At 42.0% G+C, this 65,568-nt stretch overlaps 1 protein-coding gene across 1 annotated transcript; it reads right to left on the reverse strand.

The window, feature by feature from the left end:
- Positions 1–22,776: 22,776 nt before the first annotated feature.
- Positions 22,777–51,956, reverse strand: cdh12a (cadherin 12, type 2a (N-cadherin 2)). The gene is made up of 11 exons (XM_053652299.1): positions 51,707–51,956; positions 44,933–45,227; positions 41,158–41,277; positions 40,514–40,681; positions 38,998–39,185; positions 32,342–32,592; positions 31,080–31,216; positions 30,285–30,406; positions 29,254–29,368; positions 24,843–25,094; positions 22,777–23,273 (listed from the first exon to the last, which is right to left on the reverse strand). The coding sequence occupies exons 1-11, from the start codon at positions 51,923–51,925 to the stop codon at positions 22,777–22,779; spliced, it is 2,364 nt and encodes a 787-aa protein (XP_053508274.1). The 5' UTR covers positions 51,926–51,956.
- Positions 51,957–65,568: the final 13,612 nt, after the last annotated feature.

Raw genomic sequence — 65,568 nt, forward strand, 5'->3', positions numbered from 1 at the left:
AGAAGCACAAACCACTTGAACTGATATAAAAAGGAAGAGTGGGAGGGGAAGAAAAAATGACACAAATAACCACGAAGTCGTGGCAGAGTTGGAAAGAAAAGATGAGTTATACTACTGCGCTGTGACTAACTTGTTTCTCGGATGTTCCACAACATTAAATGTTACTATAAATGTAACGTCAGGATAAATAAATGTCTTCTTACAGGAAACATCCGCAGGTTTTTATAGGAAAGTAATGAAACTTCGGGTGTGGTAAGAGTAACGCCGCTTCATCACTCCGTTGTCGATTATTTCCCGATTAAAACGTGCTGTTTTCAACATGTTTAGGGCTTGGGGCGTGGTCAACCATACTGGGCGGGGTTAGGGGTTACACTCAAAAGCTTGTTCCGCAGGAACTGTAAGTCTGATCGAGCTGAAATTTGGTGAACTGCGTTGTTGTGATGTTCTCTAAGTGGATTTCTCATGAAGTCTGGGTTACTAACAGCTTTTCCAACATAGCGCTACCTTCACGGAACTGCTAGCATGCTACGTACAGAAACTTGTCCAGAACCGGCCACAAACATGGAGGAGATTCTGTAGCTACACAAGCACCAGTTGAAATAAACATTTTTGTTGCCTCCTTCATTTTTCCAAGACCTGCTTTAATTTTGGCTCTCCGTATTAGCATCTACCCACGTTAGCCTGGCGTCTTGCTGACGATGCCCAGTTCGGTGCAGCCGTATTTACTCTGGCACTGACTCACAGAGCTGCATCTCCGCTGCCGATTAATGAGAGCGTGAGTGATGGAAGCAGCTGCCCTATGGAGTGATGAATCAACCGCGCTGGAGAGGGAATTAGCCCCATAGCCTCTCATCATTGTCAGGTGGATAAGGGAGCTCTATTTAGACTCCGGTGCCTTGCGCTCCATCTCAGGTTTATTTAATTGGATCTTTATTTCCTTCTTTATTAGTTTAGCCATGAGGCACGTTTCGGAGGAGCCCACCGGGAGCCGATCGTGACAATGTTGGAAATAAACACGGCTCAGAGATTGATTGAGAAAATGCTTCGAAGAAATAAACGAGACCTAGATAGCTGATAACGTCGTTACATAATCACCACGTAAGGCCGACGGACCCCGTATACGTATCACGCAGGAGTTTATGGCGAGATAGTTCATGTTTCGTGTTTAAGTAAAGTTAAATCTCGTAATCGTTGGCAAATTGCTGTGGCGCAAAGAGGAATAAAGCACTACGGAACCTTTACTCTTTCCCTCTTGCTCCTGTCTTCATTCTTCTTCCCTCCCTTCGTTGTTAATTCAGTCAGCGTGAATCAAACCTTCTCACAGCAGAGTAAAAGGCCCTGAAAGCAGAGCTAAATGTGGACCTGTAGCATTAATGATCTTACCTTTACCTTCATCTTAGAAGTAAAAAAAAAAAATAAAATAAAAGCAAAAGCACTCATGTAGAAAATCAGAAGGAAATAAGGGCCTAGCGGCGACCTGTCCGGCCCCCCTGCGGAGCTGAGGCAGTTACGGAGCTCATTTTAGACACTTTTACATCGTGTTGTGACGCTCGGGTGTTTTATCAGAATCAGAGAGCGAGGAATAAAGCCACAACATGACACTTTCCTAGCAGGGAGCTTTGGGGAGGGTTAAGGGTTTACAGGCTTCAGTCTCACTATTATTAGGGACTTTAATCTGAGCTGTAGAGGACAACTGGTACAGTTGTAACTTTTTTGTTTTTTATTTGAGTTAAATTACTCGATGATGATTTCAGTGACGGACTAAACACTTCCCACCTAACATCATGAACGCCGGCGTTCTATCAAGCGCCGGCAGATTGATATCATCAATGAGCGCTGTACAATTTCACCGAAACCCTAAAACGAACAGCTGAACCATCACATTTCAAACTCGACAGCGGTCTTCGTTGTAAGAGCACGCAAAAAAAAAAAAAATGCTGTAAAATGACACGCACGTCAGGAAAATCAACGCTACGTACGTTACTCCGTCTGATATACGGTAGCTCTGACGGTGGCGTGGAAATTCTGAAGTAATTAAGCAACAACGTTGGATTTCTTCGACACACAATGCAGAACGATCGCGCGTTTAAACACGTACTGTAAAATCATTACCCTTTTTATTTGTTGTCGTCGCAGTCACCATGTTTACGGTAAGGTATATGGTATAAATTAGCGCGTGGGTCTTGTTTTCTGCCCCATTTCGCTGCTCAGACTGAGATCCTCCGAAGCGAGACTCTGTGGAATTATAACAGGTGTTACAGGAGGTCACACGCTTGATTTCTCACAATCATGCCCACAGACTTAGCACGCGTGAACTCGGAAGTGGAGACAGTGGAGAGAAGAGATAAGTTCGTTTTTTAAACATGAAAACATAGTATTACTTCCAGGTTCATTTATTTACGGCGCAAAATGGGTTTTCCCACATGTATCTCCAGCTAGCGTGAACAAATGCCACTGATATTTTCCCATAAATGAGCAGAGAGAATGAATTATGTGCAGTATATGCATGTAAAGAAGTCATAGTTGCATGTCTGAACTACTACGCATCAGCAAATTTGACTCTAGATTTAAGACTCTACCAAGTGCCACTATAATGAAATATTAAACCTCCCTCTCCCTCTCTTTCCCTCCCTCTCCCTTTCTCCTTCTGTCGAGCTACACATGATATTATGGAGATGCCGGTGATCCTGACTGTTTCTGCTCTCCGGACCTGCCTGATCCATCTGGATGCCTTACGTCTGGATGGAGCTCTCATCAACTGGAGGATACAGCCTGGAGATCGCTGAGGACGGTACCGCTTGAAGTACCGTGAAATGGTTTTGGACCGCAATTCCACATGGACGTTCTCGCTGTGGTCGCTGGGACGACGGTTGCTGCGATGTCCTTGGGAATGCAATTACCACATGCAGTTTTACGCTCAGGTCTCTGTTAGTGAACAGTGGACAAACAGACTTCATATAAAAACCATAATGAACGTTCTTTTACTCTCACACTATCCGGTGTGACCCAGATGAGGACGGGTTCCCTTCTGAGTCTGGTTCCTCTCAAGGTTTCTTCCTCATATCATCTCAGGGAGTTTTTCCTAATCACCGGCTCACTCAATAGGGATAAATTCACACGCTTAAAATCCCTATCCTGTGTTTATACGTTTCTGTAAAGCTGCTTTGAGACAATGTCCATTGTTAAAAGCTCTATACAAATAAAATGTAATTGAATTAAGCATGTAACAGGTTATATTAACAGTTATGCTATTACAGGGGAAACGTTATATTTTCCGAGTGCTTGGTCAGCTTATCCTTCATACCAGGAATGACTTTTACAAGCTTTAATTCTTCCCCATGGATACGAACGAAGAATCCTCAACAGCTCGGAATGTTTAAAGGGTGAACAGACAGAATAGCAGATAGAACCTCAAGGCCATGAAATGATTGTTGTCAGTTTCGTCCCCCTTTCTACTCAAAATATCCGAATAACCACTGGAGCTGACCAGAATGTTCCTGATTGTTCAACTCGAACAGAAACAGAGGCGTTGTAGTATGAGGAAAGGCTTCAAAATCAAAACCCTGATCGAAGTGATGAATCGATTTATTTCACCAAAACCCAACATCCAGACTTCTCTTCATGTCTGCGTGCCGAGAACACACTCTTCCTACACACACTATACTGTATAACGACGTCAGCCATCTACAGTACACTGTGAATAAACAGCACGCTGTGCTGGCTCCAGATGGTAAAGCCCGTGGCCTGCTGTAATGCACTAAAGGAAGGTGTGTTTCTTGATTAGATTACGCAGTAGGAACATCACTTAAACCTTGCATCATGTCCTGAGCACTAATTTAATCTTAAAGTACGCTGGAGGATTTATTGAAACAGAATCAACACTCACTCCAGGCGCCACCAGGATCTCGTATTAAAGGTAACTTGAATGGAGTAGTATTATTTATTTGATTAGCGTTGAGTGAATACACTTTCCACTGAAGGTGCTGCTTTGGTAGTCTCACGGTGCTCCACACCACCGGATGTATATGAATCTTGTATATGTATAAGAATCTTATAATCCATCCATCCATCCATCCATCCATCTTCTATACCGCTTATCCTTTTCAGGGTCACGGGGAACCTGGAGCCTATCCCAGGGAGCATCGGGCACAAGGCGGGGTACACCCTGGACAGGGTGCCGGTCCATCGCAGGGCGATCTTATAATCTTGTAATGTAAAATAATTAATTCTTAGGTATGATATGAACGATGTGAAATATTAGCTTGAAAAACCCAGCGTTGCTGAGATACAAACATCATCAGGACGTCATCAGGATCGCTTCGGTTGCTAACGAACCCAAATCTTCCTCATCGTCACGTCTTTCCTTTTCAATACTCCTTTACGCTTCCACCTTGTATCAAGAGAGGATCAAACCCCCCCCCCCCCCCCAAAATCAGCCAATCAGCCAAACTTAAAGCACAACGAGCACTGATTCACGCTCGAGCGAACGTTTTATTCGTATTCATAAAGATGCAATAAAACACACAAGCGATCTGTGATGAGCTCAGATCACGCTCGTCCTCCAGTACAGAGGAAAAGATAGCGCCGGGTTCTTACTGTAAGCTGCTTCCTGCCTGTGTGTGTGTGTGTGTGTGTGTGTGTGTGTATGTGGTTTTTTTTGGAAAGGATTTCTCACAGACGAGGCCAGATGCCCAACGCCTGGCAGGGATTAAGCGCTGACACAAATTCGCTTCATGTTCGAGCAGCAGAAGGCACGCTGGCAGACAGCGCGGCTCGTGTTGCAACAGTTTCACAAAGTTCTCAACTAATGAGGCATCGTACAGTACGCATGTGGGATCGAACATGCTCACACACACACACACACACACACTCCTTAACAGTAAGACAAAATGCACGTTTCTCGTATCTCACGAATGCAATTATCACCTGAAAGCGCAGCTGAAGACACGTCTGAAACCTCTTTACTGAAGACACTCCAGTGAACAGCATCAGCACGTCAGAGCACAGATTTAGATGTTTGTTTTCATCACCTGCTGCTACAGTAGATACCTACACCTACCGTGACAGCTCGCGGTTTTAGCGAGCTCTCAGACATCTCTGCTGGAGTTTTATTTATCAACCAAATTCCAGTCATATCGTTCGTTCGTTCGTCTTCAGGAAGCGATTTATCCTGGTCAGGGTCGAGGTGGATCTGGAGTCTATCCCAGGACCACTGGGTGTGAAGCACAAATATATCCTGGATGCACCAAGAGGTGCCAGTCCATCAAATCTTACAACACACACATTTAATGCAATTTATAGTCATCAAGCCATTTCCTGGCATGTTTTTAGGAGGTGGGAAGAAACCGGAGAACCCAGATGAACCCGGAGGAAACCATCAAGAAGATAGAGAACATGCAAAAGTCTACACGTAATGTAAGTGGAGCTTAGGATCGAACCCAGAACTCTGGAGGTGTGAGGCAGCGGCGATATCCATGCAGCCTAGTGTCAACTCGTGCCAAAAAAAAAGCATATCACATTTAATATATAACAAATAACAATTTTAAACTTGAAATAATGAACTAGGAATAATTGAAAAATGATTGATTACAGACGTCGTTTCCAGTGCTGCGCCTTCCCAAGTGCACAAGAGGAAAAGGAACGCGCCCTACCTGTTCACTTCCTCCCTTTCATCAGAGCCCCATGTGAAAAAGACAAGCTGGACGCAGACGACGGTTTGGCTCCAGGAGATTCCTCGCGACGTCCTCGTCCTCGTCCTCGTCCTCGTGTATTTCTGTGTATCACGCTCACAGGGTGAGAGGAACGATGAGAGGTGAAGAGAAAATCAGAGAGAGAGAAGCTCTGCCTGCTTTCCAGTGGTTCTGTTTGCTCTGCGTTACCATCTAGTCACACCCCTGTCTCCTTCTCGCTCTCCTTCTCAATCTCTATCTCTCTCTCTCTCGCACACCCTCTCTCGCACTCGCTCGCTCTCTCTCGCACACGCTCTCTCTCTGTCTGATTCTTTTTATCCGCTCTGTTCTGTTCACCAGCGCTTTATTGACACACATGTTCATGCATGTAAATTATTCCCAAACCAAATATCAAACCATGTAGAGTTTTCCTATCAGACACAGCTCCAGGAAGAACCCTTTATGAACACTAAGCAGCCTTAATTTTCCAAGGAACCCTTAAAGAACCCTTGAAGAACCCTTAGAGAACCTTTAAAGAGTCAATTACCAATTACAAATAGCTAAACCTCCAGACTGGTTCTAGATATTAAGAAGAAAGCAATAATTTGGAGTTTGTACCATACACTTACCCAATTGCTTTGCAAACTCTTAGAAAAAAAGGTTCTTCAAGGGTTCTTATTTGGTAATCAAGGGTTCTTAGGGCTCTACATAGAACATTTAAGGGTTCTCCCAGAGCACCAAGCAAAGAATCCTTCTAAATTTGTTCATACACAGGGTAACGGTTCTTAAATTCCAGGCAAGTAATGGTTAACACTGTTGTATGCTTCTACATGGAGAACCTTGACGGGTTCCCCCAGAGAAACAACTGGAGAACGTATTATAATTAGTTCATACATCCTCAAGAACGGGTTCTTAAAGGGTTCCTCGGATAATTCAGTAGACTTCTTAATTCTACTCTGAACCCTTTAGGATAGGGAAAGACTGCTGTAGGGTTCTATACAGATCCATGAAGATTCTAAATTTGTTCCTACATACACTATTAGAGGTAAAAGGGGGTGGGGGGGGGGGTGTCTAAAGCATTAAAGGGTTAAAGGTTTCATTGGACAATTCAGTGTTCTTTATTTCCAAAAAGGGTATGACTTTGAGCTCTTTCAGGTACGTAGGGAAACACTGGTATAGGGTTCCATCTACATCACTCAAGGGTTCCGCCAGAGGGACAACCAAAAGTCTCTTAACGGTACTGCATTTGATAACATTTGATAATTCATACTTAAGGGTTCTTCTTTCAAAAAAATGATTCTGTCCCTTTCTGAAGCCTTTCTTATAGGGGAAGGGAGCCACTTGGTTGTAGGGTTCTACTGTAGATAGAACGTTTAAAGGGGATTCCAAAGGAAAAACCAAAAGATCCTTAACAGTTCAGCATGTATTCATAAATACACTGATAGAAAAGAGAACTGTTTAAGGGTACATCTCGGTTATTAACGGTTCCTAGCTTCCAAAACCGTGTTCTCTGCGGAACTCTTCCTCACAGAGAAACACCTTGTTGTATAGTTCTACCCCAAACCGTTAAGGGTTCCTCCAGAACCATGACTCTAAACGTAATGTTCTCAAAACAAACAGGACAGCGAGCGATGACGTCATCTTCACATGACGTCTTCTTGTTCAGGGAAAGATAATGAGTTCCGTCTCGCAATGTTCCTCATGCTAACTGAGGTTATTTCGAGCATAGCGTGCGCTTGAGTGCAAAAGTTTGCGTCCCCTCTACAAGTCATTTCATGTTTTCTGATTGGAAACCTATTACACCCTACAGCGTAAATATCCCAAGCTCAAAAGTTTGCATCTCTGTTAATATGCTCTCGTTAAATTTCCCAAATTCGCCCCCATTAAAGCGTCTAATGACACAATACAGAAAGTTTAAGGCATGAGCAGTTCAATCAGGCTCGCACTTAAATTAGTTTCCTGTGAGCAATTGAGTTAAGAATCAATGAGAATCAGGAAAAAAAACCAACAACAGCAACAACAAAAACACCGTCTCAAAAGCCCTAATCCAGAAGATATTGATCTTTCACAGAGCTGGAGAAGAGACTATAAAGATATATGTCTTGGGAGACATTATAGCACGAGCAAAGAGTGAAAAGTAAACAACAAATGAGACAAGAATAAGTCCTTAGAGGCAAGCGTAATGAAAATCCGCATGATATCACATTCGTGTCAGCGGAATCGCATACCGAGATATTAATGTAAAATTTAAATCTCAAAGAATTCTTTTATGATTTGTGACGGCAATCGTAAAAATATAAATATCCAAATGGATCAACATGGAAACAAGGAGCAGGTGAGCATAATCATGAGCACAAACCAATGACAGGACAGCGGGGGTGGAGCCAGGATTCAATCAGAAACCAAAACGAGCACATGGAGCTTGTTGTCACGGGAACCGTGACAGTGAAAAAGTCTCACACACTAACACCCGGCAAGTTTTCCCAGACTACCTCACAATTATATTATTAAGCTAGCCACTTTCTTTACATCTCACTCTCTGACTTTTGCACTATCTCTGACTTTCTGTGTCTTACTCCAGCTTAAGCCCTCATTAATCAGCCAATCAGGCTTTCCAGAGAAAGTCTCTTATTAAGCAGCTCATCAGCGGGAAGAAACATGTGCGTGTTCTGTATTACATTAGCATTCGCTCGCTCTCGCTCGTTATTACATTTCTGATTATCGACGTGAAGCTTCGTCGGCTTTTTACCGTAACGTGACGTGATGTAAATGAAACTTTAACGTTCGGGACGTCTGTATATTGTAGACATTGTTCTTGATTAAATAAAGAAATAAATAAATAAATGAAAAACCATCACGCTCATCTTCATGTATTAACAAAATCGGCCGCATATCAAAGTCACACAGGGCGCTAGAGTGAAAAAAAAAAAAAAAAAGGAGAGGAGAAATAATGACGACTATTAATCTTTCCTAAATGTATTCGAAACCCCCGAACCGCATTATAATAAGCTGAATTTTCCGAGATGTGAGGCGTCCTGTCGGATCGGACGCGACCCGTGAAAAATAACGTGCGCTCGTTTCCCGGAGAATTGTTTATTTGACCGTTTCGGCTCTGCGTGATTCCTCATCAGCGCCGTGGGGAAAGTTAGCGTGCGCAGATTGCAGAAAATGAGCTCCTGAGCGGGAGAGAGAGCGAGCACAGCAGGCGACGTGGCTCGCTTCGACACTCGAATCCTCTCGGGTACGGTGGTATTTATGGCGCGGTGTTTAGAAAACAGCAATTAAAAGCGCCTGTCGGGATTCGGGAGGAGATTCGGACGCGGCGTCGCGATCACGCGGGTTTGAAGGCAGGTTAGATGAAGAAAGATAAAGTTTCGTTCATGCTCTTATTGTGAGGAAGCGAAACAAAACATTACGCTAATCTTTAACCGTCGCCGCGTTTTTACTTTTTACAACTCATTTTCACGGCAAACGCTAGCTAGGCCGGAAATAAATAAACGTCTGTAGACGATGCTAGGCGAGTGAAAAGCAGTTTACTTACAACTGTACAAATGCGTAGTAGCTATCTAATTCAGTTAGCTAACCTTGTAAATAACGTGCCTCGTAGCGTAATCGTGTGATTAATACTATGGGAGGTGAATTATTTCGGTATCGAGATCGCGGAATACCAAAAAAAAATAATTTAAAAAATCGTATAAATGCATCACTACGAAGGAAGGGTGGGGGAGGGGGTGGGGGAGGAGGGGTGTTGGTGTCGATTCGGATTAATCCTGATAATCAGACGTAAACAGGGCTGAGATAAACAGAAAACAATACAGAACAAGCTGTGACCGTCGAATGACAAATAAAAATGACATTTATTTATTTATTTATTTAGACCATCTGTAATCATTAGCGGGCTTATTTTCCGCGCATGCGCTTGTATGTGTGTGTGTGTGTGTGTGCGTGTGTGTGCGTGTGGGTCTATGTTTAACAATTAGCATTAACAGGTTGAGAGTGTTTTGCCGAACAATGCGGTTTGAGAGTCTTGTCAGAAGCCCAGCTGCTGTTTTCAGCGACACACACACACACACACACACACACACACACACACACACACACGAGAGCCAGCTTGAGCAGTGGCAGTGGGCGTGAGGCTTTTCCACTTCCTCGGTGAAACAGCCTGAGCAATTGAAACAGTCAGTCAAGAAATTTGCTCAGGCTACAGACCTGCATTACCGCTCGACTCCCATAAGACACGACGCAACAGCTTGCAGCACTGAAATAATTTGGAAGGTTGCGGCAAGGAGCGGCTGGTCAAAGAGCCAGCGTGGGCGGTAGATATGCTGTGAGGAAATCTGGGAAAATAGCCTGCTCAGAAATACTGAAGTAGTTTTGAAAAAATACAATCTTTTACAGTAAAAAAAAAGCGCCATGCTTCCATATCAGGGCACAGGTAGGCTTCAACTAGCATGAACTGGGTTTTCTTTGTTGCCTGGAAGCCTAAAAGACTAGGCTAAAAAGTGAGAGCTAACAATATTTAATAACGTAAGGCGAGCTAGTTAGCTTAGCTACGTAGTAACATAGTTAGCTATCGCATTTGACCTTAGTTGGGTAACAAAACATGGGACTGGACAACACACTGGAGCTTACTAACTGACTAGGCCAAAGACTGAGAGCTAACATTATACAATAGCACCTGGCAAGCTAGTTAGCTACTTAAGCACATTCATTACTGAGTGACTTAGAGAAATTTTATAATTATATAAGCGTAGTTTCATCTTACGCTGTCAAATACGACCTCTCAATATCGTTAAATGTGTACACAGACATCACAAATTAAAAAATAAAGCTGGGAAGGAAGCAGCGGAGGTCGTTGGCGCCTCTGGTGAGTGTACAGTACGTAGCTAGGACAGTTAGCTCGCTAATCTAATCTGAGAATGAAGCCAGTACGAAGCCGAGCGTGTTACGTAAATAAAACAACCGGTTTTTACACCGTTTAGCGCGTTATTTGAATCGTGTTTAACTCGTTATCATTCGATGATAGTCCCGTGACAAGCGACATCAGTAACGGTCAGTACACACCCACACGTGACTCGTCGCCTGCTCACGTGAACGTACCGGAGGGTAACACTCGGAGACGTCTGAAAAGATACGAAGGTTGCGTTTGTTCAAATTCATACAGGTGTTTATCACGTGCATAATCTTCTTCTGCATTGTACTTCCTGCTTTCTTACGCGTGTTTTTCTGTGGTAGAGCGCGTCGTAGCTTGAGTTTTGTACGCATTCTTCATTGGGAACTTGACACTCACACTTTAATAATGATTTAACTTGTCCTGCACTGTGAACTGCCCTTAGCTCCAACCTACTGGGATATTTTAAGACACATGGTATGATATAATTGCCACGTGCAAACTGCCCCATAGGGGTAATAACGCACCTGAATTCTAATAACATCGTGCTAAAAGGTAATGACCGTAATTATGAAATGTCTCAAGAGCAGAACAGCTTCTATCTATAGTTATATTCATGATGATATTAATAGAATAGTAAAAAAATAATAACGAGTCCTTTCGGCTCAGCGCTCGAGACAAGATAGCAGAGTGAATCATGTTTCAGGTGTAACAAAGCAGACCCGAATGGGAATAATGAAAAATAATGAGCTTATGATACATATCCAGTGATCCTGAAGCCATTTTGCCAGCTTTATGGATGATAATCAGCAACAACAGCAAAAAAAAAAAAAAAAAAAAAGGGACTTTTATCTTTAGCTTGAAAACATCATTCACAAAACAAATAAATAAACAAACAAACAAATAAATAAAGAATGAAATATCGCTCCTGCCTGAGGGAAAGACCCGGTTCAGGTTCTTGTGTACTGAATGACAAGGCCAGATTTTGTTTAGAACTGAGACCTGTATTCTCGAGCCACGCACATAAGAGGATGACATTTATGGAGAACGAAGGCTTTATAGACAGAACTGAATTCATAACACGTCACATAATAAATGATACAAGAAGTGAATCGCGTCAGATAGGCAACGTCTCGTAGAAACGAGGTTGTATATTTTCAATTAAGAATTTAAATGGGTTTTATTATTTGATGGGATGATTACAGATAGGAAAAGGAAAGGAAAGGAAAGGTGAAAAAAAAAGGGAAATGAATTAAAATGATAGGAAAGGCTAGGATAATAGGAAGGGAAGAGAAAGGAAAAGATAGATAAGGGAAGGGGATAAATGGAAAGGAAAGGAATGAAATTAAAGAAGGGGAGAAGATAGGATAGGAAAGGTTAGGATAGCGTACGATAGGATGGGACAGGAAAGGGAAGGACATTATAGGATAGGAAAGTTTAGGAAAGGGAAATAAATTCTTGGAACGTGTAGGAAAGAATGGGATAGGATAGGAAAGGAAACTATAGGTTAGGGCAGGAAAGGGAAAGGGGAGAATAGGAAAGCTAAAACCCATTGCGTTATGGAAGTGGCAGACAGGTGGATACAGTACTGAGTGACAAACATGGCTTGAAATCCATGCTGTCTCTGGCCAAGGTCACTGGAGCGTGAGGTGTCAGAGTGGAGATGAGATCTCAGTCACACTTCTCTCTCTAGCTAAAAGATTTTAATTGGACTAAGGCCAGAGCTGGCACTTTCTCAAAGCTGGATCAAAACGTTCGACGTGACAGGAGTGTCTCGTTACAAGTGCCGGAGAAAGGCGAGTCGTGAGCGTGTGCTAGGCACCGTGGCAAAAGTAAAGGAGAACGATAAGGAGAAAAATAGCCTTCTTCAGACACAAGTGACAACCATCAGACCTCGCGTCACTTCGGCTGGATGCACAAGACCCTGCGAACCCTACGGAAAACAATCACATGCGTTTTACATGCGTGAGTAATATGTCTAAAACGTGTGAGTAATATTGTGTGCGTTTTATGTTATGTCCAGAAATCGCACACATCAGTTCAAACAAACCCATGTGACACTGCGGTCAATATGTGATCAAACAAATGTGAGAATCACTCATAACAACAACGTGTCAAGATATATACGACTCGTGTGAAAATCGCGTGGAAATGAACGAATCACTTAAAAAGATCGCGTCTAACAATAAACAAATCTTGTGGAAAAAGTGACGCGAAAAATACAGCGATAAACGGGGCCAAGCACGGGCAGAATGTCAAGCAGTTGCTGAGATATTTCCTTACTTCCTGTTCTCAGGAGCTTTGAATTTCAAATGAACTCGAGTTTTGTCGCTAAACATATAAGAACATCTCGCGTATCGGGTTACGAGTAGGTCTTATGATGCTGTGATCACAAAATGGTGGAAAGTCCAATATGGCCGAAATTAACATTATGCTATGACCTAAAAAAAAAAATCCGAGGAAAGTGGAATTGCATTTCGACAACGTTGCATCGCGGCGTGATTATTGTAAACATACTAATTATACATAATAGTACATAATAATACAAAGAAGAAGGAGAAGAAAACCTTCACAATTTGAATAGGGTGCCTATGCATTCTGGTGCGTGGCCCCTTAATAAAAAAACATGCCCTATGTGTGAAAAATGTGTGAAGCAGAACACGTGAAGTGCCCGAAAACCTCGTGTAAATTTCTTGTGAAGTTCATGTGACTTTTCTGTAAGTGGAGTACACGCGACGCTCTCTGTGGGCTTAGTGGAAGATTAGCGGCGAGATTGATGGAGCTGGATCTTGATAACGAGTAGGCAGTAGATGATTAAAATTCCGCTTTTGCAGAAATTAAAAGCAGTCAGAGCAATCCTTTTTGGGATTCTGGAAGCACGAGGTGAGAGACAGCTTGTTAAGCATTGCATTTGTTTTCTGCAGCGCTTGCTAACCTCCTTATGCTAATGCGGTCTTATAACACAACAGAGAAAAACAGCCAGGGTTGGGATTTTCTTCCGTATTTACTACAATCGGCCATGTGGGATTCATGATTTCATCAGGTGGGGGCACAGACTGTTAAGGAAACAGTCATTCATGCAGGGATTCGAGCTAATCGGGTGTTTTTTTCTTGGCAGGTTACTCAAATTTGGCGAATATTTCAATTTTTTTTTGGTAATGATTACACGTAAGTATCTAACTCTAATAATGCCTCTAAAAGCTCTAATAATGAAAGGTATGTCAATCATCTGTTTAAGTCGATTTTCTCTGAATGTCATCCGGATGATTCAAATCACCTGCGCATGTGTAGTTCATGCTTCCAAGGTTTTATAAGTTTCATAAACACAAGCACTTTCCAGTTTTTTTTCATCGCTATGAAAAGCCACATAAAAGTAGGAGAGAATTAAAAAATGCAGAAAAGCGAGTATGACGCTGCTGTATGAATTCACTGAGCAAAAACGGCTGCCGCACTCATTATTCAGCAGCGCGGAATAGCACTTGATCCAGCGCATCGTACCGTATAAGTTCATGATTGTATCGGTCCGTTACTAAGCGACGTCCCAGGTCAGATGTTTGTGGACTTAAAAAGGACAAAATGATGAAATGAATTAGCAGTGCTGGACGGCTGTATCGTTACATTTATTTAAGAATGACCTTCATTGCCATTCCGTAGCGTTAATGTGTCTTTATGTTATTTTGTAGTTAATCTTTCCAGCTATTTATACATTTATCCGTCAATTTTTGATGTCATACAACTTACCGAAGTGAATCATTTAATATTACTTGAATCCCTTAATGATAACGTAACGTTTTGATCATTATTAATTACTATTACAGGTGCTTTATAAATAGGTCATGTTATTTATTATTAGTTATAGAGGTCGCACACCGTAATGAATTAATAATAAACTCTAAGCACAGCGATAATGATTTATGAACATGGGCTTCATAGGAAGTGAAAGTTGAAGACTGGAAGCGCACTTTGAAACTTCGACACACACTGATCTGCAGCTCGCGCTCCATTAACCCGCTGACGAGCAAAAAAACGCAACATCTTCAGATCATCTTCCAAGCCCTGTTTATGTTGACGAGCTTTTCTCCTCTCCAGTGTGTCACTTGGTCTTTGCGCCATATTGCGAAAATGATCTGGCTCGCCTCCAAGAAGCCTCCTCCTCTTCTGTAGCGAGGGTGGGTGTGCAAATTTTCCGATATATATATATATATCGCCGCCTCTGTGAAATCTCCTGTGAAGTTTTTCCTCATTAGAGTCAAAGAGTGGAATTTTGCTGAGGCAGGGAATGTAAAGTGCTGTTTAACGCTCCTGATGTTTCAGGGAAGATAAATTGAACTAAAATGAAATAAAAATGCCAACCTCGGCGGCATGTAGGAGTGTGGCATGAATGTACTTTTTCCTGAACGTGCGTAATCTATGTAAACCTTATAGGGAATTCTCAGATTTGACGTTGAACCAGGGCGCACGGTGGCTTAGTGTTAGGTGTTCACCTCACACCTCCAGGGTCGGGGGTTCGATTCCCACCGTGGCCCTGTGTGTGTGGAGTCTGCATGTTCTCCCCGTGCTGCGGGGGTTTCCTCCGGGTACTCCGGTTTCCTCCCCCAGTCCAAACACGTGCATGGTAGGCTGATTGACATGTCTGACATGTCTGTAGTGTATGAATGGGTGTGTGAGTGTGTATGTGATTGTGCCCTACAATGGATTGGCCCCCTGTCCAGGGTGTACCCCGCCTTGTACCCCATGCTCCTGGGATAGACTCCAGGTTCCCCGTGACCCTGAAAAGGATAAAGCGGTATAGAAGATGGATGGATGGATGGACGTTGAACCAGGAGTCCATCATGGCTGGAACGTGCTGTAGAGCTGCGGCTGCTTGGAAAACTAATACATCTGTTTAAGGGTGCATTAGGGATTAGTGTTTTTCCTCCACAAGATTAGCTTTCTAACCATTAGGTGGGTTCAACATTCAAATGATTCCCGCCCACCTTCATGAAGCCCCTCCATCAGGAGAAAATTGTCTGTAAAATGATTGACACGAGGTGCACCCATCTTCTACCGCTTATCCTTCCTTCAGTCTATCCCAGGGAGCATCGGGCACAAGACGGGGTACACCCTGGACAGGGTGCCGATCCATCACAGGGCAATTTATAAGATGTTGTACACCATAAATAACACCGTATACAGTATAATGTCCTGTTACCACCCCAAAGCTGATTCATTTCCAGATTAATAACAGCTCATCTCAATGTGTTTTATTCCTCTTACACCACAGCAGTTTGCCAAGAATGACATTTTTAAAGTATTTAAATGAAAGTTATTATTATTGTAATTTTCCTCCTCTTATAACCGTGTTGTTGACGTCAAGAAAGTTAAAGTTTCAGCTTTAGATCTGACAGAGTTCTATAAATGTTAAATAAACATCTCGTTACTGATCACACGGCTTTTAAATCCGTTCGTTATCAGCGGAGAGCCCGTGAACGAACCGTTACTATAGAAACGGAAAAATATTAGAAGGAGGCCAGTTATATAAACCCGAACTGCTGTAATTAAATGCAAAAATAACTCACAATAAGTCTAATTTATTATTATTATTATTATTATTATTAATTTTTTTGTTGGTGTTGCGTTCAGGAACACAGTGTTTTTTTTTGGTTTTTTTTGTTTGATTGTTTTTTTTTTTTTTCTTTTCCAAAAAGACAAGGTCTCCTTGTCTTGGATCTTGGAAATTATCTCAGGAAAAGAAAAAAATATATATTTGTTTACAGAAAAACCCCCCCGGATAAATCAAGATGCGAACGCGTAAAGCTTCCGTATTGGCGTATGACCTGAATTCAATAAGAGCAAATCGTATATCGCTTTTTTACTGTCGTAGTAAACGTACTGTAGTGATGACGTTTTTGATGTTCGTAAAAATATCTCCGTATCAATACATGTTTATATTACACATAAACATTTCAGTTTTTATTACCGCCATTAAATCAGACAGCACAGATCACTGAAAAGCCGGAAACGGTCTGAACTCTGCCCTCGACCTTCTGCACAATGATCCAAAAATCCATAATCATTTCAGTAAAGATCAACGACGTAAAGCGCTCCGCTCTCTCTGACTGCCGAGAGGACGATAAAGTGTATTTATTTCAACCTGAAAAACCCACTTCATTCCACAAATCCCGAGGCTAGGCTAGCCGAGGTGTGGCTCATCCAGCGCACGCTGGAGTACGCGGTAAAGACGGATGAGTGGGGCGGCTTATTCCCGAGCGTTGATTCATTTCAGCGTACGTTCTAACACCTTCTCGTTTCTATAGTAACGGCTCCTTCACAGGCTGTTGCGGTTATTTAACGGTTATGGAAGGAGTCTTCAGCGTCAGCACTTTGTAACAGTCAGACGTAAAGCTCTTTCTAGCTGCCATACTGTGAGAGAGAACAGGATCTAAGTCGTTTTAAGGACCTTAAACGTAACTAGAAATGGATAAATAACACATGCTCTTTAATAAATGAAAAGTTTTTACTTGTTGGAGAATTCCTGTGGTGTAAGAGGAATAAACACCAAGCGGTGTGAAATGGGACGCTGTGCATTTCAGATCGTTTTCAGCGTGTAAGAGAATGCGTTCGGCCTATTTTGCAATCTGGGACGTGTGCAGAACGGTGTCTTCATGGAAGATGAAAGACTCGTGAGTGTATTTTGTGTTGGAGAGAGGACGACGTTGCCGTTGTAATGCAGCCATGGAGAGAAGAGAATGGAGTAGTTCAGTGGAACTAGGTCACGCCGATGTGACAATGAGATATTTATTTCTTTAGCGTACGGATATTTCCAGAACGATCCTTCCTTTTTCCGCTCAGCACCTTGTCCTAATTCCCAAGCTCAACATTACACTTGCATTGAGTCTTTTGTGAGTGTGTGTGTGTGGGTGTGTGTTTGTGTGTGTGTGTGTGTTGTGCATTGAAGTCGCGTCACATTCAGTGCTCTAAATATGTCACTGGAAAGTTGTTTCACCAACCACCAGAGATGCTGTTTACTCTATGCTAATTCGCTTTTTCTTTCTCACCCAGGAATGCTACATGTAGAGGTGTCTGCATGGTGCAGAAACATTTACAGGAGGAAGCCGGGAGGTGTGTATATATATATATATGTGTGTGTGTGCGTGTGTGTATCAATCCATACAGGAATTCGACTGTGTTTATTTTTTTTTGTGATCGTTGAGGCCAAAAACGCTCGATTTTGCTGCGGCTTTTTAAAGAACATCTGCGATGCAGTTGGTGGGGGTTTTTTTGTGCTTTTTTTTTTTTTTTTTTGCAGAAAACTACACGAATTGGAAGCGAAATCGCAATCGAAACAAAATTGCTGCGCACGGTCTTTCGCAGTGATGCTTGTTGGTAAACGAGAGCTTTTAGCTGTGCTCGTGTTCGACGCGCGTGAATCGAAGAGAGCTTCGGCTGAATGGACGTGGCGATGACGTCACATGGCGCGTCTCGGCCCGAAGCTGCAGAAAATGGACGGAAAAATTGCAATCTCCTGCAAACATTGTGGAGTTTCTTTGATTTGATATATATATATATATATATAGAGAGAGAGAGAGAGAGAGAGAGAGAGAGAGAGAGAGAGTCGTGTTGCTATGCTGTAGGATGTCCATTAAACAAATCCATTTATTGCTACGTTCATTGTTGTGGAACTTGATAAGTTTCTTTTCTCACCTACGTTATAGCAGCTATAAACAGTCATTCCCTCACCAGCCTCTTTTTATTCGCTATCTCTCTCTCTCTCTCTCTCTCTCTAAAAAAAACCCAACAGATTGTCATGTTATTGAGAAACCGCCAAGAAGCGTAAACTCCTCTGTCCTGAAGATGTCAGAAAACTTAAAGTTACAGCTTCACCTCTGACTGATATAAAGCCCTGACACTGGAGACTCCTTCCATAAATAGTTGCATCTGCTGAATAACTGATGGATTTGATTGACGCGAACATAATAATAATAATAATAATAATAATAATAATAATAATAATAATAATAATAATAATTCAAGCTGTGATAAGAATGACAGACACATATTAATGCTCTCATTCTAATACATTATTGTATCATGTGCCATTCCATAATTGTAAGCCTTCTAAGATCTTTATGATCTATTTCACTGTCTCACTGAAGTCCTTTCTTTCTTCAGCCCTCCCAGTAAATGATTGTGACCTTGTGGAAAATATAAGGTTTATTACTTGTTTTATTACTCGCAGTTATTTAAGGTAGATTAAGTTTATGCAACCTAATAAGGTTTAAACGATATTTATTGCCTTTTTACTAGGCAGACATCTCTGTTCCTGAACCGACCAAACAAAGGAACGATGGATAAAAGACAAGAGCTAGTCAGATAAGCACAGATTAAAGGATATATACTTTATGACACAGATTGATAATACTATTTATCCCACTGTGCTGTTGAGATCTGGATTCTGCTTGTCGTTTCTATCGTTTCTATAGTAACGGCTCACTGACAGGGATTTGTACTGTGGACGCTCCACGAGATGTTTATTTAACATTCATGGAAGGAGTCTCCAGTGTCAGCGCTTTGTAAACAGGTGAAGCTGTGTCTTTAAGTTTTCAATAGGGACAGAGGGGTTTCTGGCGTTCTTTCCTAAATGAACATCGTAATCATTGGTAAAGTGCTGTGGTGGAAGAGGAATAAAACACCTCAGGACGTGCTGTTATACATGCCCAACGAGGTGGATTGTTTTTTATAGCGGGTTTCACCTCCATAGTAACGTCCTCAACTGTCACGTTAAACGCCTCGATTACTGGCTGATTACTGAGCAGCAAAGAAGTAGAAATGCAGCGAACACAACAAGGATCCGTTGTTGTTAACGGTTGATGAGGTGGAACGCCTGCTTACGTTTACACTCGAGTACAAAGCGTTCTCCTGGGTCTTATCCAAAATCTCAGCACCAGAGCGGTGGATTTACGAGCAGTACCACGAGGGTCGGATAATAAAACAATGCGAAATTGAACTGCAAACACGTTATCGAATAAGAAATCAACAAGCACAAGGAAAGAACGAGTTCATCCATATCACAGTGCACTCATCCTGCTGCTATCCAAACCTCGTATGTGCAGCATTTATATTCAGCGTGAAGCCTGTTGAGAGATGCTGCATAATTACATACACGGAGCTACATAATATTTAAGAAGCAGGCAGCTCATCGACACATAATATGAATACACTCCGGGTTTCATAACTTCTAATATTTACTAGCCGACCAGTTAGTCTAAAAAAACAATTTCACAGTCAAACCAGAAAGAGAAACATGAGAGATGAGTTCCGTCATCAGCCACATACAGGTTAGAAATACCATTAATGATGAAAATAAAGAAATAAATGCAAAAAATCTGCCAAATAATAAATCTGTGCATCATATTACGCTGTTTAAGGACTGCTTTTAAAAACCCAACAACAGTAGAAACCATCGCAGAAATTCTAATATTGGATCGGACCCTTTGAGCCAGGACGCACTGCTGAGCTGGTGCTAAACTAGCCGAGTGGGATCGAATGGTGATGCGCAACCCGTGGCTCATTCACACAACGAGGGAATCCACTGCGTCGCAGTGAAAAGATTTTATTGCAATTTTATTCAACGGAGGAAGAATTCCTTTCAGGGGCGGAAGTGGGCGGGACTTGTGCACACCTCTACACTTCATGTAAAGTGATATCAAAGTGCTAATGTTAACTAAAATCGACTGAAATACTTTTCCTAGCGTAGGAATCCATGCGCGGTTGAATGTAGAAGTGGCTTCAACTAATCTGAAATAGTTTCCATTTATATTTAGCTGCTTTCTTTAAATTACATCTAGTTGCATGCTTTACCGTCCCCACTAGTGCGTATATTAGTCTAGTAATCTATGCAACCCCTAATATACGCAGATAATGTATATTTTTCCCAGTTTCTGAAGACATTCTCGAGTCGCTCACCTTGTTCTTGCAAGCTTCTCGTCCGGTAAAGACGGAATGTTTTGTCCACTAAAGCGAATCGAATTCGTGAAAGGTGCCGAGAGTTTTTCAAAAGCTTGTAATTACTGCAGTCGTGTTGATATGGAAGATTCTGGTGGCTCGTTATCATAAAAACGTGGCGTGCCATCTGACATTTGGACTCCACTTGACATTTGAGCTTAAATTAAGAGATTGGTACATTAAAGTCAGCCATAAATCCAGAAGCACAGTGCCGCATCGTGTCTCTTGGGTTTTGATGGATTTCATTGGATGTGGACCTGGAAATGAGACATGGCCAATAGTGTGTGTGTGTGTATAAAGATTCCACTTTTGTGGATGTGATTAGGAGAGTAGGGCTGAAATGCAAATGGAAAGGCAACGATCGTCCATTTTCTCAGCCTGGTCTCATTCGTCTTTGTTTATGAAATAGGGTTTGTTGTTCTACTGTTTGAAATTGTAATCATAAATCCGGCAGAACGAATGAGCAGATCCGTTATTGAACCGTATTCATTTGTGTGCTCATTCTGAGAGGCTTTTCGAGCCACATCATCAATCTGGAAAGACAAAATCTCCAATAAAGCCAAAACCCCAATCTGTACTGCATCTCCAGGCATCTCCGCACGTCCATAGCTACGCAGTCCAAATTGGCCTGCAGTTCCAAACGTGACTGGATATTCACGATGGATCCGACGAAGCCCAAACCTCGAAACAATCCAGACTAATAACTGTGCTTCAACAAACCAGAGACAAAATTGGCAAAAATGACTGCTCGTGTTTCCAAATTTGAGTTTAAACTTACAGCTTTACCTCTGAGTGTAACAAAGTGCTGACACCGGAGACGCCTCGGAGGACAGAAATCGTCACCACATGCTTTTAAATCCGTTTATCATCACTGGAGCGTCCTCGAGTCACTGTGCATGAACTACAGAGACGATAACGCATTAGAACAAGAGCGTTAATTTAAACCTGCGCTGTTCTCCGAGCTGGAAATGAATCAACACCTTCTCCTTTGGTACGCGATGCACACTATTCCCGACAAACTTACCTGTACACGAGGAGCAACATTTAATAGCATTTAGAAATTGTAACTCGGCTAACCGCGAGAAGTTCACGTCTTGTCACAGAGCAACGAGTAGTTAATGCTAGCTCACTAGCACGCTTGATCACTTGCATGCTAGCATTTTAACATATTAGCATAGCAGCAACCTTGCAGTCTCACACACTCTTACTGTATACTGTGGAGGAAATAAGTATTATGTACAAATTTCATATGAACAACTGCGTTGGAAATATATTTACTTCCAATACTTATTTCCCCCGCTGTATTTTATACACTAGTTCAATTGTTGACTAACTTAGCATACTTATGTAGATGCATACTAGCATGCTTGCACAGTTGGACACTTGCTTATTAGCGTACTACAGGACTGAACAATCACATGCTACAGTAGTGTATTAGCTTGCTTTCACTTGTGTACTCGCGTAAGAATCTCATCAGCATATTTGCATGCTGAATTTGCATTCTAACACTAGCATATAAACATATTCTGTCTTGCGTGCCAGCATATTTTGTGTACTTCTTGTGTACACTAGGACAAGTATATACTTACATATTTGCATATTGGCAGGTTTATACACTTGTGTACTTGCAGGTTTGCATTATAGCATAGAGTACTACTTCTCTTTGCCTAGTTGTGTAATGGAACATTTAGACAGGCGTATGCTAGCACACTGCTAAGTGTTTATAGTGCAGTGAATCACTAAAAAGTGAATTCTGAACACTGATTTAAGGAGCAAAATGGAGGCCTTTGATCTTTATTTCTTTATTATTAGTCCATTTTTTTTTTTCCATAACAAGTGAGAAACTCACTTGAAACCACAGAGTTCGAAGTTGCTTAGCTTCAAAGAATGAGTGTGTGAACTGAGCGAGAAAAAGAAAATAAGTTTCGAGGCACTTTTTTTTTTTTTTCATATCAAAGGGGGTGCTTCAAAATCCCCCAAAAGGATTTCTTTTTTTTTTTTTTGAAAACTCAGTTTCTGACAAGTGCAAACACGGAGCCGAACTGAAAACGCAGTTGGAAGGATTTGCAACTTTCAATTGAAATGAGTTAAAAATGGGTTGAAGAGAGGCGCGCGGAAGAAAAGAAGGACGCGCACGCCTCTCCTACTGTCTCGGTCTGAGGTTTACGCCTGGAATAATACCTTTACAGGCGTTTCACTTTCACACAGATCTTTTCCGAAAATAAAATCGCATCAGTCGTCTCGTCTCGGTTCTGATCCGTCAGCATGTGGGAGACGCGCTCCGGCCTCGCCGTCTTTTCTTCCAGCAAGGATCAGAGTCAGCGTGTTAAAACGTGGCCCCAGGTCTCCGATTGACGTCAAATCATCGTGATATTGTGATTCGATGGAGCTGAGCGACTCGGCCATCGAGCCCTCGCCCTCGTAGGCGAACGTAGCCAGAGAGTCGTATGGCGGTTCCGGTGCATCTCTGTGGTTCTCCTGTAACCGCTGCTGGAGGTACACGTGAACGTCCTCGCCTTCCTCATCATCCCTCAGGTCGTAACGGTGGACAGACGTGTCCTCTATGGCCTCTGGGTGGCGTAGAGTTCCGATGTCGAAGGCTTGCGTGTCTTCCTCGCCGCCGCCCTCGTCGTCGTAGCGGATCACGTTGTCCCTCGCGTCCTCTTTGGATGACATCAGAGCGTCTTTCTTCCTGTGGCGCTTCAGAGACACGGACAGCACCACGATCACTGTAACACATAACACGGAGCGTGAGTTTCTGTGTGTGTGTGTGTGTGTGTGTGTGTGTGTGTGCCTTCCTGTTTCCTCACTGCTTCCCTGAGTGACAGACAGACTCAGCTTTCATTTCCATTTCTAAGTCTTACAGAGAGCACAAAGGACAGAACACAAAGATGGAGAGAGAGAAGGACAGACAAAGAGAGAAAGGACAAGAGAGATAGACAGAACAGGTGTGGTAATAGAGGGAGATTGAGATAGATTGAGAGAGAGAGAGAGAGAGATTTAAAGGGTGAGAGAGAAAGAGAGAAAAGGGGAGAGCATTGCGGGAAGGTAGACAGAGTGATTGAATGAGGGAAAGGGGGATTAAGAGATTCAGAGAGAGAAAGAAAAGGAAGGAAAAAAGAGAGAGAAGGATGGGGACATTGAGAGAGATTTAGAGGGAAGGACTCAGAGATAGAGAAAGAGAGGGAACAAAAAATAAAGAAAGAAAGAAAGAAAGAAAGAAAGAGGCAGAGAGAGGGGTGTAAGAAAGAGAAGGAAAAGGAAGGAAGAAAGAAAGAAAGAAAAAGTAGGATTAGGTAAACTGGAATACAACAAGAAGGAAACACAAGGCTGGACAGAGAAAGAGTAAGAAATCCACAGAGACAGGAATAACAGAACGAGGTCCAGGAAGCGATAGAGCGAGAGAATGTGAGCAAGACAGAGGAGAGACAGTGTGAAAGTGCAAGTAAGAGAGCGAGGAAGAGAGACAGGTGTCATACTGAAAGACAGTTATATAGAAACAGAAAAAAGTCTGAGGAAAAAAAATACATGAGCAAGAAACAGAATAAGAGAGAGAGAGAGAAGGGGGGCAAAGACGAAAACAGAGAGAAATAGAGACGGTAGGAGGTTGACAGAAAGACAGAGAGAGAAAAGAGAAAGAGCGAGGCTTTAAAAAGGCCATGAATCAGATGTAAGGACTCATTCTGGAGGGAAGCAGTGTGAAAAATTGCCTACATAAACCTGAGACTGTAATTAAGAAGCCATTTGTGTTTTTCTTTCCTGGTTCTGTTCCAGGACCAGGTTTCCAGGTTTATTTTACTGCACTGCCCCCTAGTGGCAAAAAAGAAACTGTCCTCACTATGCTCATGCTTGGACATGAGGGGTGTGTCTATTCTAAACCTTCTTTACTGGGTTTGAGGCACTGAAGCCACGCCTCCTTTATGAGGAGTGGTCACGCCTCCTTTATTGGGACTAAGACACAGGGGCCACACCTCATTTATTAGTACTGACAGACATAGGCCATGCCCCTTTCACTGGGACTGACAGACACAAAAGACACACCTCCTTTACTGCTCCTGACCTTAAGTGTTACTAGCAGACACGTCGGCCGTGCCTCCTTTACTGATAAACACCATCATCAAAAATAATAACATAAATGACAAGAAATATTTCTTTCTAACATATTATAACTGTGATCCCATGTGACTGAGGGTGGGTAAAGACAAGGGCGCTGAGATTTGACAGTGTTGCAGGATGTCATTATGAATCTGTCAGACCGTCACGCAGTCCTGCGTGTGTGTGTGGTGAACGCGCCTTACCCAGCAGAATGATCACACACAGCAGGATGGCCAGCAGAGCTCCAGGGCTGAGACCCAGAGGCAGAAGAAAAGCTTTGGTGCTGCAGTTTAGGACGGAGCCGGAGACATCGCAAGCACAAACTCGGACGCTCAGCGTCCCTGTGCTGCTCTGGATGGGGAACCCGCTGTCCTCCACCACCACCGGCACCTCATACACACTCTTCTCCATCCGCCTAAATCCCGCGCGCCTGTTCACAAGCCCTGCCGTGTTGTCTGAAAACACACACACACGCATGCACTGCATGGTCTCTTCGGTCCTTTCATAGCAATCAACGGTGGCATTTATTTTTCAGTGTTTAATATTTAAATCAACACATGCAGTTGAGGTTCACATCGTTCCACTTTGGGTACAAATTTAAATTGGGTCATTTTGACCCAAACTGAACAAAAGGCACATTTTGACTCCTTTTTGATACCTACTGTGTGTGGTCATGTCATTTCCGTACGTGGAAAGCACAGAAGAGGTTCAAACTGAAGTTATATTGTTCCTATGATGTTAACTTTTATCCGTCCCTTTGACCCTGAGCCTACAGTTTGATCCTGAGCTAGGGTTTTTGCATATTCTTCCCATGTCCACGTTGGGTTCCTCCAGGTTCTCCAGTTTTCGCCGAAAAACATGCCAGTAGATGGATGGCCTGCACTAAATTGACCCTAGGTGTGAATGAGTGTCTGAATACGTGTCCCATCCAGGGAATAATCCTGACTTGCACCAAGTGTTCCCAGGATATGTTCTGGGTCCACCACCACCCTGACCAGGACAATACTGTATGCATAAAAAAATGAAGCAAATTTCCCCCCATTTTCTACTAATTTGTTCATTTCTAATTTCCACCTCTCAGTTCATTCTCTCTAGTTGCATGAAAGCTACCAAACAAAGAGGTCAGGGTGCTTCCATCAAGACATGCTGTTCATGAATTTGATTGGTTATTGTCAATCTGATTGACAGGGGAAAGTGTAATGCTATTCCTCCCACCAATTTTGGGCCAATTTTGCTCTCTTGGAGACGTAGCGTCACTGGGATTTGGATCCCCATTGAGACTTGCACCCCTGGCCATAGATGTGGCATTGTTGGTATTTGAACTCCTGACCACAGATGTGGCATTGTTGGGATTTAGACCCCCCCATTGGGATTTGGACTCCCGTTAGGATTTGGACCCCTGGTCACAGATGTGGCATTGTTGGGATTTTGACCCCACATTGGGATTTGGACCCCTGGCCACAGATGTGGCGTTGTTGGGATTTAGACCCCCCCCCCCCCCATTGGGATTTGGACTCCTGTTAGGATTTGTACCCCTGGTCACAGATGTGGTATTGTTGGGATTTAGACTCCCCATTGGGATTTGGGCACCCATTGGGATTTGGAACCCTGGCCACAGATGTGGCATTGTTGGGATTTGGACCCCTGGCCACAGATGTGGCATTGTTGGGATTTAGACCTCCCATTGGGATTTGGACCCCTGGCCACAGATGTAGCATTGTTGGGATTTAGACCCCCCATTGGGATTTGGACACCCATTGGGATTTGGAACCCTGGCCACAGATGTGGCATTGTTGGGATTTGGACCACTGGCCACAGATGTGGCATTGTTGGGATTTAGATCCCCCATTGGGATTTGGACCCCCGTTGGGATTTGGACCCTTGGCCACAGATGTGGCATTGTTTGGATTTGGACCCTTGTTTGCGTCTTGGACCCACCAGCCAGTGATGTGACATTGTTGGGATTTGGACCATCTTTCAGGACTTGGGTCCCTGACTACAGATTTGTCAACTTTGTGATTTTCTCAAAAGTTGGATGTTTGTAGTTCACCATTTTATTCCTTATAAATCAATGATCCCTCGCCTAAAGCACATCACACTTCAAGTCTATTTTTTCTGCATGCCGTGTTAAATTGGCTCCGATGAAAATGCACCATGAGCTGTAAGATTATTGTTTCAGAGTCTGATCAGAGTTTCAGCACTAAAGCTCCCTAGTAAAAAAGACTTTTATTGATTGTGAGTGATGCAATGAAGAATTACAACTAGGCACGCCACATGTTGGACTCATAAAATGTAGCATCAAAGAGGATCCAGTGACAGTGGATGGAGTTCAAATGATTATGAGCTTTACCAGCTTTATGACCTGCTGGGAGGACCAGCATTCAGAGAAGATAAAATGAGATAAAATGGCAACCTACATTCCTGAAGTTTTTGTTGAACGAAGGGTTTAGTCTCTCTAGTCATGTGAAGAAATTTCCTCTCTGGATCAACTACTGATTGGACCAGAATCAGACATGGAGGAGTCGAGTTGGTAGTTCTGGCAGAAAAAATACGGCTTATTGTCAGATGTTCTTAAGCACTCGGGCAAATCTGCATAAATCTGCATAAAATGAAGACACTCTTAGAAAACGTTTAATGAGACTAACGGCAAGTTGATAAGTGTGTAGTGCCCATGCTGAGGCTCTGACTTCTTTTCTCTTTCTCTGAAGAAAGCACCAGTGATTGTTTCTTCCATGCTTATAATAATGATAATGAGTCTTTATTAATCACATATACATCACAGCACAGTGAAATTCTTTTCTTCGTATACCCCAGCATGTCAGGAAGTTGGGGTCAGAGTGCAGGATCTGCCATGATACAGCGCCTCTGGAGCAGAGAGGGTTAAAGGCCTTGCTCAAGGGCCCATCAGGTGGCAAGCCACCACTGCCCCAGATCTATAGATAGCTCGGTGAATTAAACATGAATTTTGGGATCGTTAGTTACAGCAAGACTCACCTTTCCAGGCCGTCTAAAGATATATCGTTGTAATTATTAGGCATTTTCAGGCCAGTATTACCATAGATTAAAGAATCTGAATAAATCATCCAATTAAAATTTCTCCAGAGTAGCTGCACATTCTTAAATCAGGCAGTAATTTTGTAATTCAAGGTTGTCCAATGGTATATTTGGAATTTATCTCCTCGTTTCCCAATATATTCAAGCAAAAACAGTGGGGAAGCTTTTTGGCACTTCATAATGTTTCTGATCACCCTGGCAAACTTTTATCCCAACCGGAGAAGACTAAAAGCTCTTGGAGATTGTATAGTGTCTCTGGTTGAAGGTCTGGCCAGCAGAGGTGGTGTTCTCAACTCTGTCTAAATGTGTGCAGACATGCCTGCTCTTAACCGTGAGGTCCCTTGACCCTGTCATTGAGGGTTTTTTGTGCCCGGGTGAGCAGCAGATTGCACTTGACAGGGCAAGAGGTTTAGGAGAGAACCTTACAGCCACTTGCTCACATGGAACTGAGTCGTCCTGTCTATTTGAATCAGCTGCTGATCTTCACTAGCAGAAAACCACAGACTTGGTTTCTTCTTCTTCTGCTTCTTCTACTTCTTATTAATCGCTAGGTGATACAGCTGACAGAGATGGATAAGCTGGAGATGCATAGTCCTGCTGGAGGCATCCAGTATCCTCAGTACAGGGCTAATTCAGAGAAGTTCATTAAGTGTAAAGCCTTCCAGACCATCTCTTTAGATTTTATAGTAAAACTCTTGTCCCCAGCATTCAGGACTTCATGTCCTGCACAGTTTGAAGTTCTCCTGACTCTTTGCACACCTGGCCTAACTCATAACAGGCTTAATAATTAATAAAGCTGATCTGTTGGATCAGGAGTATTAGCCATAGGGAAAATACGAGTCTTGAGGACTCAAGTTAAGAATCTGCGATGTATACCAAATTGATAGAAATAGCCTTGCCCATGCTTCGAGATAATCCTAATGGAAATGTCTCTACAGGTGCACGCTTAGAAAAAAGTTCTTTTAATAATTCTTCACTTTCCTATGTTTGGTGATCCTCCTGATGATGGAGGTGTCTGTGCAAGTTCTTTAGATAGTTCTTAAGATTTCCAGCTTGGACCCATCTCTAATATGGACACACGATTGTAGGATTTTGAAGAAAACTATAGGAACTTTGACAGTTCCCCTAGAGGGACATAATGAAGAAACCTTTAGGATACTAGCGTTGCCCCTATTTGTTTTTCCCACTAGTGGGGTATGCAATTAAGCGATTGATGGAGTGAACTGGAGCTGCAAATTCCACTCGTCTTTCAATTGTATTTCATTTCGTTGCTCGTCTAGTCAAAATCATCTTGATCTTCCATTTTTGTCTGAAAGCTACCAATCCAGCAGAGTCTAGGGCGCTGACTGGGATGATCTTTATACGTGACTGGCTAACATCAGACAAATCAAAATAAAGTCTCGTCTGTCCTTCCAAGTCCAACCTTTCCAACCAGAAAGCAAGACAATGATTCCCTTATGGACCATCTACAGCCAAGCCATTATCTTGATTTGAAATCACAACCTTCCCTTAGACAACTCCACCATTCAGGAATGAGTCACTACTACAAGTAATACTTACTTCCATAATCTCGGATGGTGAAGTTCTTGTTCCGGATATCTCTAGGGGATTTAAAGAAGAATCTGTGTCCTAAATTAGGCATGTCCCTGTCCGTAGCGCTGAGGATCTGGATCACCTGGACACACATGAGGTAAAGATGTTTTAATCCCTGCGAATGAGCAGAAGGTTGGTCTTCGGACCAATCACGATCCAGAATGGATTTTCCGAGCGAGTGTTTAATCGGTCTTTGTACAACGACTCATTTCATATTGTGTGCTAAATCCTATTTTCGTTGTTGTGAGACATTTGTTTTCTTGTGTGCAAGACACTCAGGCAAGGATTTGTTTCTCTGGAGTTAACAGGGTGAAGAAATTTAGCAAATAAATAAATAAATAAATAAATGAAATAGAAAGCTTGGCTGCTTCTAATTACCCGTCAGAGCGAGTCGTATGAGCCGTGAGTAGACGACGTGCTAAACTCCTGACCGTGGACGCTTTCAGGACTATCGCTTACACGCTACAGTCAAAAACCTGTTCATTTTCAGTAGCTTTTAATTAACAGTTAATTCCTGGGAGAAGTCTTCATTACGCCACAGCCGTCAACTATGTAATTCATCCACTCCACCTTTTAAGTAGCTTCAGATGTATTTTGAAAAGAAACATACAGCGGTTACAGAACATTACAACCTCAGCGATGGAAACAGACAGCACTTTTTTAAAATCTGACAAGAAGCAAGGGATTGATGTCATTTTGCCTCGACTGAGAAACTCGAAGACTGAAGGGTTTCGCTGCTGAGAGAGTGACACTCGTTTGGAAAGAAAAGAGTATATCAATGTCATGCTTTTACCCAAAGCATTTCTGAACAACAGCAGTGTATGCGCACACACACACACACACACAGAAGTACTCAGAAGCACAAAAAACACGTATGTACATAATGTCGCTCTCAAAATTACAAGCCTACACAATACGCTCTTCACACTGTAACTGAGTGACTGAGTGACTGTGACAGACACATACACACACACACACACACACACACACACACTTACCTGGCCTACTTTTGCATCCTCACAAACAAACGCCTCATAAGGAGAAGAAAGTTCTGGAGGGAACTCGTTGACATCCAGCACCGTGATTATGGCACTGACTCGACTGAACAGGAGCGGATTGTCTGAAACATCAAAGCAGGACACGTCCACTCTGAGACACAACGCTGGCAGATACACAATACTTCACAATGATTCAGAGGCCTTTTACTTTTAATACTTTAAATACGTTCTAATGTGCTCTTTAATTCTTTAATTATTCTATAATTATTCTATAATAATTGATAGGAATTATTAATACATTAATAGCTAAATAAAAAATAACATTTAATTACCTAAATTATACAAACAGTTATGTTATTAACGCATCTTTTTGCCTTTAACACTGTAGTTTTTTTCTTTGTATCAATTTGGATCATTAATAAGCATTTCGTTTTGCAATTAATTATTTTACTCATTTTTTTTTTATTTTTACTAAAACGTATGATTTATAGAATCTTATTAAATCGTCCCTGCATTTCCTGTTACCGTCCACTAGATGGTGTGATGAGACCTTTGTAAGAATTTCCCCACATCAGTAATGTCTTTTGTTCTCTCTTCACTGCACATGTCGGTGTGTTTCCTTCTCTGACGCGCTCAGATGAAGCTCACGAGGAGGAAGAGCGTGTCGATGAGCCGACAGCGATCGAAGCGATCGAGGTGAACGAGGTGGGACTGAATGAGAACAACGTAGAAACTACGCCGCTTAACGATCGACCTGCTCGAGTTTTACACGACGCTTGTGTCTTGCGTACTTACTGACTTTAGTCGCAACGACAGTGATGTTGTGTTTTGGTGTCGTTTCTCTGTCCAGAGCTTCTCGGGATGAAATCGTGCCTTCGACAGGATCGATGTCGAAGTAATTCTCCGAGTCCGTGCTCCACTCCATGGAGTACCTACAGAGAAGAAAGACGCGAACAAAGACGATATTCTCATCTTCAGCTGTGAAATTAAACAAGACAGTTAAAGATATGCGTAACGTTTGGATAAGGAAATGTACGATTATTACTTGTATAGACAATCCCACGAATAGAATTCCCTGGCGGTATACTTTCATTTCATTTCAGTCGTGACGTATACTATATATGGTATATCCAATGTATATAAGGAAAGAATATCATACAGAATATATACAAAAGTCTACACACCCCTGTTAAAACTGCAGACAGAAAAGAGAAATCACGTCAGATCTTTTTTTCCTTTGCTGGAATTTCGCATTTTTCTTTAAAATCTTCAGTCTAACAGAGGCCTGGAGCTTTTGTGTCAAAATACATTGATATTTCGAGCTACCCATGATCCTCTATCCTCTATCATGACTAGAGCCTCAATCCCAGCTAAAGACAAGCAGCTCCGTAGCATGATGCCGCCACCACCATGCTTCACCGTGTGCTAAAACACATCTTTTACAATCGTTAGCATAAATTTCCATCTTTACACATTTCGCCACATGGTTTGAGTTGATTATGCGTATGTTTTGGTAAATTTATTCATGATATTCATGAGAAAGGGCTTCCATTTAGCGACCCTACACCATAGCCCTTGAATATGTAAGAATACAAGATATTGTTGGAGGGAGAGACTATTAAGGAGGGACGGAGAGACTATTAAGGACTGCACACGGGATTCCATTACGCCGCTGTGTCGTGCACTAACCGCTGGTGTGTTATTGTGTGTTATGCAGTGTTATTGTATTCCGTTGTCTCACACGAACACGGGCTCATGTGCAATAGTGAAATATTAAAAACAGAGCGCAGGCAGCCAGTGTGTACTGAATCACTGCGGTGTCCTTTGTGTCCTCTTTATGAAATATTCATCCAGAAACAAATACTGTCAATAACGGTGTCATGCTCTGAAGATCAACAACGTCTCACGTTCAAGTGAGGAAAAAAAAAACACCCTAAAAACAAACTGCCGTGGCGTGTCGGATCCGCCGGAACGCTTGAGAAGTGTTGCACTATGGGTGTGAAGAGCTGCTTCAAAATTGTAAAAGTGTGTGTGTGTGTGTGTGAGTGTATAAAGACCTGATGGGACTGTGCCCTGTGTCGGGGTCGTGAGCATTCACCACTCCGATGGTGTTCCCTGCAGCTCCCTCTCGTGTCTCCATGCTGTACTCCGAGCTGCTGAAGATCGGCGCTTCCTCCACGTCCATCACGCCGAGCTTCACCACGGCCAAGTCGCTGTGTGATCCGCCCTGCAGGAAACCAGCGTCCATGTGCGGGTCCGACGCCGATACTTTAAAACTGTACGCCTTCCTGCTTTCATAATCCAGCGGCTGGATCAGAGGAACACGGCGGAAAGTAAAAAAAAACACTGTGTTACAGTCAACTGTATAAAAGGTGTCACAAGTATTTAAGAAAGGGTAAAAAAAAAAAACGCCTCAAGTAAATAAAGCGTAAGGAAAGAGGAACATCCATTCACGCAATCTGCGATCGATTAGCGACCGACGCTAATCTGAATAAATGTAAATGTAAAACAAGCAGCTTATCAACTAAAGCACGCTGAAGCTCTTTATACGATGAAGTTACGCCGAATGACGTCGCGATTGACGCTCCATGCATAAACCCCGCCCCTAATCCTGACCTAAACCTGTCTGAAGTTTCCATAAGCGTTCCTAAGGTTTCATGGCGTCGTGTCTGACAGGAAACGGTGGTGAGATATCATCGAGACTGAACACAGTGTCAGTGCTTCACATCTCTCTGGGTCTGGGTGTTGTACGTTTCAGATCCTGTCGAATCCACATAAAAGCGTAGCGTTTTCTCTCGTCTCTGTGCCGCGTGGCATCAGGGCATCTCTTCCTCCGCTTTCCGGTCTCCACTTCCTCTCTTATCTCGGCAGGAGCGTTCTGTTCCTCAAGCTCGCACTGTTGCATCATGACATGAACGAACCGAGCCGCGTTTCAAATTCCAGTCATGTTGTCAGAAGCTGCATCCGATTCTCCACGCTTCCTACCTTCCACTTACAGGCTGCGTGTCGGTCACGCTGAGCTGTGAGCGCTACTGTTTAAACCCACACCATGCCTGGTGTTTATTACACCACAGCGCTGACGAATTCTGCATTCCGATTGGTCGGAAAGGGTGCGCTCATTTTCTCACAGTTCACAGGTTAACATTAACGCGCTCGCTCTAACGCGTTATCGTTTCTATAGCAACAGCCCGTTCGCAGGGGTTCGGACGGCAGACGCGTCACATAAACGCGTTATTTCTTTTTTTTAAAACAGTGTGTAAAGTAGGGAGATGTTTACTTAACATTTACGGAAGGAGTCTCCAGTGTCAGCGCGTTGTAACTGTCAGAGGTACAGCTGTAGCTCTCGGTTTTGGGACATTTTCATGACAGAGGGGTTTACGCTTGTTTCAAGAACATTTAAATGTTAACTATAAACAGATAAACGTGTGACGTGTCGATCTTTAACAGATAACATTCCTGAGGTGTAAGAGGAATAAAACACTTCAGGATGTACAGGAAGGTAACAGGAAGTCTTCATCACACCACACCGTCGCTGATGAGTTTAATTCTCATTTCATTTCTTCTTATTTTGGCGGCCAAATTCACAGACCTCATGTCTGACCTCACGTCTGACCTCACGTCTCACCTCACGTCTCCAGAGCGTTCCTAACGTTCTCTGCAAAACTATATTTGACTTCTTTTTATATATATATATATATTTATTATAACGTAATCCGAACAGTCGAAGGCTTTCTCGGCAGGTCTGTGGAAATCTTCACCGCCAGCTTCCCATCATCACGTCATCCAAGCTGTGACTGATCCTCAGGATGAACAGTGACCAGAAGCTTGCGAGAAGGTTCCACAGAGGACCACAGCCAACCGTGAGTTCCTCGGGCTTTATTAAATATAAAACGCGCTTCAATTGGCTCTGATTGGGGGTCGATTGTTTATTCATGGTGTGTTGTGTAAGAGCTAACTCGCGGGATGTGCGTCCTTTTCAAGTCCTATAAAGACACTGCATTAAAATCCGATCTGTGCTGCAGCTGAAGTGCTTCTGAAGGCATATTAAATCAATCACACGTGGACAGCTGCGTGAGGGATGTCGTATAACGGCGACGGTTTACGGATTTTTTTTTTTTGTCTATGATGGAATGAATATCCAAGAAAATATTTAACATGAGGAATATTCACCTTCAGAGAGGAATAAGTAAACACATCTTTTTAAAGACGTGTCTTAAAGTTTGAAGTAGCGTGCTAGAATTAATCGCTAGATTATATTTTTAATAAAACACGTACAAGACAGAGTTTAGGAAACGAACACATCTCGACCGATTTCTTTCACATATCCCAGATACAAATGGTATTCTTGTTTGAGACACCCTCTTCTGGTTCTGGACAGAAAAAAAAAAAAAAAAACACGTGATGCGCACGTCTCAGGTTGTGTCACGTCAGCCTTCGCCACTGACCGCTCAAGTATCTGTCGTGGTACTACAAGAGAACAGCGATGCGTGACTCACATGTGATTATACGGCTCGTGAAAAACACCCACACACACTTTCTTCTAAATCCCATGCACTTTTCCGCCAAGTGCCGACGCGCCCGAGTGTCATTAAAATGCATATGAAGGCATTATGGGATGAAACGAAGCCTTTTTTTCCACTTCGAGCAGATGAAACAAACATATATTTCAGAAGTCTTCCACCGATGAATTAATCACACAGAATAATCTCGCCGTTCAGAAGTTAAGAAAGACTTATAGCCTATCTATGAGGGGCGGAGTTTCGAACCTTGGACTTTGACCTTGCCATTTTTCCTGCGCCACTGTCTTACATGTTAGCGACCACAATGCGTCACGCTAAAAACGTACGTTCTCGACTGGAAATACACTCAGAAATACGAAGGAATAACTTTCGAGGCTAATATCAAAGACGCAAATACGACCCAGCTAATTAGATGCATATTTATGCATTTAGATGCGTATTATGACTTAAAGTGGGAAGTAAGTGTAAGTGCTCAGTCAGCTTATCCTTCAAACCATGTGCACGTTCAAAGCACAATATATCCATCCATCCATCCATCTTCTATACCGCTTTATCCTTTATCCAGGGAAACCTGGAGCCTATCCCAGGGAGCATCGGGCACAAGGCGGGGTACACCCTGGACCGGGTGCCAGTCCATCGCAGGGCACAATCACATACACACTCACACACCCATTCATACACTGGGGGAGGAAACCGGAGTACCCAGAGGAAACACCGCAGCACGGGGAGAACACGCGAACTCCGCACACACAGGGCCACGGTGGGACTCGAACCCCCGACCCTGGAGGCGTGAGGCGAACGTGTTAACCACGTGCATAACCCGGCTCTGAATATGAGTAACTTTCCCAGTGTGAATACTGCAGTAAAGTTTGGACAGAATACGCTCCTGGGTACTGTTTATCGTCTCTTCTTCTACACCTCTATACTCTAACGAATTATAATCGTACCATCCAGAACACAACAAGTTCCCTTTCGAGTTCTTCCTCGTACGTTCCCTTTTTTCCTCCCCGTCGCCGTCTCCGGCTCGTTCGTTAGCGATCTAAATCTCCATCCAGATTTCCGTCAAGCTGCTTTCAGCGAACACGCGTCCTGTTTTCGCTGGAAATCAGATGTACGTCTACGGACTTGATTTGCAATTCAATGCCGCTGACACGTTGCCAGGCTTTAATTCAGTCTTTGCATTAATTACCGTTTAGCCATGAATCCATAATTCGGCTATATTACTCACAAAAGCTCGTTCAGGTTTGTGTCTGTTTTATTCTTTTTTTTATATAAAGCAAGCATGTTAAGCGATTGGGTTTGGATATGATGGAGCGCTAATGAGGCAGAAAATTAAAAAAAGGTGCAAATCCTAATAAACTCAGGTGTCAGAGAGGGGGAAAAAACCCCACCGCTGATCGGATTTATCTCCCTCTCGTGTTTTTCGACAGCCAGTGTTACATACTCGCTCGCGGAAAAGCATTAGACTGACACGTTATTCATTAAATCAAAGCAGGGAGCTCATTTGATTTAATGTCAGCAGGAACGCTTTACAGCCGAAATACGTTAAGCTTTCATAATACGTTAGTAAGATAAACGACGGACTGTAAATCAATCCTCGATTCTGAAGGATTTGTGGAGGTGGATCAGATCTGTGAGCTCGGTTGATCAGATCTAAATAATAAAGTGTGAAAGAGAGCTGTATGTTATGGTAACCGCTGTGCACGCACAGGATATCTAACAATTTTCTCTCCAACCTCCTCTTATAGCTGCAACCTGATTCCCTAAAGCAAGGAGACACCCCAGAATGCACTGCTTCAGCATTTCCCCAAGGTGCCCATGCAAAAAAAAAAAAAAAACACAGGGGAAAAAAAAGGACCGTGGTTCTGTCATTGACCCTGTTCTCAGTTCTCAGCCCCACGGTGAGGATTTCTCATTCTCATATTCATTTTCCTGGCTTGTTTTTTTTTTTTGGGTCAGCAGATATGCTTCTGCAGAGTCAGGACTGGGTGACTTTGTTCTCCAGATGCTCTGGAGTTTGAGTGCAGCTTGGGGAATACAAGTGGAAAAATAAAATTCAACCAGAACAGTGCAGGTACAGTAGGAAGAGAAACAGAGGACGAGATGAAACACATTCTGCAACATTATAATAATCAGAATTATTATAATAGGTACTGGGTTAGCACGTTCGCCTCACACCTCCAGGGTCGGGGGTTCGATTCCCACCGTGGCCCTGTGTGTGTGGAGTTTGCATGTTCTCCCCGTGCTGCGGGGGTTTCCTCCGGGTTCTCCGGTTTCCTCCCCCAGTCCAAAGACATGCATGGTAGGCTGATTGGCGTGTCCAAAGTGTCCGTAGTGTATGAATGGATGTGTGAGTGTGTATGTGATTGTGCCCTGCGATGGATTGGCCCCCTGTCCAGGGTGTACCCCGCCTTGTGCCCCATGCTCCCTGGGACAGACTCCAGGTTCCCCGTGACCCTGAAAAGGATAAGCGGTATAGAAGATGGATGGATGGATAATAGATACTGATATTTTTGTGCAATTGTGTAATTGCGTATGCTCTTTTTTGCTTTCCGTTCCTTACTTTACCTACCCCGAGCTCCTCCGCACTGCAGATATGTGAGATCTTTGTATCTGGAGTGAGAGCCTGAGAGTCTCAAACAGGCATCACGGAGCCACAGAACCCCACTGAGCTAAACCGCGGTAATGATGAAGCGATCCATCTCTCTGGAGAATGAGTGCACTCCAGCCTCGTCCTCGAGCTTTTACCGAAGCACTTACACGCGTACGTGCCCGGCGACGTGAGTGGGCTCTGTTAGATGATGTGCGGGGGATTTCTACTTGTCACATCACATCAAGAGGTAGTAGAGCTGATCGCCGAGCAACAATTTATTTATTCATGCTTTTCTGAAGTCCAAAAAAGACAGACCACTTCTTTTTCTTTTTTCCCGAAACCACACGTTTGTGTCGTTTTCAAGAGCTTGTGCGTCTGCGTTTTTGTGCGTCTGGGCGTCGGTTTGTCCTGAGGAAAGTTGTAACCTCCAGTAAGGAGATGATGGATCTGATTTTTGATTGGAGTGGGCAGTGCGTAGAAAATAACAGTTTTATGGCTGGTAATGCATTATTCACGGGGTTTGGGGAGGACGGTAGGCTGTAATAATAGGCGCTCACCCTCGGGGCGAAAGCAGACGTGTGTAAAATATGTTGGGGTAAAGAAGCACAACGCGCCGTTAGCGCTGTACAAGTCAGCAAAAAAATGAGTTTTTTAATTACGCAATATAATCAGGAACGTTAAATAAGCTTGGCAGCTACCTGAACACAACTTAGCAAGCCTGAGCTTTGATGAGCTAGCAATTATATTTGTAAATGAGATAATCCATCCATCCATCCATCCATCTTCGATACCGCTTTATCCTTTTCAGGGTCACGGGGAACCTGGAGACTATCCCAGGGAGCATGGGGCACGAGGCGGGGTACACCCTGGACAGGGGGCCAATCCATCCATTCATACACTACGGACACTTTGGACACGCCAATCAGCCTACCATGCATGTCTTTGGGCTGGGGGAGGAAACCGGAGTACCCGGAGGAAACCCCCGCAGCACAGGGAGAACATCCAAATTCCACACACACAGGGCCACAGTGGGAATCGAACCCCCGACCCTGGAGGTGCGAGGCAAACGTGCTAACCACTAAGCCACCGTGCGCGCTTAAAATTTTTTATTGCACAATTTAGAGTAACAGCAAGTTTTATTATTATTATTATTATTATTATTATTATTATTATTATTATTATTAACACAGAATTTCTCACTGCACGCTATGCCAACCCTAATCCTTGCATATTTATTTGCTTCTTGGAGTTCTAAAAAAAAAAAAAAGTCAAAAATTTGTTTACTTTTTTGTTTACTTTGTATCGCTCAGCCATCTGTTGATATAATTTTCCTTCTTTATTTAAGTGCTTTATACATTTTCGATGATAAATTTCTTTCTTTTTTTAAATTAAATTATCGTATTATCTTATATTTAGACATCTCGATTGTTTGGGAAAATAAATAATCATTTATTTGGTCTGATAGCATTGTTTACATAAATAACACACCAAAAAAAATTTTAAAAAATAAAAAATCTAATCTAATTCCTTTTCATTCGTTTTTTCTGGGTGTAGCTAAAAAATAAAATAAAAAAAAAATCAAGGTAAGTTTTTTATGAACCTTTTTAAGCACAACAATGCCCTCCTGCGTGTGTCGGTCGGTGTAGATGTCGAACGTGGAGCTGCTGTCTCCTGGGACGATTCTGTACTCCACTACGGCATTCGTCCCCATGTCCAGATCGTGAGCTTTAATCTTCCCCACTGAGGAGCCCACCGGCGCCGATTCAGGGACTCGCAGGTGAAACACACCTGTTAGAAAGATCCAAAAGCATGGTGTGATTCAGAGGAATAGAACGAATCAGCAGCAAACCTGTCACTCAGTAGAAGACTTAAAGAGGATCGCAGCGAGAGTCGGAGGCTGGAGGTAGTTAGTGCTCATTATCCACTAATCACTTCAGCAGCTCTGGTAGAGCGTACAGGCATCGCAATCACATTTGCAAATCCGACAAAGCTGTTTGTATTTGTGTCAGTGAGACCCCCGACTGGCTTAATCTTGGACAAGTGTGAATCCGATGCCCCGAAATGTGCCGGGTCGCTCTTTACAGCAGATCCTCGTTGCACGCAAAGCTGTTTCTCGTTAATTACAGCAGTGAAGGATTGAAATAATTACTCACGGCCGCTTTCGATCCGTCAGCTCTCGTCCCTGCTGTTTGTACACAAAGCACCTTTTTGGGATTCTCAGATAACGCTGGATTTAAAAGTGATCGCCAGTGGAACTGGAATCACTGGGAATGCCACGTAATCTCATGGGGTTTCAACGAGGCGCTGCGGTGATTTACGGCATATATTGGGATATATAAGTGAAATTAATGGAAGCCAGTCAAGGAAAACTAAAATGGCTTTGGAACTCTTCATAAAACTCAAATTAAAAGCCATAGGGTTAGAATGCCATGCACGGACACATTAATTAAAGTCTGAACTTCTACAGTCCTTGAGACTCACACTGAACGTTCTGAATTAAATCGTATGAATTAATTAACGGGTAACATGAAAGTCCAATAGTACTTCTTTAGGAATTTTAGCAGAGCACCATAAACATCAGACCACATTCCAACAGGCAGCCCATAAAAATCAGTAAAGATCTAAGAGAAATCAGTCTGCATTCCAATATCTCTGTGGATATCTCATGCACTTCAGTAAGGATGGCATAGAAATCAGACGATATTCCGTAAAATTCCATTAAGAACTGCATAGAAATCCAACAACAGTCCAACACTCCAACGGCTAACTCATTAAAATCCAGGAATTAAATTCCTCTATAATATCCTTCGAATCCGAACGTTTCAGATTTTACAAACTGATATGTTCAGGGGAAAAATCCCCCATGACATAAACAAATTGGCGTTTAGAGCGTAAAGCTTTTTTAAGGACACATGGCGTAACGTGATTGTGAAGTGGGCGGAGCTAAACCGTAAAAATTTCTGTGGAAATTCAGCGGAAGTGAGTGGATAAAAAAAACAAGTGAAATACACACATACAGGGTCGCGGAGTTTGAGAAGACATATTAGAGTCATCATTTCTACACGTAGCATGTTGCCTTTAGTATTTCCGGAGTGTGTGTACACGTGGTGACGTACTTTTAGCAAACCTCGGTGGATTATCGTTGACGTCAGTGAGGGTGATGTTGACGGTGGTGGTTCCAGCCAGACCCCCCAGCTGTCCGCCCATATCTTTGGCCTGGATCACGACCTGGTATGTCTCTTTGATCTCCCGGTCCATGTTGGGTAACGCAATCCTTATCACACCTGAGCACATGAGGAAGGATGCCGAGGGGGTGATAGAACGCAGGTAGGGTTGGTTAGTCAGGGAACAGTTTATTTAAATTAAATTTTCCTTTGATGGCTCAGCAGAGATGGAGAGATATAGTTTTTTAATAGCTTTTCATTAATCAACGTCCCTAAGAGCAGCAACGTGAAAGGTGAGCGGATGACATTCCGCTAAAGGCTAATCAACTGTAATAGTTTCTCTCTCACAGGGTGCACCTTTTGATCAGAAAAATGCAGCTCGACAAAATGCCAACGTGAGACGCGGAAAGAGAGAAATGTTTATTTCTAGACTTGGAGGTTGGAAGATTATCAGAAACCTCATGCAAGCTTTTCATCTCACACCTTTATGACTTATTAACATCAAGCAGCTAAACACTATAATTACATTTCCTAATTATAGACAGACACAGATACAGCACTGATTTTACGAGGTCATGATGTGGATCGGTACATACCGGTTTTGGGTTCTACTGAGAAGTAAGGCTGCCCGTGTAGGACACTGTAAACGATCTGGGCGCTGTTTCCGTACGTGGGATCGTCCGCATCGGTGGCTGTGACTCGCGTCACATACGTGCCTGTACACACACACACACACACGCACACACGCGCGCACGCACTAACGTTCATTAGGAATCATTTGCAACTTGTGTATTCATCAAACATCTGGATAATCAGCACTTTACATCTGATCATGTGGCGCAAAATCTTCTCCAGATCGCAAACGAGTGTTTGTATCGTGTATTCGTTCAGGTTTCAGCCCCCAAACTTCATAGACGTGAAATAAAATGAAAAATTGTTTGTGAGAAATATCGGTGACGTTATATACTACTGTATACACACAGTACAGCATAAACAAGTAATACTGTACTTGTCTTAATAATTAAAGATTGCTTAGACATCTAGAAATCGTTCTTGAGCTGTTCATAACTGGTATAATACATCAATAAAGGAGTAATTGCAAAATAAATGAAACATTATTAGAAATCAATACAGATTTCATTAAACTTGTATAGGAAGTATTAATTAAATACAACTTTTATAATAAAGTTGTTAACCTGACACTTAAATATGAATACATTTATTTAACGTTTAATGAATTTAAGAATATTAAATGAAGTAGATTTTAGTCGGTTGTGAAATGAGTGATTATAAACCGTTTATTTACCCAATCTTAAATTAAACTGTTACCAAACTCTGCACCGGACAGGGTTTGTAACTACGATGAATGCTGAAAATTTGGTTGAAAGGCTATTAACGGCACACAAATAATAAATAAAATGGTATAAAGTCATATTAAAACTGGACTCGCTTTCCATATGGAGGCGGTTGATGTGATTACGGAGGAGTATCTATTTATGTAACTATTTTTTTTTTTTTTTCATTTTTATGGACAGTGCTTTCCTGCATCTGGAAAGATTACTCTGTATTTTACCTTCTATAAAATGAGCAGTGGAAATAAAATGAGCTCCAGGTAATATATATCCCATCTGAACTGACATGTTGGAAATATTCCATTATATTCTGTGGGAAAAGAAGTTTTGAGCTTTATATATATATATATATATATACACACACACTGTATATATAATCTTCAGTGTAAAGATTTGTGATTTATAAGCTACAGAGAACACTTATCTCATGTGAATCAATCATAATATCTACATAATTACTTCCTCTGGGATGAACTTAGGAAGTCCTTAAATGTTATTCCACCTGAATAGTATTTCAAACCGTATTTCAATAAATGCAACTGCAATGAAAATCCTCACATCAGTTAATTGCGTGCTTCCAATCTCAGCAATTTCCCAGTTTAATATTTATTTAGCAATATTTAAGCAGATTGTTTTGCCAGATGGGAATGTGCAGACATATTCCGTGAAAACACCGTCAATATAAAACGGGAAATTGCTGAGCTTGGAAGACTGCACATGGAAGGATGAAAAGATCATCGTGATATTACCACCAATAGAATATCTGTATTTCTGTAACATGCACATAAACATCCATCCATCCATCCATCCATTTTCCAGAACGCTTATCCTACATATGGTTGCAGGGGAGCCTGGACCCTAATAGGATGGGGGTGGATGGGGACACTCTGGACAGGGTGCCAAGCTATCGCAGGGCACAAATGCACACACATTCACACACTAGGGATGCCAATCAACCTACAATGCATGTCTTTGGACTGGGGGAGGGGGGACCGGAGAACCCGGAGGAATCCCCCGCAGCACGGGGAGAACATGCAAACTCCACGCACACAGGGCGGAGGCGGGATTTGAGTCTGCAACCCCGGATGTGCGAGGCAAATGTGCTACCATGCCCCTCTGTACATAAACATAATGTATTTTAATATGATAGCATTGGTAAATAAATAAAAAATAAAACATCTTGCGTAGGAACAACTATAGATTTATCAAGTGAACATTCGTGCAGTTTGGAGCTTAGCGAATACTTTCAGCTGAAAATAAAACACATTCAAAAGCATTTCTGAACCTAATTCGGTCTCCGAACGCTTAAAAATGTCAGTTAAACCATTCATTAATTACGTATTAAAGATGGGTCGCTAGTCTGAAAGTTTTGAATTTGGATGTGAATTTGAAGTAAGGTCTGTCGAGCAGTAAAATAGATTATCGTACGCTCGAGTTTTGCTAGCGGGAATGTCACGACGTTGATGCCCCTGTTCTCAAAACATCTCTTCACCCTGACAGACCCTTATAATACTAAACTCACAAATTGCTACTGAAAATACATTAACGTGCGCGTACGACCAATAAGGCATGGAGCTCGGTTGCCAGAGGACTGCTCACAGGGGAAATGAAGGAGTGGGTCAATAACGAAGCTCCAGGTCAATTTTCTGCGAAAGAGAGTGACACAAGCAGCTGCTGCAGAGCGGTCAATGAGAGGACGTCTTGAAGAATCAGCCCACTCATTAATATTTAACGACAAATCATCGCATTATGGACTGCAGTGCTGGTTTAAAAAGAAATACCGAATATTGTCATATTTTATAACCGATATCGGTTTATTCATCCTATTTGATTTAGCCATAACTATTAGCCAGGTCTGCTAGCAAACTAGCTGACATTATAGGCAAGGTTTGGTAGCCTTAATGTTAGCTTTCACACCCCTATCATGTGATAGAAGGATGCCAAAGTACTCGCAAAAAACTAAAAGATTAGCCTCGGCCTTACATCGTATATTTTCCATTGTAACTGCTACCGAGCGAATGCTGCAACAAAATAAAAAGAAAATAGAAAGAATCGAATAGTTACATCTTGTCATAAAACCCCAAATATTTGGGTTCTGTAGAGAGCAGGAGCTAAATTAAATGCTTATGGGGAATGTCTACTTTTAAGATTAAAGCCTGAAGGATTAGACATGAGTCATATCTTTTGAAATAAGCCATATCTGTTGTAATGAAAAAAATAAAATAAATAAAAATATGGAGGACAGAACATAGTGGCCAAATCCTATCACTTTACAAAGTTGTCTCGGGGCAGAAATTCTGAAGAAATAAATCTTTGTGTGCTTCATCATCAAGAACAAATATGCCGTGCCAAAACAAAGAGACTCTGCGAAATGGTATCTGAAGAAATGTAAATAGTAAATCTTTGCAAATAATTGAATCTAGTCTTCAATGGTGTCTCGAAGGAAAAACAATCGATCTATATGAGGATTTTACACAAAGTGTGTAGGAGGAACAGGAACTTGGCCTTTAAAATATCTGTGGGAAAAAAAAGCCATGCTGTAGCAAGGAAATTAAAATATTAGTCGAAAGAGTAGCGCATTCACTATGCGGTTGATGGCACCCCAAAGGAATAAACCATTAAGGTATTTTATATGAGATCCTCTGACACTGGTTATGTGTAGGAGGAACAGGACTGAGAGCAGTTTCCAAACTATGACTCATTACTCTGATTTTGACTACAGGGCAATGTATGAAATCCTTCTCTCTTTTTTCTCGTCCTTTCCTTTCTTTCTCTTTTTTGTGAACCTTGTTGTTGTTGTTGACCTTATTCTCTAAGTAGGTTTTACCATAGTTCTGTGGGGTAAGAAATGGAGAACCAAGATAAATGAATACATGAATAAATTATCTATCTAAGGTGAAACGTTTAAAAAAAAATGGATTCTGGCAATAGTTTGGATATGGGGAATTTTTTGATGCATGTTAGGGGAGCAAATTGGGAAGGTTGTGATTTATACAGATTGCGAAGAAACTCAGCTTACCTACAGGTGACATCTCGGGGACACTAGCCACATATGGACCCTCCAGGAACTTGGGCTCATTGTCGTTGATGTCCTGGACCTTGATGACGAACGTGGACTCTGGTTCGAGGGCTCTTCCTGTGAACACATCCATGGCCTGCGCCCTTAGCGTGTAGTTCGGCTTCTCCTCGCGGTCCAGACTCTTCAAGGCATGGATGTCTCCTGTGCTGGGCTCGATGGTGAAAATGGTACCGACTCCTTCTCCAGACAGCGTGTACTTCACCAAGTTATCTCCTCGATCCAGGTCACTGTGTAGCTGCAAGGTTCATCATAATGAGACACTTCAGCGGAAATCACATTATGCCGATGGGGAGAAGTAGGACGAAAAAGTGCTCACAGCTAAGAGTAAGCAGATTCATGAGCTGGCCAAGGCTCATCAGGCACAAGGATCATCATAGGATTCTGTCCTCAACCATCATTTGAGCAGTTGAGATGACGTTAAAGGAGCAAGTCAGAGACATTTAATTCAGGACACTCTTGTAATTTTTTTTTGGAAAAAGCTCTCACAATAATATATCCCCACTGTCTGTGAAACTTCAACCAATCAGGAGGAAGTGCCTCCACTAACTTATCAGTCATGTTGCCTTTCAATGTAGAAAGTTCAGACTCCTCTGCTAGCATTACTGCTTTGAATACATTCATTCATTTATCTTCAGTAACAGCTTTATCCTGGTCAGGGTTATGGTAGAGTCCACACACACACACACACACACACACACACACACACACACACACTCATTCATACCTAGGGACAACCTAGAGTACACCAATCCACCCGGTGGAATGCTCTTTAGAGGTGAGAAGAACCTGGAGAACCTTAGGAAAGCCATGCAGACACTGGGAGAACATGGGGAACACTCAGGATCAAACCAGAGACCCTGCAATTACGAAGCAGCAACACTACCCACTTTTAATTCAGAACGCTTTTGTCATATTTGTCATAGTCCTTATAATAAAATGCCCCCAGACTCTGTGAACATAAGTAATAAATAAATAACATACAATGTGGACAACATCCATGCAATCAGAAACAAGTTCCCCCACTGAATTGTCAATAATGTTGCCTTTTAAATCAGAACGTTTAGACTCCCGGTCTTGCGTCATGTCGTCGTACGGAATAACGATGGTACGCATCGTATTTGTATAGACAACCAAATTGTCCATTCTAACATTGGTCCTCAATAGGTGCCGGTCAGGGTAGATCCAGAGCCTATCCTGGGAACTCTGGGTGTGAATATGCCCTCGCTGGGATGCCAGTCCATTACAGTGCACCACAGACACACAATTATTCACAGTTACGGGCAACGTTAGCTATGAAGAGAATGCATCTTGCTATCTCTGAAGTGTGGAAATATTTCTCATAGAGACAAAAAGCCTAAAAGATCCACCCACTGTCCCTTTTTCAACATGCAAATGAAGGAAAATATCCCATTCAGTAAAGCATAAAGGACTCCTGAATAAAGAATTCATTACTTAGCGCTCTGAGCTGACGTTATGGTACAAGATAATCCTCGAGTCATAACAGGGGTACAAAATGGGCTCCGTGTTCGGCTTTATCTATACGGTTAATCTTTTCTAAAGGACGTCATTAAGGTTCGCGTTACGAATGACAACAGACCTCCGTTCGATCTCCGTCCACACTGACGAAGATATCAACTGCCAGTGTGTTCTTGTGAGATGTTCCGAGGTTACGCTGGCTTCAGTCTCTTAATGATGGTAGCGTGATGAATTTTCATTTTAAAGGTCACACAGAGAGAACAAATTGTCCCGCTGAGATAATCTATTCTTAGTGTAAAAGTCTGATCGCTCCTCATATGAAAGCAATTACTCACACGTTTTCATTTATATTCCGTAATCAACCTGTTTGACTCATTCTGAGAGTTATCTCGATTCAGCAAACCCTCCAAATGTTTCTCCTCGCTTTTAAGCCTGATTTTTTAGCCTGATTCAGCCGAGTCTGTCCTGGCCGACCCTAGTTTATCGATTGTTAGAGCAATTAGAATCGACAGGTCTAATTTCTCACATCTCAATCAGAGCAAGTTGGAGTGTATTGAATATTTGACTATGGATGCAGTCCTCCCTCAGGAAAAAAAAAAAAAAAAAAAAAAAAAAGGTTAAATCTAGGACAGAGCTTTCCTAGAAGAATGTTTCCAAGTGGAGGGAGAAGAAGAAAAACTTTTAATTATCTAAAGAATCACGTCTGCACTGAGAGTAATAGTGTATACTGGTCAAAGTGTCAGATCTGAAGAAATTTCGTCAAGAGCCAATAAAAATTGATCGGAAATAAACACAGCGAGTACATAAAGCGCAGCGGTGGACAGTTTTTTAACATTTATTTAAATGACTTTGTTTACAGCAATTTGTAGAGGATTGCGGTTTTTTTTTGTTTGTTTTTAATTATTAGAGAATGCAGAATCCGCAAAGAAGCATAAAGTCTCCTCCAGTTACAGCTTTACTTCTGACTGATACAAAGTGCTGACACTGGAGACTCCTTCCATACATGTCAAATAAACCTCTCCTTACAGAAAACCTCAACATACCAACCTTTTTTTGTTTCTTTTCTTTTAAAAAGAGTACGAGTCCGTGGGAATGAGAGGATAGTATAGAAATTGTAAGGTATTAGAATGAGCACATTAATATAAAGCTGTGATTTTCAGCTGCTGTTCTGGAAAATGTCTGAACACCAGAATAAGAATTCAGGCATAATTCAGAATAAGGCTGTAATTGGAGTCTCTTACCACACTATACTCATCAGACCCCCTACCACCACAAGAACAAATACACTGCTAAGCTATAATAAGCATGCAGATTTGCATTTACAGTGTGCAATTATATATTTTTTTCTTTCTGGCAGTCCTGCGATTTGAACTCGAATCCTTCCAGTCTCTATAACAGAACCTTAATCACTGAGCTAGCACCACTGCCACTCTTCCTCTGACTCCCAGCATGGGGTAAATTTACCGATTACTTAATTGCACATACTGTGCAGTATAATCACACTCTCCCAGCACTCTGCACTCCAAAAGTAGAAGTCTGAAAGATGTTCTCTGGGCAACCTGGAACAAATTCTCCAACGTTTTTCAGCTGTTTGTTGTCAGGTCGCTGTTTGGCTTTATACTCAAGGAGTAACGCACTGTCACACTGTTAGAGGAAAATAATCAACAACGGGGTGGTGTGATGGAGTAGAGTTACAGTCGCTACATGAAGTGGGTTATTTTTGCTGTAACGGCACGTTTTCTTCCTCTTATACTACAGCGATTTGCCGATGATTAAAACGTTTTCTATGTAAAAAGAGGGACGCTTCATTCGTGTTATTTTACTTGTAACTGTGCTTACAGTTACGTTTATGTCATATACGCAGCTTTATCTCGGACTGGTGACAGTAGAGGCTCCTTCCACAAGTGATAAATGTTTAAACGTTTGCTTACAGAAAACGTCACCATATCAACGATTACGCACGTTTTTTAAAACGCGGAGCGTCTGCCGTACGTGCGAACGAGCCGTTACCACAGAAACGATAACGTATTAGAACGAGCGCGTTAATACAACCCTGTGACGTGCAGCTGCGCTACTGTCAGAGCCGCCGTTATCGGAAATCAATCAACACCTCCTGACCAAACCGAGTCTGACCGAGTTTGACTCACCAGCGCTGAATGAACTTTTATAGAGAATATCAATAAACTCCGAAAGTGACCACAAATGTAATTTCAGCATCTGGGTTCTTGGTTATTCTCAAGGTTTCTCCCGGTTATTCTCATAAAGGGTTTTTTTGTCGAGCTGAATTTCTGTTAAAAGCGCAATTTAAATTCTTTTCAGTTCTGTGCTACAGTTCCCCCCCCCACCCCCGCCCCCTTATTCCTCATCACTTTTCTTTATCACTTTGTATATACTACTCAAATGTGTGAAAATGGATCATACCGAGATGCCACCTTTGATCGCATTTCACATTTCACAGCTGCTTTGCTCAACTTCTGTTTCTTCTTCACTTCTGATTGCTTCAAATGTACCATTCAAATAACTGAGAAATGACTGCAGTCGATAGATCTGTAAAGTGTCATCTCAACGTGTTTATGTATAAATTACACACACGGTGTTAGCGTTCAGTGGGAATTACTTGGGGATTAACCGTTTAAGGAAGAACATGAGCTCCTGAAACGTGAAGAACTTTTGAGAGCCGTTTGAGATATCGACATAAGCTGGCCTGTCGGAAACTTTCAGCTCGATGGAAACGTGTTTGCTAAATGATTCAGCTTGGGTTTTTGAGTAGCTACCTGCTCATCAAACACAGGAAGACACGGTCAAGCTGGTAAACCTACAGAGGTCTGAATTACTGCTATGAAAGCAGCATTGGAGACAAGTGGTTTCAAGAAAACAGCACAGCAGTAAGGAGATCTATCATTATTTACATAAATACTACACTGGAGAAGCTGGGAAATGCGGTCTCGAGACCCTGTGTCCAAATTGAGACCGTGTGTTTCAAACGAAATGCGCCGGAAACGTATAAACCAACGGACCGAGGCAGGTCTACCCACTCAACTTGGGTTACAGCCTCGAGGTGCTTCACATCACGTTACCACCAAATGAAAACAATTCACTGTCCTGGGCTAGTGAGTTGTCTATATACTCTAAATGTTGATATTCTGCACCTTTATCAAAGGAAACGACTCTGAACTCTTTGTGCCGTGTGAAGGTCACCTTAACTATTAGAGAAAGAGTGTACGTTTTCCTCCACACCTCAAAGTCATTGCCTCGTCCAACTTTCCAATCTTTTGATCTACAGCCAAGTTATAAAATAACTCCACGGGCACCGACTACGTCTTTCACACTCTGCATCCGATTCCCTTTTAACCAGGTTAGAGGAGGACGGAGCTTATTTAAGCCTATCACGTGATGCCGTTTTGCCGGCAGCATTCTTTGGGTTAAATTAATCAGCAATCGAGGGTCATGGCTTCTTCTCTTAATGTGAAGGAGGACTCGATAACCCAGCTGCCACGGCTCTGACGTGTACAATACCGCACGGCAATCCCTTGTCCGCCCTGACACGACTCCACTAGACCTAACGTGATGGTTCAATTTAACCGTGATCCCATTTAAGCTTAAGGTATGGCTTTCTCAACAACTGAGCCTTGATATTCAATTTGGAACATCTGAGAGAATATAAAATCCCTTTAACCCGATGCCTTCGCACTGAATGCACAATCGATGCTCTCAATGGCTACAAGTTATACCGCAAGTTACCCCGCCATAAGCAACGGATAATAGCATATCCCTCATGGACGATTAGACCTCTGCAGAGAACATCAATCAGTAAGCAATCGGCAAACACAATCCGATAAAATTCTCCGTTGGGGCTTTGCGTGTTCGCCAGCAGCCACACGTTGGGCATTTTTAAAGGCCATTTTTTATTTTTATTTTTACTTTTTTTACACAAGTCATTATTCCCAGATTTGCTCTCATTAGAAGATGTATTTATTTTGAGAAAACAATTTAATAAGGAAGCGGAAAGGTTAGAAAAGACCAAACAAAAGGAAGAAGCAAGTGCCTCAGATCAAAGCTATCCATTTTATCAGAGGTGAAGTGATGCATACGTACGAGCCTGCTGAAAGATTCAGGCTTCATCGACAAATTTGTCACAACAAATAAAAATCAATGCTTTTATTTATTTCTTTTTTAATCCTTTAGCAGAGTCAAGCTTACTACAGTACAACTCTGACTGGAGCTTTGTGGGTAAAAACATTCAACGATTTATAAAACTCACAAAACATTTGCTTTACCGCCGGCATCTCGGAGTTGCGTGTCATTCATACGAGCCAAATAATATTCCTTGTCTGTTTTTGGTCTTAATGAATACGCAAGTTGTGGCATTTCTGCCAAAAATAACTACACAATACAGGAAGGAGTCGAGGCAAATCTAGAGATACGACCGAAGGGCAGGTATTATATTCGCAAATTCATAATGATCGATTGATGCCAGAATGAAAACGTCAACGCGTGCTTTCAGTAACATTTTGTTTTTCTTTACAGTGCGCTCTCAGGAGTGTTTTAGCTGAGCATCACTACCGGTGTTAGCTAGTTAGCGCCATTATCTGCACAGGAGTTAGCTAGCATTACCGACCTCACTACGAAGGTCTATCTCGATTTGTTACGGTATATAAATCCAGCATTCAAACCGTTCAACGTGTTGACATGAACACCCGAGAGGAATGTCGCTAATTCCACGTCCGACTTGGGGAAAATTTTTTCCAGATTTTGGAAGCGTGGGGTAAATATTTGTCTACACTGAGAGCTTAAACGTGGATTCCACCACGTTTTCCGTTCCGAACAAAGCGAAATAGGGTCAGGGTGAAGGGACGTTGGGGGCGTGTCTATAGAAAGATGATTTACAGACGGTCCACGTCAAGACGGTCAATGTCCACACCGGACCTCGGCTTTCCAAACGTGTTTCCTAAGCCACGTAATACACTTATGCTGATGTCGTTGATTAACCCTCCTATTATGTTGGGAAAAAAGTTACATCCATTATGTTATGGGTTAAAATGACTTCCATAGTTTAAATACACACAAAAACAGCAGAGAACAGATTCAAACAGTAAACCTTTATATAAGACGGACGAGCCTATATAAGAAGAAATATTTGCATACAAGTTCATGACCCTGAATGATCAGCATAGTTCGAAGGGTATCTGTAAAATCAAAGGGATTTTATTATTATAGAGCTTGGGATATGTGGTTTACCTTTCCAACATACTGCGGTTCAGATCCCATATATTCCTCCAGCACAAAGAACTGGTTCCACACCCATCCTCGTTTGACTCTCTGAATCCCCGCCATGCCGTGCCTCCTGTGGTCCCTCAGACCCCCGTGGTGCTCCTTTCCCCACCTGTGCATTGGAGAAACCAAGCTCTTGTCCAGGATACACCAAAGGAACAGCAGCACACAGTTCCCCGTGAGCATTGGAAACGTTTCGCCGTGGACCTTCAGCTTGGAATACTAAGCGACTCTGAGAGCCGGATGATGATGAACGCCGAATCCGGGGTGAAATATGCCACAGTGCTTCGCAGACATTGATAAAGATCCAGGGCTGCTTGAAATTTTCCAGTGTTCCACCTGTAAGAAAGAGGAGATTACATGGATCAGAACATTCCCGTTCCAAATTTCCGAGCACGTCCAGGATGATCTATAGGGTTGTTTGGTGCATCCATATGTATAGAGAAGAAAAGAATTGGATGTCTGTTCTGTGATGCCCTATTCTGCTTTTTATCTTTGAAGCACTAAAGCGTATCTTTCTGCCCCCTCGAGTGTGATGTAATCTTACAGGAAGGATTTTTTTTTTTTTTTTTTACAGATCATGGAACAACAGGAATTCGAGCAAACGTTGATAATTAGCACTCCTGAATTAACAATAGAAAGTTTGAGAACTTTAAAAATAGGGGCAAATTCAGCGACTTTAGCGATGTAAGCTTTCTGACAGGACTCCAGGAGTACGTTAGGAGGGTAATGTATTGGTTGTTTGCAATGCATTAGTCTCTAAAATGAGCCTGCTTCAGAATCGAGGATGCTTATGGCCTGATTATGCAGATGGTTTATCATGAGCACTGGGAAAATACACACTCTGCAACTGCATAATTTGGTCCAAGAGAACCCCTCGACCATGCTGGTGAACCAAATGAAGGTATATTGAGGCGAAGTTCAACATTAAAATGTAAAAATACAGGAAAGCTCGGCACAGCTCTCTGTGGAGAGCGCTCTCTGTAATTATCTAGGTCTACCTGACGTAGATGAAAAAGAACAGTGAAACGTCAATCAAAAATGCTAATGCGGCTAGAAACAGTCAAACATACGTCGCTCAACAATGCTAATCGGCTAACGCATAACAGCTCGCTGACGTGCGTTTTGAGTGATTCCTTCCGTTCCTTTAAGAGTTGGTTAAAGGTGTGAGAAGTCTTCGAGGCAAATCTAACGTGCCGGAGACCTTGGAGGAAAACGTGTTCCGCTAATCGCCAGACAGCCTCAAATAGCAAGTGATGACAGTTCTCAAGCAATCGCAGAGCTCGTGTCGAGCGTCCACAGGAACACCGCACCGTCCCCGGAGAACGGACTTGCATGTCATTACACAACAGGCCTGTCGAATTCTGCATGCTGATTAATTCCCAGACAGTAGTGCAGCTGCAAATCACAAGTTTATATCAATCTGCTCATGCTAATATGTTATTGTTTCTATAGTAACAGCTCATTCACCTGGAGCTCTCTACTCTAGTCTACGGTGGATGCGGCGCATAAACATTTAACATTTATGGAAGGACTCCCAAGAGGAATAAAACACTTCAGGACATTCTATTACAGCAACATAATCGTCTACACGTCTATAATAACTACGCTCCATCACAACACCCAGATGTTATGAACATTCTTCACATGACGTCGTACCTAGTTACGCACGATATTCTAACTACGTGATTTGGATTGAACAACAACAACGGCTAAAAAAAACGTAGATAAAACACCAGGAAGTCTTTCAAAAGTTATCCGGATGAGAGGAATTATAGCTGGAAACGTGCAAAAACACGTAAATGACGGTATCACGCAGCGATCGTTTGAACTGAAGGAGCTGCCGCTTCTTCACGATGAAAAGAAACTGAATTTATCATGTCTGGTTTTATAAACTCTTCTTTTAGAGTAAACGTTCTTGGCTGACGTGTAAGATGTGCATTGTTATGCTGGAGCGTGAACAACAGGAAACCGCTTCAGGGCGCTTTGCATTAGCAGTCTGGAGTAGTTACAGGACTAAGCTGCTTATTGCTGAATAAACATTCGGCGTTTCAGTAGGCCGCAGCTGGCCGAATCACTGAACCTGCGCTGTCACATTCGGTTAGAGAAAAAAGAGGCTATTGTTAGCCAGGAGCTTGCAGCTAAGCAGAAAGTTAGGAGGTAAGCAAAAGGGTTGTTTGAGGAAGGGAGCTGACAGTACACCCACGCATGAGAGATTAAAAGCAAAAGAATGCAACTCCTTAATATTCTTGAGCTTTTATTCTGTTATAAGAAGGTAGGAAACAATGCAGAGTCATGCTAGCCAAAAAAAAAAAAAAAACACAACAACAAAGTAAGTCGTTATAACTTAAGATTTGATGCATCCTTGAAATTTCTCACTGTGATTTCCATATGAAAGGAATAAAACACTCTGTGTCATGCTGTAGTAGGAAAATAATCAACGACGGACTCACTGCGACCTCCCCGAAGATGAATATTCTCCTATAACTGCACATGCGCAAGTGTTTTATTCCCTTTTGTGCCACATCAATCATTAAGAATGATACATCATACTTTTTTTTATCCATATTTATAGTTGCATTTAATGTTGTGAAGCATCTGTGAAGAAAGTTAGATTCTGTCCTCACTTACGTCACAGTCATTCCCTCACCAGTGTCTCTGTTTTCCCTCTCTTGAGGTTAATAAGACCAAACAAACAAACAAACAAACAAACAAAAAACGCAAATCATACACTTCTGACTTAAAGTTACACCTTTACCTCTGAGTGTTCCTCAGCGCTGACACTAGAGACTCCTTCCGTAGTTGTTAACGTAAAGTCTTCATGATTCCACACATTTGTAATCTGTTTATGTGGAGCATAAGTCGGTGTGCCTGTGGATGAGCTGTTGCTATAGAAACGACGATGTATTACAACGAGCGCGTTAATATGCTAAACCTGTGATTTGGAGACGACTGTCAGAGCCGTGGTTCTAGAAACTTCTGACCAATCAGAAGCTAGGATTCAACAACCACGTAATTGAATCTCGAAACCGCTGGAACTCTGATTAAAGTGGATTCCAATTAACAGCCAACATCTCTCACTCTCTTGAAAGTTCATCTAAATCAAGCTAGCGAGCAGGGATTAGCATCAGCAGAAGTGACATATGCTGCCTCTGGCACACAGACAACATAGCAATGGTGCGAACTGGCAACTTGATGTCTGCATTCTCCTCAAAATATGGAGCGAAGATGCTATTTTTGCCATCAGATATGATTAAAATGAAGATGTAGTCCAGAGAGAGAAGCAGAACAAACAGATTGTTGGCTTTCGAAGACGGCATTTATATTTATTAGCACGTCACCATATTGGCCGTCCGCCTCTCTGTGAATGATTACAGCATCCAGGGAAGACACATGGACTGTTTGTGTCTCACTTCAGCAGCATGATTTATTGCGGTATTCACTTCTAATTGTGAACTCATTCATTCCTCTGTATATACAACTACAAATGAGGACGTGCTGGGCGATAAACACATAATAACGAGACGTAACACAGCCACGCCAACACACCAGCTATACAAACTCTCACCGAAGCCGAAGTGTGCTTCATTAACAAATAATGAACAATCCAATATGGCAGACATAATGATATATAATTAAATAATAATAAAAAAACACAACTTAGCAAAGATCATACATGGGAAAACAAACCATCTGGAAATAGTACAGGCTGAGAAGTGGGTGTATAGTTTGTGTATAACGTAATGACTATATGTATTTGTTTAGTTCAGTAAATATACAGAGTTTATGTATCGGTATTCAGATTTAAACCCTGAAGTGGGTGTGGCCTATTCCAGACACAGTTCCTCAACCTCAGCTACATCACTGCATAACAGTCACAACTGGCCTCAACTAGAGACTTGTTCTGGACTGTTCTTTTTAATCCCTCGCACGCACGTTATTACTTTTTTGTTTTTCCTGCGATATTTTCTGTCAAATTTATTATTCTATAATATTCTTTCCCAAAACGTAAACAAAACACCGTAAAACATTTCGGGTGGTTGAACTTAGAAACGAAAGTTCACCTGCTGCCTCAAAACCACGGGTAAAGTCAACTCGAAGTTTTACAAGTCAAGACAATGGATTCCTTTAGGTTTCATTTTTGAAAAACAAACAAACAAACAAACAAACAAACAAACGAAAACGTATAAACTTGAGTTCAATATCCAGATATTCGTCATGGGAGTTGGAGTTAAAGAGAAGAAATAAGTTCATGTTACTTGATAGGGCTATCATGTTTTATGGTGAAGTAGCAGCCTCATTTACAGTAAACCATCACAACTCTAACCAGGTAGTTACTAAGGATGTTGAAAACGCACGTTAATCAATATGGCGTATACCTGTCGTGAAATATACACGATATAATTGATATGTTTCAATTTTTTGTTTTTTTGTATACATTGATATCACCTTTGTGATTCTAGTCTTGTTTACGCTCCTGTCTTGTGATTTGTGTTACCTGATTGTGCGCACCTGTTTCATGTTAGCGCTTGATTATTTTGTTAGTTTATAGCCTCCCGTGTCTGTGTGAGTTTGTTTCTCATTTTGATAAATTTATATTAGCTTGTTCTTCCCGAATCTTTGCTATAGCCATTGGCAGTGATTATTGGATCAATTGCGTGTACACGATTAAAGAACAACGCCTTGTACGTTTTATCCGGTTATTATTACATCGAAGCGTTAACTCCTCTGGCATGAAGATGTCTGAGAAATTTTAAGCTTTACAAAGCTGACACTGGAGACTCCTTCCAGAAATGTTAAATAAACGTCTCCTGACAGAAAACGTCCACAAAAAAACACACACGTTTCTTTAGTCCGTTTATCATAACGTGGAGCTTCTGCGTGTAAACGAGCCGAAACTATAGAAAAGCTAAGACATTAGAACGAGCGCGTGAGTGTAAACCTGCGAACGACGATTAATCAACACCAGTCAGAATCCAGATTTCATCAGCGCTGTGGTGTAAGAAGAAGAAGTTATTAGGACAGTCATTTTCAAACCTATAGAGAGATGGAGAGAACAGATTGTCTTTTTATGACTTTATTCATTATTATTAACACTTGGCCATATTGGCCGCTCGCCTCTCGTCGCTCGTTTTTTACCGTGAGTCATTGTTCAGGGAAGACACATTCGGGTTGCGCTGGTCTCAGATCTGGAGAATAATTTAATACCGAAGTCCCGTGGAATACGTGGATTTGATGAACTTTAGATTCATATTACAAACACGTGATAAAACCTGAAGCCTGAGAACATCTGAAGCAATTAGATCCAGTCTGAGATTTTCAGGCAGGAAGGAAACGCTGTGCGGAAATATATGCAATCAGCAGCGAGGCCTGTGCAGCCATTAACTGATTTTCAAGGGCCGTAGATCCGCTAGCCGTCTGCGTCCTTCTATAAGAGTGAAGGGCACCGTCTTCAAGTCCGGTTTTGTTTTTGTTTTTTTTAGTAAGAAACGTGTCACAGTCACTATAGCGCTCCTGGACGCAGATGCACTTTGTTTGAAGAGCTTACTGACCTTTTCAAAGCCAGGCTTGTCAACAGCTCTTAAGAGACTTAATTAATACGTGACATGAAGCGGCGTGCTGCTTACTCGTGTTGCTGTCAAATTAAACAAGGTGAAAAGCAAATCACTCCTTTTGCTCTTCTGAAGAGGCCTAGATTTCATATTTATATCCACAATTAAAGTCCCTAGTGGAATAGTGTGAGGATTGTGATTTGACTGCGTAGGTTTTATATTTAAACACCAGGCAAATGTGTTCAAGAGTGCTTTCAGCCTTTTTGCTTTTTTTTATAGAAGTGTCACGTGAAATTTACACATGCGCTTCTTACATGATTCATTTATTTTCACTGATGTTTACATGTGATCTTAACACAAGATTGAGTGATTTTTTTAAACTGTTCATTTTTCACGTGATTTTTACACCTTTTATTTTCACGTGATTCCTACGCGATTCATTTATTTCCACATGAGATTTCTACATGATTCGTTTCTTTTCACATAAAGCCTACACGATTCATTTATTTCCACATCTGATTCCTACACGATTCATTTATTTCCACATGATTCCTACACGATTCAGTTTATTTCCACATGATTCCTACACGATTCATTTATTTCCACATGATTCCTACACGATTCATTTATTTCCACATGATTCCTACACGATTCATTTACTTCTACATCTGATTCCTACACGATTCATTTATTTCCACATGATTCCTACACGATTCATTTATTTCCACATGATTCCTACACGATTCATTTATTTCCACATCTGATTCTTACACGATTCATTTATTTCCACATGATTCCTACACGATTCATTTATTTCCACATGATTCCTACACGATTCATTTATTTCCACATGATTCCTACACGATTCATTATTTCCACATGATTCCTACACGATTCATTTATTTCCACATGATTCCTACACGATTCATTTATTTCCACATGATTCCTACACGATTCATTTATTTCCACATGATTCCTACACGATTCATTTATTTCCACATCTGATTCCTACACAATTCATTTATTTCCACATGATTCCTACACGATTCATTTATTTCCACATGTGGTTCCTACATGATTCATTTCTTTTCACGTAAAGCCTACACGATTCATTTATTTCCACATCTGATTCCTACACAGTTCACTTCTTTTCACGTGACTGTACACACCATACGTTTCTTTTCACGTGTGATTTTTACAGATTTTTTGATTTTTAATTTTTCTTACATGGGTTTAAATTTTCCCATTATTTGAACGCAGTCCATTCACAGTATTTTCATGTTATTTTTTTTAACATACTTCATTTATTTTCACGTGATTGTTTTTTTTTACACTGGATCGATTTTTTTTTCTTTTTTTTTTTTAAAATCCAGTTACGTCTCTCCCATCACCTCTGTGCATTTTATGTGAGGTTTGGGTAAAACAGGCGTTAATATCCAGCCGGCCATCTCAGATGCTGGCACGGACCAGTGGGCTGAGAATCTGGGTGTGGGAGTGGAAGATGGCTCGGCCCAGGGGAGAGAAAAGTCACTCCGAGTCTCTGTGTTGGTCAGAAACGCAAGAGGCGAGAAAAGGAAAAATCACAGAAATCAATGAATATATGATTCACCACATTCTCACTCTTTAATTCTTTCATTTGGGAAATGTGAGTTCTAGAGAAACTGACGATTACACGTACAAGTGCGGACGATTTATTAATAAGTTTAACACAACGAAAACAAACCGTAAGGAGATTACAAACGTGACCGTGAACCAGGCGAGCACGAAGAGAACGTGACAAACGCTAGACAACGAGTAACACAAAAGCCAGAACTTAAATACAAATGCTCATTAGAAATAAACATCTCCCAGGTGCATGTGAGATCATGTGACGTGCAGGGGCTGATGGGTAATGTAGTCCGGTGCTGTTTTAGCTATGGATTGAGTTTACACATAATTGGTTTATTTTGCTACGTGATTATTGTTTTAACACGCCTCGTTCATTTTCACATATTTTCATGTTATTTTTCACACAACTCATTTATTTATGTTTATGCCTGCGTGTGATATTTATAAATAAACTTTTAACAGAACTTAATGAATGAATGAATGTAAAAGCATCACACAGTACTCCATGTTCATGTTCATGTTCATGAATGTGGTGGTTGTTTATTATATTCTCTCACTGTTATATAAAATAATATGGTTTATAAAAGTTTAACGGGTTTATTAATGAACCCAGAATGAAAGAGTTACTAAAAACGACCAGTATATTCAGTGAGGAACATTTTTAGCTACAGGACTTAAAACAAACCCTAATAAATCTCATCCCTTTTCTTCCCTCCATCCTGTGACCTCTGTCCTTATCGTCCTCTCCTTCCGCTCATCACTCACTTCCTTTCTCCTCTTGATCTACCACATCCCTCATCTCAACTTCTTAAACTCTTAAACTTCTCCCAGCTTGTAAAAGTTTTCATTCAGGAGCCCGACAGGGCCGTCACTTTTTCAGCGTTTTTTGTGCAGACAGACAGCTTGTTAATGGGACTCCGTCTCTGGCCGCTGTCTCCGTTTCAATTTTTGACTTTCTCTTCTTTCCAGGCACAGTGAACACGTCAAAAGTTAGAATGTACCTATGAATATTAAATCCTTCCCACCCATACACACACACACCCACCCACACACACACACACCCATATACACACACACACACATTGTATAGATGATATACCTCGACTTGACAGGAAAAACCCTCAGGCAAACCTAGACAAAAAATTAATTTCAAATTTCCATTAAAAAAAAAGATAGACCTCAACATTCACTGTCGTGATGTTTTTCGGCAAACTGTGATGACTCTTTATTGCCTTACAGGGTTGCCAGGTCTGTGTGAAAAAAAAAAAAAAAAAAAAAACACTGGCCATTTAAAACGAACCCCAAAACCGGAGCACTTTACACTTTACATCCACTGAAGTCAGCAATTATTTTTTTTTAAATGCACAGCATTAAAGAAAAATTAATTAAAAAAAATATATATTTACACTTCTATTTGTATTTGTATTTATTTTAGATTTTTTTTTTTAGATTAATTAATTTTATTTTTATTTATGTAATTCCCCCCTCTCCACATGTACAGTTTTTAGGAACATTTCTATTTTTCACGTATTACCCTAGTTATTTACTGCACATCATACAGTAAGAGGTGTTCTAGCCCATTCCCACACTCGTAGCAGAATTCCCAGGTAACAGAAAACGTCCTCATAAAGGAACGTCCTCTGTTTGATGATGCTAGAAGGACATTCAGGGAATTTTCTATAAATGTCGGTGTCATTTATTATAAAACTCTTTATGATGTCCTTCGTGCTCCTGACCGGCTCTACACAATAACATCCTCTTAAGGATTAAAGGTATTCCGAGGCATTTTGAAGCTGCTGTTCTTCCTATAAAACTGGGTGTAGCAGTAAAAGCGTTTCTGATCATTAACCACCAGGTGGAAAGTTCCGGCACTGATCTCCGGCGGACGTCTACTAAAACCCAACAAGACGCCCTCGCTCGAACGGCGCCAGACCTTAAGCACAGCTCTGCGCTTTTAACTCAGGTGACAAGCAGCTCCTCAGAAATCCCTGCTATGACATTTCAAAAGCTTTCAACTTCTGCAAAGAAGAAACACAAGGACAAACCGACTCCCAGAGCGAGGGCTGTGAGTCACCGTGCTCGTGGCAAGGTGGTGCGGATCGTCCACGACTACAAAGGCAAATCCAGTCCTGGCTTCACACTGGGAGATTCGCAAGACGAGCGCCACCACTTTTAATCTACAGTACACCTTTTCCTCAATCCTGACGCTCAGAGCGGGGAAAGTTCTGCACACATCTACACGGTCTTGCTTCTCTTCGAGCTTCTAGCATTCCCGTTGCATTGCGCTGTTTAACGATGCATTGCGTATATTTGTGTTTATATATTCGTATTTCATCTTTTACCCTAGACAGGTTAAATGGATAAAATGGACAGAGAGAGAGAGAGAGAGAGAGAGAGAGAGAGAGGGAAGGATTGGTGAAGTAGATCGACTGCTTATCGCAGCTTTACCGTAAGTGAGAACACACTCTTGTGGTGCCATGTAAGTCCTCATCCTTCACTGGGGTTTGAAGTCTACCCTTTCTGATTAGAAAAGTGTATAGTGTAGAACACTGTGTGTTGTTCATTAAACTCCGGTCCGCTTTCATTCATTTCTCTCCTCTTTTATCCTTATCCTGCGCCGTATTTACCATTCACAAAAGCCGATGTAAATACACAGCTGTAGGCAAGTGTGCGTTTCATCGTGCGTCCGATCCCTCTGAGCCTCGGACGCCGCGTCTAATCTCGTATTCACAGAATCAGTGGACCTTCGAGATAAAGCTCAAGTGAGCAGCCTTGGTATTCACAAAGCAGTATGTGAGTCTCCACACACACACACACACACACACACGCACATGGTCAAGGCTATGCTTGTACACAATGGTTCTCAGTGGGACCGTTCCTCAGGAGAACTGTCAAAAAACAGCGGCGAGGAACAAAGCCGATTGTGTGTTAATGCTGCGCAACACTAAAGGAATTTTAATGAAATGCTATTGAAATTGTTGAAACGCTGTGTGGTAGAGACAAGAAAGGGAACAGCTACACAAATGAGAACACACACAAACACACACACACACACACACACACACACACACACACCTCCGTGTGAACTCTAAAGCTTAAGCCATCGCTTTAATGTTTAACATTTATTTCTCACTAAAAACTTAACCGCGCCCACATTCAGCGTGCACCGAACGTCCTGAAATGCTGTTGTTAGGGGGCGTGGCCTGTTGTCTAGGCATAACGATGATAATAATAATCTTAATTTATATAATAACCTGGCTTTCTGAAAATGACTACAAATCATAGTGAAGTATATACAAACTAGATCGGATCGATATTTTGAAATATGGCGCCAGGGTGCCAAAACTTACAGGCAGGCTAGTGAGGGGAATGACTTTATCGCTGCCGAGTGAGAGAGCGGGGACTAAATTGTTTCCTGAACGTTAAATATAACTCTAAACGGATAAAAAGTATGAAGGATCGCTGTGATATACGAGGAATAGAAATAAAACACTTCAAGGGGCGTGCTCTTGGAGGAAAATAATCAGTTCGGCGCTGGCGTAGCGACAGTAACTCGACCTCATCACATGACCGCCATTGATTATTTTCCTCTTACAGCACGACATGATACCGTACATGACCATAATCTGTCTTTCAATTTAGGAATAATTGTTCACGCTTCCAGTGTACAGAGAATTCCTCTGCTTTAGGTGTAAAGTGGGCGGGGCTAATCTGGGGTAAAGCTCAATCAAATTTGCATTAAAGGTGAAAATGAAAAACTCATTAAACATTAAAGATCTGGAGATAATGGAAGGAATCTTAATTAAAATGACGATCATAACAAGCTGCCGGACCAAACGAGGTCTGTATTTATTGTTTTAATCACGCGATTCTAGTCACTCCAGCTCACCACTGTGGAGGTTCTCCATGTTCTCCGTAACAACCAGCACCACTGCAGTGATTCATAAAAGGAAAAAAAAGAAAAGAAATACAGTAAGGATGTCAGTGTTTTTATTTTGATGCCTCCTCCACTCTCATGAAATTCAACAGGCAGCCGCTGGCCACGGCGCTTCCTCAGCTCGCTCTGACATGATGACACTGCTAGCAACGGCACTGAGTTAAACTGGCCACGGTGGAAGATTCTGGAAGATAAAAGATCACTGCAGGGCTGTGTCCGAATCTAATGCCTCATTAGTTTTAGATGGCGGTGATTTTTAAGAGCTGCAGAGGAACCTGTATTGGGTTGGGACAGTTTTGCCAATGCCATTTGCCATTGGTATTTTCCATACTGTCCCAACTTTTTCGGAACTGGGGTCGTACATCACAACGTCGTCGACACTGGTGCTAACCCTAAACATCTGTTTAAGGAATAAAGCACCTAAGAGAAAAACAGAAGGAATCCTGATTCCCTTGGTCAATAAAATATTAACTACTTGCATGCTAGTTCATTTAAAAAGTCGCAACACGATCAGCTCGCTAGTTAAAGTAATAGCATCACTACTTGTGGCAACTCAACTACCCTCACTAATCACAAGAACTTCACACAGAACTTTTATTTTTAAAAAATACAACCTATAGCGGGAAAGCTAGCAAGCTAGTGAATGTTAATCCATTAACAAACGCTAACCTAGCAAGCAAAAGCTAAGCTAGTCAGCAAAAGCTATCTTAGGATGCATCTTAGGATGCGAGAGAACTAACTTATTAACCAAAGTTAACCTAGTAAGAAACAACTAAGCTAATAAAAATGAAAATAAAAAGAAAACATAGTCAGCAAAAGCTAAGACAATGAGAAAAAGCTAACCTAGTGAGTGAGTACTAATGTATCAACCAAAGTTACCTAAGCAAAACTAAACCACAAGCATGTTAGAGCTAACCTATTAACCAAAGCTAACCTAGCCAGCAAAAGCTAAGCTAGTGAGCAAAAGTTAATGTAGTGAGTTCGTCCTAACATATTAAACAAAACTAACCTAGTAATCAGAAGTTAAGCTAGTGAGTAAAAGCTAACCTAGCAAGTGAGTGCTAAACTATTAACCAAAGCTCACCTAGTATGAGAAAGCTAAGGTAGTACGTGTAGCTACTGTCCGTCAGGCTCCTCATTAGAATATTAGACCATGCCCATCACGACAGTTTTCATCGCAGCTCTACAGAACGTTTCATCTAAAATCAGGTTCCGTGACATTTTAAGTGTTTCTGTTTCATCAGTGTCATGTGATGTTGTGAGGTAAGTAATAGATTTTGCTCGTATGTTACTGACTCTCAGGGAAAATGACTTGTCAAGACATCAGAAATGAAAAATGGCTCCTGCTGTTTAGAGTAATTTTCCTGCTTGTGGAACATGATTAATATTCAGTGTTTACGATGGAACGGTGCATTATTTATGTTGTTAAAGAGTTCTTTCTTTTGATTCATAATGTATTCAGCTAAAGTGAAGGAGGTGTGGCCTCTGTCTCTGCCAGTCACTATGAAGGAGGCGTGGCCTTTCTCTCTCTATCACTAACTGTAAAGGAGGCGTGGCCTCTGTGCCTTTGTCCTGGTATAAAAAGGTGTGCCCTATGTGCCTATCAGTCACTGTGAAGGAGGTGTGGCCTCTCTCTCTCTTTCTATCAGTAACTGTGAAGGAGGCGTGGCCTCTCTCTCTTTCTATCAGTTACTGTGAAGGAGGCGTGGTTTCTCTTTCACTATCAGTCACTGTGAAGGTGTGGCTTCTCTCTCTATCAGTAACTGTGAAGGAGGCGTGGCCTCTCTCTCTATCAGTAACCGTGAAGGAGGCGTGATCTCGGTCTCGATCAGTCACTGTGAAGGAGGCGTGGCCTCTCTCTCTATCAGTAACCGTGAAGGAGGCGTGATCTCGGTCTCGATCAGTCGCTGTGAAGGAGGCGTGGCCTCTCTCTCTCTATCGGTAACCGTGAAGGAGGCGTGGCCTCTCTCTCTATCAGTAACCGTGAAGGAGGCGTGGTCTCTGTCTCTATCAGTCCCTGTGAAGGAGGCGTGGCGTGGTATAAAAGGTGTGGCCTATGTGCCTATCAGTCAAAGTGAAAGAGGCTCGGCCATATGCGCCTTCAGTCCTAGTGAAGGAGGTGTGGCCTCTCTCTCTATCAGTAACTGTGAAGGAGGCGTGGTCTCTCTTTCTCTATCAGTCTTTCTCTATCTGTGAAAGAGGCTTGGCCATATGCGCCTTTAGTCCTAGTGAAGGAGATGCGGCCTTAGTACCTGTCAGTCTCGGTAAAGGAGGCGTGTTTTTTTATTTATTAATTTTTCGAGTAACAGAATCACACCATATCCCATTGAAACAACTCTCAACTGTTAATCGTATTAAATGTCCGCCTGCTTTACGTGTATGTTTAGTATGCTGGATTGAGAACCACATTAAAATGCACATTGTTATCGTGTCTTTAAATTTAACTGACTATCACTCAGATGAAATGATGATGAGATGATTAGCTGCAAAAACAGAATATTAAATCGATCATACCAGCCGAGCTTCTGGAGACTTTCTTGAACTTCACCAGGACGTGACGTGAATAAACAAAAAAGCAAGAAAGAAGCGTTGAAATGGTCAGCGCTTTACTTTCCTGGTGGCAGCGTGGCGTTCTGTCCCTCAGCAGCAGAGTAAATCTGCAACCTGTCAGTGCATCGGGGTGTGAAGCGTCCTGACCCTCGGGCTCCGCAGTCACATCGACTGAAAAGGGC

This window comes from Ictalurus furcatus, chromosome 20, assembly GCF_023375685.1.
Source record: "Ictalurus furcatus strain D&B chromosome 20, Billie_1.0, whole genome shotgun sequence".
NCBI lineage: Eukaryota > Metazoa > Chordata > Actinopteri > Siluriformes > Ictaluridae > Ictalurus > Ictalurus furcatus.

Coding starts and splice junctions, on each gene's coding strand:
- cdh12a (XM_053652299.1), bottom strand. CDS start 51,925: ATGCTCACGGGGAACTGTGTGCTGCTGTTCCTTTGGTGTATCCTGGAC. Junction 40,682..41,157: donor CTCAGTAGAACCCAAAACCG/GTATGTACCGAT, acceptor TCATGTGCTCAG/GTGTGATAAGGATTGCGTTA. Junction 23,274..24,842: donor GTGTGTGATCATTCTGCTGG/GTAAGGCGCGTT, acceptor TATGTGTTACAG/TGATCGTGGTGCTGTCCGTG.